This window comes from Sceloporus occidentalis, unplaced genomic scaffold (assembly GCF_023333645.1).
Source record: "Sceloporus occidentalis isolate IW3139 unplaced genomic scaffold, rSceOcc1.0.p SCAF_16, whole genome shotgun sequence".
Lineage (NCBI taxonomy): Eukaryota > Metazoa > Chordata > Lepidosauria > Squamata > Phrynosomatidae > Sceloporus > Sceloporus occidentalis.
Genome location: NW_028316996.1, coordinates 9,645,894 through 9,717,982, shown reverse-complemented (window position 1 = coordinate 9,717,982; position 72,089 = coordinate 9,645,894). Strand labels below are relative to the sequence as shown.

The window sequence follows — 72,089 nt, the reverse complement described above, 5'->3', positions numbered from 1 at the left end:
ATGTAAAGTAGTGAGTGTGCAGCCTGTATAACAGGAGTATATATTTGGTATATAACTCAACACACAGCCATTAATGTCTAAACCTTGGCAACAAAAGTGAGTACACCCCTAAGTGGAAATGTCCAAATTGGGCCCAAAGTGTCAATATTTTGTGTGGCCCCCATTATTTTCCAGCACTGCCTTAACCCTCTTGGGCATGGAGTTCACCAGAGCTTCACAGGTTGCCACTGGAGACCTCTTCCACTCCTCCATGACAACATCACGGAGCTGGTGGATGTTAGAGACCCTGCGCTCCCCCACCTTCCGTTTGAGGATGCCCCACAGATGCTCAATAGGGTTTAGGTCTGGAGACATGCTTGGTCAGCCCATCACCTTTACCCTCAGCTTCTTTAGCAAGGCATGGTCGTCTTGGAGGTGTGTTTGGGGTTGTTATCATGTTGGAATACTGTCCTGTGGCCCAGTCTCCGAAGGGGGGTGATCCTGCTCTGCTTCAGTATGTCACAGTACATGTTGGCATTCATGGTCCCTTCAATGAAACGTAGCTCCCCAGTGCCGGCAGCACTCATGCAGGCTCAGACCATGACACTCCCACCACCACTTGTCTTTGTACTCCTCACCTGGTTGCCGCCACACACGCTTGACACCATCTGAACCCAATAAGTTTATCTTGCTCTCATCGGACCACAGGACATGGTTCCAGTAAAACTGGCTTTCTTGTGCATCATCTTTAGAAGAGGCTTCCTTCTGGGACGACAGCCATGCAGACCAATTTGATGCAGTGTGCAGCGTATGTTCTGAGCACTGACAGGCTGACCCCCCACCCCTTCAACCTCTGCAGCAATGCTGGCAGCACTCATATGTCTATTCCCCAAAGACAACCTCTGGATATGACGCTGAGCACGTGCACTCAACTTCTTTGGTCGACCATGGCGAGGCCTTTTCTGAGTGCAAACTGTCCTGTGAAACCGCTGTATGGTCTTGCCCACCGTGCGGCAGCTCAGTTTCTGGGACTTGGCAATCTTCTTATAGCCTAGGACATCTTTATGTAGAGCAACAATTCTTTTTTTTCAGATCCTCAGAGAGTTCTTTCCTATGAGGTGCCATGTTGAACTTCCAGTGACAAGTATGAGAATGTGAGAGCGATAACACCAAATTTAACACACCTTGTAACACTAACGAGTCACATGACACCGGGGAGGGAAAATGGCTAATTGGGCCCAATTTGGACATTCCCACTTAGGGGTGTACTCACTTTTGTTGCCAAGGTTTAGACATTAATGGCTGTGTGTTGAGTTATTTTGAGGGGATTTACACTGTTATACAGGCTGTACGCTCCCTACTTTACATTGTAGCAGTGTCACATGAAAAGATATAATAAAATATTTACAAAAATGTGAGGGGTGTACACACTTTTGTGAGATACTGTATGTATGCCATGTGGTGGGAGATGTGCATCTCCAACATGAGAAATAGCTGGAGGGGGAAAAGTGGCTAGTGCATATGAGGGTATTCTACGGAATCCCCCATGCAATTGAAAGGGGGACAGGGACACCATGAAAATGTAAAGGGATCTCTTAATTATGCATTAAAGTGGATATGATGGCTAGAGTGTCCCTTTAAGTAAAATAAGAAAAGAGTATCAGTATTTGTGTTGTTTTACATAAAGGCTGCATTTAGCTGCTACCAGGAATCAAAGCTTCTTGTCTTCTCAGTAAGTGGCATTCAGCAGCTGAACTTCACAGGGCTACCATTAAAAGATGATGTCAATTGGAAAGACTATTCAGCAGCTGCTAGGTTTTTATACCTGTCAAACACATGCCTAAAGTGTCCACTGCAAAACTCTTTCCGCCATTTGAAATTGTTCAGGACAAATGCATCTGTTATTCTGTTTATTCAAGGCTTCACGTATCACACATAATAGCTACATGGCTGTAAAAATAATATATTAACAGTGTTTCTTGTTTACTGTTTGAGTGGATTTATATTTAAGCTATTTAAAACAAAAAAATTTTTACCAGATGGCTTGTGTGTATCGTGTTGTAACTTTACTAAGTATATTTGAGCATACCAGACATTCAAAAAGTTACTTACCGGAATTAGCCCTCAAGTAGGAAATAAATGCTAAAACCATGTTTACTTATTTGAAGTAGATATTGTATTTTTAACCTGACCAATTGACTATTTTCCAATAAATTAATATTTTACTATGCACCAGTAATTTCTAAAATCAGGATGAAATTATATGATCACAGTACATATTCTGAAAATAAAAATATATGACTTACTTTAATCTGTAAACTTCACTATATGGTTTGTTAAATAATACATTGAAATAGATTTGGGATAGTGACTAATCTTCATGTATGTTGTTTTTATTCATTTTGAATGTGTAATGAGTACAATATTGTATTTCAGTTAATTATGTGATCATTACCATTGAGACTTACAATATACACTATATAGACAAAAGTATTGGGACACCTGACTATTACACCAACAGGGACTATTATAACATCACATTCTATATTAATATGTAGTTGGTCCCCCTTTTGTAGCTATAACAGCTTCTACTCTTCTAGGAATGCATTCCACAAGATTTTAGAATGTTTCTGTGGGGATATTTGCCCATTTATCCAGTAGAGCATTTGTGATGTTAGACGAGAAAGCCTGGCTTGCAATCTCTATTCCAGTTCAACCAAAGGTGTTTAGTGGGGTTGAGGTCAGGGCTCTGAGCTGGCCAGTCAAGTTCTCCACACCAAACTTATCCAACTGTGTCTTTATAGACTTTGCTTGGATTAGTCATGCCGGAAATAAAAATGACCTTGCCCAAGCTGTTCCCAAAAAGTTGGAAGTTTAGCATTGCCCAAAATGTCAGGCAGGTAACGTTCCTCTGGCATGCCTCAAATTCAGACTCGCCTATTAGACTGACAAACAAAGAAATGTGATTCGTCACTCCACAGAACAAGTTTCCACTACTCCAGAGTCCAGTGATGGCGTGCTTTACACCACTCGAGCTAATGCTTGCCACTGTACTTGTCATGTGAGGCTGTTGCATGCAGCTGCTCGGCCATTGAAATACATTCCAGTTTTTGTACTGATATTAATGCCAGTGGACGTCTGGAACTCTATGGTATCAGCAGAACGCTGGTGACGTTTATGTACCATGCTGTTCCTAAACGCTTCCACTTTCCAATAATACCACTTACAGATGGCCGTGGAATATCTAGCAGGGATGAAATTTCACGAACTGACTTATTGCAAAGGTGGCATCCTATCACAGTGCCACGCTTGAATTCACTGAGCCCTTCCGATCTTTTTTCACAAATGTTTCTAAATGCATACTGAATGGCTAGGCGCTTGATTTTATACATCTATGCCAATGGGTCTGATTGAAACACCTGAATTAAATAATTAAGAGGTGTGTCCCAATATTTTTGTCCATATAGCATAGATAGATAGGTGAATAGATAGATAGATAGATAGATAGATAGATAGATATCGATGCAGATTTGAATAATTTATTATCTTTTAAAACGTAAATGGAATAAAATACTTTGATGAATAACTGAAGTAATCAGTGTAGCATATGCCCAACCTCAGTTAGGTGAGTTTAGAGTATAAAAAGTACTGTGAATTATTTTTGAAATGCCATGCTTATGTTAAGGGACATTGATAAGTGCTGTGCTTAATGTGATTTATTGTGTCTTCATTTTTAAGTAGAAGAATTATATAGTCACTTTTCTATACAGAGGACAAGGTTCTGTTCAAGACAGATAAATTGTTGCCATAAATGATTGCCAGCTGTCCATAACCGAGATCAAAACAATTAAATGGCATTGTGCACCAAAAAATGTTTTTTTTCTTAAATGGCTTTATGAAAATACACATACAATATCAACCTTGCTCATTTTGAGTGCTATTGGTTTCACTTAATGAAACTGAATTGTCAAAGCAATTAAAATATTGTATATTGACAAGAAATAAAATAATATGATTGTAATGACATATTCTTATTCTTCAGAACTCAATTATGAGAGGTTATTATGGACCATATAAAAGAGGTATTAGTTTTGCAGAAAATAAAGCAATATCATGATACTCAGCATCTTTCACTGCACAGACATTACATTTCTAGAATGGGCTACAGGATTTATAAGGAAATGAATGCTGCCTTATTCTAACCTAATTCATATGAAAACCAGCATAGCCATCAGGGGTGTTTGACTTTTATTTTGGTTCATACCTACATTAGCAGTCAACTCAGAATTACAGTTGCTAATGATGGACAAAATACAAAACTTACAATTGTAATATGGCCAAATTGACTGCATGCTCTACAGTTCAGGTTGGTCTGTGGTGGATCACCAAAACTCACTTTAGTGTAAGAGGAAAGCAGAGAGTATAACAATATAATTGCAGTTTTCCTCTTTAAAAAAAGTCTTGCACATACTGTTTTTTACATCTGGGAGCCGGAAAGATGGCTTACAGTTGGCTCAGGAGCATCCTCTGCAGCATCCTCTCTGCTACAGAAACAGTAAGTGAATGTGGAGAGGGGACCATGTAGTGCCACCCATGGGTGTTTCCAGGTCTCCAAAAGATGCAGGGCTAGAGCCCATATCAGATTTGATAGCAGTGCAGTTCACTTTAAGAGTGGTCCCTGCAGACACTGCACTTATATACATACACACACAAAACAAAACAGTTATAAATTAACAAAATTCTGATTTATTTCCAACAACCTCTGTGAAATATGCAATCAAGACTGTCTGCTTTTGAAATCCAATTTTAACTATATAATACGTACATAAGGACTTTCCCCAGCACACTGATTACACCTACATGACTTGCTCCAGCACCCAGATTCTATAACCCTTAGGCCCAAAACAGTAATGGATAGCCTGTCAAAATACACATGTATACTCTACTTTTACAGAGGTCTGCCCATAAACAGATACATACACACGCACATACACACTTGCCTTTACCCATAAACATCCTGGCTTATGCTTACCTTTGCATGCATACACATGCCTGATGTAAAAGATACTTTCAAATACTCTTTCTCTCCCCTTTCTTATAATTTATCCCTTATCTCATGATATCTCCTCCCTCCCATTATTTCTCCCCTTTTTGCCCATGTTTCCCTTTTCTCGCTACCTCCCTTTATCTATGCCCTTTCTAGTTATCTCTCCTCTTCTCTTTTATCCCCCCTATATTTCTATTCTTGTCTAGTTCTCCTCAGCTCTCCCTTTTTTTCTATATCTCTCCTCCTCTTTCCCTTTGTCTTTCCATTTTCTCTCTCTATATATAATTTAGTCTTATATTTGAGCCACTTCTCTTTATCTCTCCCCTTCTCTTTCATCCCTCTTCTCTTTATCTCTCTCTCTCTCTCTCTCTCCCATTTCTCTTTATCTCTCTCTATTTTCTCCTCCTCTTTCTCTTTTATATCTTCTCTTTTTATTGATCTCATCCATTTCTCTTTATCTCTCCTTCTCAATCTTTTTTTCTCTTTATCTCTCCCATTTGTCCCATCTTTGCTCCATCTCATTATCTCTCTCTCCTTTCTCCCTATCTCTACTCTTATTAATTGTTATACTTTCATCCCCTACCTTTCCCTTGATTCTCCCTCAGTCACATATACACTGGCGCACATTTTTAAACATTTTCTGACATTAGCACAGACGTGCACAATCACGCCAACACACATGCACACATACTAACACACATACACATACATGCACACATACATGCTCACATCTTTACACATACACACACATGCTCGCAAACACACATACACATCCATGCTCATAAACACACACATCTGTCCTCACACTATGTAAACGGTTGGCGCTATATAAATAAAAGATAATAATAATAATATTAATACACACATGCACAACTATGCTCAAACACACATAAATGTCTGCGCTCACATAAACGTCTGTGCGCACACAGTCATGCACGTCTATGCTTACACACACATACATGTCTGTGCTCATACACATATGTGATCACGTCCAGGAACACATACTTACACACACATGCATGTTCACAAACATACATAGATTTGTACATATATACATATATATACATGCATGCTCACCCTTATACACTTTCCCTCCTTCCCCCTTCCCCTCTCCCTCCTTCCTTTAATCACCCCCTTAGCTCAGCTGTAGATTTTTTTTGCTTCCTTACTTATGACCTTACATCACCATGCTCTGTTCCTGCATCTCTAGGCCAGATCTCCCCAATCGACCCAAAACAGTGAATGGAGACTCTTGGGCTAAAGTATGCTTAGAGCCTCCATTTGGGGCTATGAAGTTGAGATTTGGGGTTTCAGCCCCAGTAGCCCCTGAGTGATGCAACTGGTCCCACCACATATAAGAAATGTGGTTGTCTCCCAAGGTGCACTTTGAAAATCTCATATCACACACAGGGTTAAAACTTGTGGCTTAGTGAAATGAACACTACATGATATCATTTTAGAGTAATTGCATTTCGTTTCAGGCTGACGTCCAGGGCTATATTTCCTATAAGCCATAATGAGTCTTGGCTACTTAAAAGGTAAAGGGCGTGGCTAAATGGCTTCTACTTATATTTACTACATCCATCCATTGTTAGAGCTGGATAAAATATAAAAAGCACATTTGCAACTTCTCTGCACCCTTTCCTACTAACGTAATAAAAAGTATTGATAAGCTCAAAACTGATAAAAATGTACAGTTTCCTGAAATGTCATGGTGTCACAATCATAGAGACATATACATCCTTGAATACTCAACAAGGTTTTTCCTGCAAATATTTCCCCATTTTCAAAGAACGGTAACATTGTATCCTAGCGCTATCCATTGTTTACTTTTCTCATTATTATCACCCTGGCTATATGATGTACCCACCAATGCCCAACTTACAATGCCTTGTCATTTGTTTCACAGCAGACGCCAGTAGTCCTTGTACCTTGGAATGTTTAGGAAGTAACCCAAACTTTGGTGAAATTTAGAAGTCACTTTCAGTAGATTGTTCTCTGTTTCAAGTAAAGTCTCATTGAATGAGATTGATCACGTCTAGTAAAAGTGATTAGTAAACTATATCACACTTTTTAATAATAAGCTATCTTTTTATGCATATATGGCTTTTTAATTAAGCAGTAAAATAATAAATACAGTACATATAGCACAGTACTGGATTTTATTTATAGTTTAATTTTCTATAATAATGGAATATTTCAATGCAGTTTTTCCAGTAATTTTCAAAAAAAATAGTTTGCCAACTATCTAAATATTGTGTTGTATATAATTATGTGTTTTGTAACAGGAAATAATAGGCTTCATGATTATTGCATTTTTTGTTATTTAGCTTACGAAAACATCCATAGAGGTATTAGCTTAGCAGCCTGTTATAATAAACTAAATCAAAAGCTCTAATGACTCACATAAAATCTGCAGACTCTGTCCTTTCAATTATTTTCCAGTGAGCCTGTCTAATGAACTTTTAAAATAAATTGCTTGAATTATTTGATACTAATATACAAAACATTTATTCTAATTTAGTATGCTACCTATTATAGCAGATTTTCTCAGGCACTGTTCTGTATTTATAGAAGACATTAACAATATAAAAAATACTTTAATCTAGTAATAAAAATGGTAGATGACCCCCTTTTAAAATATGTATAAGTTATAAAATGTGCATCTGTAATCATTTGAATATGCACAACCGTGTGTCTTTAGATTAGAAATAGATTAAAACACAATATGTGCATGTGTAGGACTAGACTTTGGCTATGAAGTGATATTTAGTCTACAAAAGAGCATTAGAATCACACTATGAAATGACTAGAATAGGCCAGATGTACCAATTGACCAAGTTATTCTCATGTCTTTGTTCCCCGTAATAGCTTCATGCAGTTCCCAAATATTTTTTTTATTCCTTTACTTTGATAGATTTTACTATTTTCGCTGTAATATCATGCCATAGTTTTCATCCTTCAACTCTTAAATCACCTTCTTTTGTTATAATACACAATTTACTAAAATGTTTCCATTTTGAACATATTTAATTTATTATGCATCTTGAACTGAATGGCGAGTTTATGAAATGAGGAAACAGTAAACTCCCTTAAAACAAAATAAATCCAAAAGTTTGATTCATTTGATATTTTTTGGATTAACATAATATGTATAATATGTACTGTGCAAAGGCTTTAGGCAAGTGTGAAAAAATGTGTTAATAGTTTTTATCAGTTAACAAAATGCAAAATCTAAGTCAATATTTCCAAGTAGTTCTAAACATCTTGAAGAATTAACCATAGTTCTTCTGTGGATATAGGCAGCCTTAGACTCCATGTAACCCCAGACATACTGGAGGATGTTAAGATCAGGGCTCTGTGGTGCTCATACCATCACTTCCAGAACTCCTGAAGTCCCACTGAAGATAGTTCTTAATGGCTTTGTCTGTATTTTTGGAATCCCTGGAATCATAATCATACCCAGCCTGCACTCAGGGAGAGAACCAATTTATGTCAGGGAGACATAAGGGAGCAAACATCAAAGCCTATATGAGTGGGGGATATCTTGATGCTTTGGATATTTTCAAATAGCAAGCCCCCTAAGCATAGTCAGGAGAAAAGACATGTTTAGTAAGTGCTCAGCAGAGCAAGAATTCTGTTTTTGTTTTGCTTAATCTGATGCTGATGACTTTGCCACATGAAAATAAAAACAAACAAACAGATAAAGCCCTTTTGATTTTTAAAACCTCCTCTGTATCCGCACCCTAGCGTTTTAAAGGTGATCCTGGGACAAAAAAGTACAATACACAGATATAGTTGTCACAATATATATATATTGTGAGATTGTGAACCCCAGGGAGATGATTAGCATGGCATCTGAGTACAGCTGCTTTGCAGATTATACATATAGGTCCCTGGGGTGGAGCAACTGGAGAGCAGGGTGGGCCAATGCTCCATTCCCCCATTCTGTGGAATATCCATGCCGGCTTTTCCAGGAGGCTAGAAGTCTGCAGGATCCAGTACAGGATTTCTATGGGGCTGGCGTCAGGCACAGGTGCTGGGCATTAAAAACCCCTGGCGCCTGATACTCAGAGACTGTTGGGGGAAGAGGAAGTTCCCTGTGCTCCCAGGGCAAGGAGAGGCCCTGAAGAAGACAATCCCTGAGCCAAGTGAGGCAACACCTGCCTGGACATTTTGTGTGTTGTCTGGGGGAGGTTTTCCAGAGCCTGGTGTAGCTGGGTCTGGCTGGGAGGTTGAGTTAGTGGGTGATTAGGCTGGTCAGTCTGGACCAGCATAGTTTAGTTAGAGAGGGCTCCAATTGGGAGCTAGGTTTTTCCTTTTATGATTTGGTTTTTGGGGTTTCAGCAATTAAAAATAAAGATCTGTTTTGTTACAAGCTGGTGTTTCCGAGACTGATTGCCCTAGAGGACTGTGCTTAGGACCCCTAAAAGTGACATGTATGGCCCTCCTGCTATAGGGTTTGTCACAATATATATATATATATATATATCTTGGAACAAATCTAGAAAGGATCAATCCAAACTGAATAAACAAATATATCTTTAGTTTGATATTCCTTATCTATCATCTCAACAACTATACATAATTTTGAACCATCATAGTCAATTCTTGTAAATCAAGGTCTAATGTTTTTACTGTCTTTCTCTCTTTCTCCTCCTGTTAAAATCAGTGTCTCTTAACCATAAAGCAGTTCTGATTAGGTCAACTAATTTAAGGTAATTCTGTATTTTTGAAAGATGAGTGCAAAAAATGTCAAACATTTATCATCATCAGGTATACTATAGCAGTTATTAAACCGTTGTCATTTTTAATATTTGGTGAATGTTTATGACTTTCTAATTTTTTTTAGTATTTTAAAAAAAGATTATAGTTGATCGAACAACTATAGCAAAATGTAAGGTTTTTAGAGCCCACAAACTAACTAACATGGATACTCTAACCGCCAGCCAATGTTTTTGTACAAGGGAGAGCCACTTCTCAAAAAAAGATGGAGGCACAAGTGCAGTGGCAAGGCACAATCATTGATCTTTTAAAACACATTTGATAGCCTGCACACACTCAAGCTCAAAAATTTGGCAGCACGCTTCAAGGGTTTGATAACTCTTCCTCTGGGTCACTAAATGTCTCCTCCTACCTATGTCTCTCCCACTCCAAACCCACTGAAGCTGTTTAAGGCAAGACACTCAACCTAAAAAGGTGAATGTGAGTATACAATAATGTAAAAGTGAAAACAAATACATCTCTCTCATTGGAAGTTAATATGATATAAGATTATTAAGATGTAATGGTTATGTCATTTTCCATCACATATACACTATATGGACAAAGGTATTGGGACACACCAATTAATTATTGATTTCAGGTTTCAATCAGACCTATTTCCAAAGGTGTAAACTCAAGCACCTAGCCATGCAGTATGCATTTACAAACATTTGTGAAAGAAAATGGAAATTCAAGCTTGGTACTGTGATAAGATGCCACCTTTGCAATAAATAATTTAGTGAAAGTTCATCTCTGCTAGAAATTCCACCGCCAACTGTAAGTGGTATTATTAGGAAGTGGAAGCGTTTAGGAACAGCAGCAACTCAGCCACAAAGCAGAAGACCACGTAAAGTCAGAGAGTGGGGTCACCAAGTGCTGGTGAAAGTCACCAACAGTTTGAGGAAGGCCTTTTTCTGCTCCAGCATGACTTTGCCATAGTGCACAAAGCAAGGCTCGTAATGTAGGTGGATGAGTTTGATGTGGTGTCCCTGTTGGTGTAATGGTCAGGTGTCCCAATACTTGTCCATATAGTGTATGTCTGCTTTTTATGTACTTTAGTTGGGGCTGGCACTAAAATGTAGGTGGACTAGGTACTGTAACTGCCTATGGTGTAGAGGCATGCTTTATTAATATTCTACATATGGTTGTTAAACACCGCAAAAGCCATATATATATATATTTTTTTTTTTATTATTATTTTTTTTTCTTTTTCCGAAACAGATATTTAGACAAATCACAAACTGAAAAATAAATTGGTTTATGTGTTTAAAATTGATGTATTTACTTTGGTTAGGATTGTGTGAGTCTAAGGTTTCTGTAGGTTAACAAATTTAGCTTTTTAGTTTGGATAAAAGAAAAAACTTTTTTTTAAAAAAAGTCAAAACCTCTCATTTGTTAATTTGTTTTGTGAGGCTTTATACTGCCAGTTTATATTCTGAAATGTAGCAATATTCATTATAATTATTACTTGACATTTATTGCTACGGTTCCTTGAATTTATGCAACATAAAAGCAACCATCCTCATAAGCGTGCAGTTGTTCCTATAACCTTTCAGTGAGCTTTTTATGGGCAAGTGAATATAAAATGGTTGTAGAATATATAAAAAATAATTCAAATTAGTTTAATGTCAGAAAGACATGGCAGTAGGCAGACTGAATTGCAGTTCATTTTGATGATAACACATTCATTTGGACAACATATTATTTGTTGAACATAGAGCATACTTAATCTAGAGTTCTACAAGGTATTATAGTAAAATGATGCAGCCTTAAATATCACCAGACAAGAGTACAATGTTATGGTACACCTGACGCTAATTTGTTGGACATAATAGTAACTTGTAGTGTTACATGTGTTCATTATATGAGCAGATAAAATAATTAAATATTAGTACTACGACTTGTGCATTTAGATTTGTACAAAATTTAATGCATTTTGTACAAACAAAAAGGAATGGCAAAATCTCAGAATATAAGATTTGTCTGTGTGTATCTGTCCAACAACCATTTTAACTGCTTAATATATTGCCGTCTATATTTTAATTAATTTACGACTCTCTCTTTCATTTTCTCTCCCTTCCTGTACTTATAGGTATGTGTACGATTTAATTATTAAATGTCTGTTTTGTGACCCAGCATAGTAGCTGCCCCAGAGTCATGTGATCTACACTTGTAATGCTGAGTTTGTGTAATATTTAGTTGTTCTATGCCTGCATCGCTGTGTTTCCATGTGTTGTTTATTTGATCTATACCTGAACTACATGACAGTGGAAAAGAGAGGTATGGTACAGTGCAGGAGGGGACAAGGGAACTCTGGGGATGATGATGGGGAGGGGGCACCACAGGGTAGCCCGCACAGGGTACCTGAACACCTAAAGCCAGCCCTGATCACAACTCGCACTCCGTTTCAGGTCAGTCGCCAGACCCGCACCATTCATGTGCTATGCGATCTGCATTGTATTGTGCTCCTTGTGGGAAAGACCAAGGAATATAGCTGTGATGTGCGGCAAAGGCTTGTTGAGTTTCACAAAATGGGAAGTAGCTATAAGAAAAAAGTAAAAGCATTGTAAAAACCAATCCAAAAAACAAACTCAACTCGAAACCGAAATAGAGCTTTTTGGCTTTTTCTGTCCGAGGACCTGGACATTTTGTTATAGGATACATGGCATCTTGGACTCTATCAAATAGCAGCAGATTTTTAAAATGAACACCTGACTGTCTCTCCCAGAAAACTTAAAATGGGCAGTGGTTGGATATTCCAGCAGGGCAATGATCCAGAACATACATCAAAATCAACACAAAAATGGTTTACTGACCATAAAATCAAGATCCTACCATGGCCATCCCAGTCCCCTGACTTACACCCCATAGAAATCCAGTGGGGGGGCTAAGAGGAAAGTGATTTATAAACATATAAGATCATGCACATATATCTCTTTGAAATGTGTATGTGCACCACAGGCTAAACTGTGAACCTTTTAAAGCACCTGGCACGTTTAATAATGTTTGTGGGTGGAGCGGGAGCCGCATGTCTGAAGTTGCCGTCACAAGCAAGAAACAATGCACAGTCAGACAGAGCAACTCTGAAGCCTTAAGCTGGGTAGGCTGGCAAGCTGCAATATGCTAATATAAATATGATGACTATAATGACACCCCTTCATCTGGCTCACAGTCTCTTGTGATCACAACATGTGTGTAGGATGAAAAAAGTAGTGTAAGTTTACCTCTTACCTTATATTTCTCTGTTATGCTGGTCTGTTTGGCAGATATGTAAATAAAGCTTTTATGAATAATTTGATCTACTTAATCTCAAAAACCCATAAGTAAAATAATATAGTTATTTGCAATATGGTGTTGTATAGAACTATGAGGCTGTGAAGTCTACAAATATGTTGAGGGATCTCAAAAACTCATAACTCTAAACTACTATGCCACGTAATAGATAATAACAGACCAATAATGTTCTTATGCAAGAACAGGCGTCAGAACAATATTTATTAAACTAATTCTAACAAAGCAAGTATCATTGTAAATGAACCCACATTGCATGGTATCTTCTCAGATTCAAAAATTTGCACTTATTTTAGTTTAAAATATTTATACATTTCTTTAATTAAAGTTATATAATACAATTTAAGTAATTAAAAACATCAATGTCATTTTCATGATGCATTGATAAAAAGGAGTATAAAGGACTGGCTGTGTTGATATGTAGTGTGTCTTGTATGTATAGCACAAATGGTGTGTGAATGTACAGTGACAGCAGTTGAAGCCTTGGTGTGGCATATCTGCTGACATCATGGACTGACCATGTGCTAATTCAACCAATTTGAGCATCTATGAAACTAGTATAGTTGGGATCTTGGCAAAAATGGTTGAATCTGCACTTTTCATTATTTTACTTAATGAGTATTATCCCTTAAAATAATAGCTAAAACATTTGAAATGGTGCACAAAACAACAAAATATATAAGTAGGTGCTCGGTATCCATGCTTAATATACAGAGAGGAAAGGGTGGAGTCTAAAGAGGAAGGGGTAGAGTTTATAAATGAAGGAGTGGATCATAAACAGGAAGAGGTGCGATCTGCCCAAAACCTAAATCAACCACCTGACAAGCATTAGATACATATAAGTCTGCTGACGCAATTTTAACTTGTCAGTAGTAGCCACACACTGATGGAATCTCCTTCCTTACTCTGGAGTGGTTAATTATTGTTGTTTATTTCTAATATTTGGAAAATGTTTGTCCTATACTAAGTGGCTGGATGTGTCTTTACCTCTGTTGCTGCTGCCGCTCAATCTCCTACTCTGAGGGATCAATTTTTGTTAGTTCTTTTTAAGTGCAAATATAGAATACTGGAATACTACGCAGCTATTAAATAATTATTTTGTTTACTGAAGGTGAATATTTAATCAAAACCTATATCACCCATGTGAAAAAGTAATTGCCCCCCTAAACCTAATAATTGGTTTCTGCCACCCTTGGCGACAACACCTGCAATCAAATGTTTGTGATAACTAGCAATGAGTCTTTTACATTGCTTTTGGGCAATTTTGGTCCACTCTTCTAGGCAGAATTGGTTTCATTCAGCCACATTGAAGGGGTTTTTGAGCAAACTGTCCTTTTTTAGTTTGTGCCATAGCCTCTCAATTTAAGTCAGGGCTTTGACTAGGCCAGAACCTTCATTTTGCCAGAAAATCCTGAAGGAGAATATCCTGCCATTCAGAGGTAGACTTGCTTGTGTGCTTCAGATCATTGTCCTGCTGCATGACCTATGTTTGTTCCTTAGGTCAAGAACTGATGGCCGGATATTCTCCTTCAGGATTTTCTGGTACAAAGTAGAGATCATGGTTCCATTAGTTATGGTAGGTCCTGAAGCACTTTTACTGTTGATATATTGTGATATGATATATTGTGGAATTTTGTGTTAGCTTTACGCCAAATGTAACAGGACCCATATCTTTACATGTTAATCTTGGTTATTTTATGACCTCCTGGATGAGTCATTGATGTGCACTTGGAGGGATTTTAGTAGGATGGCCTCTCCTGGGAAGGTTTACCACTGTTCCAAGTTTTCTCCATTTGTAAAACTTGGTTCGCTAGAGTCCCTTTGTAGCAGTAGAGATACAAGGCTTTGATAGATGTCAATGACTTTGTATCATCATTTCTTGAATTTCTTTAGATTGCTTCTTGAGACATTTTCACCTACTTAATTTTGCAAGACAGGTTCTATTTAATTGATGTTTAGATTCAACAGGACTGGCAGTAATTATGGCTGGGTAAATTGAACCCAATTACCAATTCAATTTGGTTACTCGCTTGATTTAGTAACTAAGGGGGCAATTACTTTTTCACACGGTTCAAGGCAGGGTTGGACTGTTTTTTTGCTTCTATACGTGAAAAAATAAAAAAACTCTTACCCCTCCCAGTAGAAATATTTATTTGTTAAAAATCCCTTCACTGTGCCCCAACTGAACAGTTTCAATTAAACAAAACATGTATTACATAGGTGAGCATTTTACCGATATAACTTACTAAATGATGAACTACACATATAAATATTTTCTAATTGTGTAGGTGCACTAACATAAAAAGTAAAAATGGTTAAAAAAAAGAAGCTTTGATCGTTAGGGTAGAAAAACACTGTTCATTAAGGATACATTTCTTAAGACTTCTTGAAAGTTATCTTACCAATTTAAATAGGCACTAGACTGGTATATTGTGATTTGTATGAATTGCAAACGTACCAAATTTTGGTAAATTCAGCGATTCGTACGAAGCCCTGAAAACAAGATCAGAACCCACACAAATCAGATGAAAGTGAAGCAAAAACCTCTGAATTTTCATCCAAAATTTGTGAATCCACATTTACTCACACTCTCACACACACTGTCAGAAGGTAGGGGAACGGAGCACAGCGCAGTGAGACGCTAAACACAGGTGATGCCAAAGTGGTGCAAGCAGGTATTTATTTCACAAAAGACAGGCATATACCGGAAGCGAAGTCTTAACACAAGCCGTAGTCAGGGAGTACAGAAATACACGAGAGTCCTTTTAAACGTAGCCGAGTTCCAGGGTAATAGATAAGCACAGAGTCCAGTAAACAAGCCGAGGTCAAAAATAGCCGGGAAACTTACGTAGTCCAGTAAACAAGCCGAGGTCAAATTAGCCAGGAAATCCACAAACAAGATAAGGGTAAGGAAGGGTAAGATTCAGGTAATCAGCATACAGGAATGGAGCACCGCTTAGTTAACAAGCCAGCACTGACTGAACAGTGCTGGGAGTTTATATAGCCCTGCCAGATCCTGACTCCTCCCCTCTAATTATCCACCATCAGTGTAGAGCTGTCAATCCTCCCTATTCCCCGCCCTCTGCTTACCTCCTGCACTAGCTTCAATGGAACTGGGAAGTTAGACACTCCCCCCCGCCATGGACAACGTGTTCGCGGCCATCTTCCGCGAGATGCCTCTCAATCGAGGCCGGGGATGCGGCCCACGCCGCAACCGCGTGGTTCTCGTACGACGTCTTGGCTGTCCGGACATGGAGGCAGTTCGTGGTGGGACCCTGCACGGCCGCCGAGGTAGGTTGGATGCCGGACACACACTCTCATTCTTGTTCACTCTCTCACGCTCTCTAAATGTTTCCCTACCTTGACTTCAGCATCTTCTTCTTCATCTTGTATCTTCTACGTTCAATTCTCTTCTATTTTCTTTTTTGAACAAATATTTTTTTATTAGAAGAGTTTACAAAGAGAGTCAATTTCAGGAGGGGCAATGGTAGGCAATGTTATATCTCAGATTCATAACATTACAATGAACAAGTAATGCAAAATAACATAACCAAATGTGATAAGCGTGTCAGGCTCACACAATTATATAGAAAGGTAAAATACACTAGCATTATATACTTCAGAGAAGTTTTTGCCTTTTTTGTATTGTAGTACGCTCTTCCAGAAATGGTAAAAAAGAAAGAAAGAAAAAGAAGAAAGAGTGAATTGAGTAGGGGGGAGAAAGGGGTATGAGGTATGTAAGGGGAGACATAAAGGCTCTGTGTGTAGGTCAGAATACTCAAAAAGAAGGGTGTTTTAATGTTTTATCTTAGGTCAATCTTACACAATGAGCTATCGATGGGATAGATTATGATTTCCAATTTTGCACTAATAGGGTCTTCTCTTTTGTTTTCAATCTTCTGTGGACATAACCCTGTTGGAACGTCCACCAAAATGGTGGTGCTTGCAGTGACGTCCTATCCTGGATCATCCAATCGGGGGAAAGGACGTCACCTAAAGCCCATCTTGTGGAGACATCCTCTGGATGTATGGGCCAAAACTAAAGCTGAAAATTTTGTTTTTTGGCCGACTTGCACATGTCTAATATGCATTAGGCTGGGTCAGCCCACACTGTCCTACTATACACAGTAGATTTGTGGAGTGAAAATCATGATTTAACTGCCAAGTGCCATTTTAGTGAATAAACTAGAGAGAAGCAAGGGTATGTATTTACTAAAATATGAAGGACATTTTAGAAGCACAATATCTAATACTTTACAATGCTTTATTCAGGAAATATATGCATTATATTAAAAATTTTACTTTTTTACTGGGCGACCTGCGAAAAGCATGCCGGTCATACTTAAGTCTCTCTTAGGTTAGAATCAGTTACTTTAGTTTAGATACATGTTAGTGAATTTAGGCAGGGTACTTAGGAGTTTAGTACTAGTGATTCTCCCCCTTGGTTTCCCGCTCTTTTCATTCGACAAAGGTTGGTGTAAATATTTTACTGACAGGCCCAGACATGCCTTCCACGTGCCTTCATCATGTAGGGGGGTAATTGCTTCGAAGACTTTTACATTTAGTAAGGCTTTATTTTATTTTGTGTTAGTGGCAAAAGGCAGCACAATGAAAGATTTGGGTTTATGCACAAATATATTTTTGTATATATATGTATAGAACTAAACTGAATATATATAGTTTAGGATTAATTTCAGAAAGATGTAGTGCAAATTTTAAATTTCATCCTAATATCACAGTTAATTAAACATTCCCCAAGGTTTAAACTAATGTTAGACATTCTTTTTATCCTGTTTTTGAAATGTAAAATGTTAAACGATTTACATTTTGGAATAATAAAGTAATAATTCTTCCATATACTGGGCTCTCTGGGAAATAATTTGTGACCATCTTGCAGTGGATTAAGCTGTCATTTACAGATAAAATGTAAAAGTTTCAACAGCAATGGCATTCCATCATTTTTACACAAAGCAGATATTGAGTTGAACAATCCTGTGTAGAATGATAGTGATTCACAAATGTGACATTGAGTGCTTGTGAAGGATTTTTATTATCCTATACCAACACTGACATGCCAATCAGAAAATGAAGCAATAATTCAAGCATATGAAGGTTGTGGAATAATCTTATTTTTATATTAGTAACGGTGCATCTTCTTGGTTTCTCTATACATAGCTGATTCATTTACAAGGCACAAAGATGCCGTATCTATTTTTCTACAATGTGTTATATATATATATTTGTGTTTGCATATGTATTTATATATTTAGCTATTGTGGTCTATAGAACAAAAAGGTCAGCTTTGATGGGCATATTGAACCCTCCAAGCATCAGACTAAAACTCCTGTCACCCAAGGATTAATCAGTAAGTATATTTTCAGGATTATTAAAAAAAAATAACAACATGCTATATACGCTAAACCATATAATAGACGTTATAACACATAATTATATTTTCCTATGAAACTTAAGTGAATTCACTATTTGTCTTGTTCTGTACAAACTATCTGATCATTCTGTATTAAGGTGTTTGGACCCCTCTGGGGATTTGACAAGTTATAATTAAATGTAATATTTAAAGATTTAAATAACATATAAATAATTACTATACACTGTGGAAGTAAAATGATTGCTTTGGAGCTGCATAAAAAAACACAGAAATAAATAGTTATTCTATGTTTAATCAGAATATAGTGACTGCATGTGAAAATTTTTTAAACTAAAATATGAAATGTATTCAGTAGACTTTTTTCAGGTATTGAAAACACATACCTAGTTCTAAAGTTCTAAAGGTAATCCAAAAGGAAGCAAAAAAACCCTACTTGAGGCAATTACCAATTCTTATTGTTCTTACTGTGAACCCTTTTATATGCTGATGCTGAAATCTCCTTTCCTCAAGTCTCAACTGATGCCCCCGTGTCTTTTGTAGAGACCTTTTGGTGAAGAGTTTACTAGAAAACTGTTTATACTGACCTTGTATGTATGTATTTGTACAAATCTTAGACGTCTCTTTTCAAGTGTAAACAAGTTCAGTTTTTCTAGTCATAACTAAAATTCTCCATTCCTTTAATTAACTTTGTAGCCCGCCTCTGCACTTTCTTCAGCTCTACAACATAAACTGGTGCTCAAAATTGCACTGCATTGTCAAGGTGAGGTCTCACCATTGTTTTATAAAGAGGTAAAATGATATTTACCTCTCGTGATTTAATACTCCTCTTTATGCATGCCAATACCTTACTGGCTTTTGCAACCACTGACTGGCACTGCACTTTGTTGCTAAGTCTATGGTCTACAATTATACCTAAGTCCTTCTCATTTTTGGTACCAAAGTGCATTACCTTACACTGATTTATATTGAATCTATTCAATAGATTTTTACCAAAATTTTCAATTATGTGTCTAGCAACACAATATATATGCAGAATTGGTATCAAGATGATTTTTAAAAACTTATCAGCCAGTGTGTTCCACACCTTTCTGACAATTGGTTCAATTAATATTGCTTTGGCAATATACTAATACTGTATTTAATGCTATGTTGTTTTCTCCTGTTAAAATATAATTTAGCTACAAACTGCAATGCAATTGCCCCGTATGTGCTGCTTTAAAACTTGGCATGTATGCATGCAAACCAATGATTAATCAATTCAGTTTTTATATTGTTCTCAGCTGATATAAAGTACAGAGCAAAGGAAAACAATTTGTGAGTTGTTTTATAGACTTTGTACTTATTACCCAAAGCCACAAATAACTTGCTGCTTGTAAACCTTACACTCTGAAGGTCATCACAGTTTTTTAAACATTTCCCATACTGTCATTGCACCCATAATTCATGGTTTCTTGTTTAATATTAAAATCATTTTAGTGTTTGTATTGTCTTATTCCACTTTGTTTTCAAACCCATAGGGAGTGATCAACCAAAACGAAGGTGAGCATAGGGAGTTGGCTCCATCATAATTTCTTTTTGTTGCATGAATATTTAATAAAAAAAATTTCCATCATAATTTCTTCTGCAAAGACAGTAAGTGCAAAAGGCTATAAGGCAACAACTCCCACTAGTGCCCAGCAAATCTATCCCCCACCGAGCCTTCAACTTTGTCCTCCGAGGACAAAGATGCGGCACTTGGTAGTGTGTCTTTGAGTAGCTTTATTGTCCATCCAAAATGTGTCAAGATACTTTAAGTTGAACAGCTTCCAAGCAGAAGTGGTAAAGGCTAATGTAGTGAAGGAATTTAAACATGCCCGGAATAGGCATACCGCTATCTTATATCTAACACTAGACCAAGGACAGGTTAGGATCCATCAGGAAAAATGGGCAGACTAGGTGGGCCAAATGGTTCTTATCTGCCATCTAACACATGCCCCAGCTACCTGGCCAGTGTAATGTGAGATGTTTACACTCAAGTTGTTCAGTTTTATTATGATCTAAAATTGGTTGGTTTTACTTAGCTAAATGTTACAATCCAGAATTGAAAAAATGCAAAATGTCAAACAGATTTGTGTACAGCTTGCATTAAAATAATTAAGTGAACCAAACTGACCTGTACCAGTCCCAATCTTGTTTTAGATACAAATGGAAAACCGTTTTACAAGTAGAATGCACTTATACCAAATTGAGCGCACAGAAGTGATGTATGTAATGTTACAGATGATTCGAAAGAAAAAAGCAATAATCATCTGATCTACTGATGTTCTCAAATTCCATTAATGGCGCTGTTCCACCTATTTATCCAAATTTAACACTCTCTGTCTAAATGTAGCATAAGAAATACCATTTTTTTATGTTAAAAAAGTGTTTTGCATCATTCATAATTTTCAAGGGAATCTTAATTGTGTGACGTTTGTCTTTATTAACTGATTAAAACAACAAAAGAAACAATAAAGGGATATATTTGCTAAGGTCAAGGAATGGTTTGTCTAAGTTAAACAGCATAATTTAAAGTAAAATATCCCATTAACAATGAAGGAGGACTGATAATGTTAACACAAGCAGTTGATATTTCACACAATCTTGACTCATTTATAAAGCATGCCTGCTACAAGAGGACCTGTAGAGTGTATGGATGCTATTGCCACCTGTGCTTCTCTTTTTTAAAGATTGTGGGGTCAATTGTGTGGGGCAATTATACAGGGGTGGCTAGGGCAACAAGATCTTTAGGCAGCATTTAAACTCTGGGTCATTGTTCTGCTCTTTACTATGTTTCTTGGTGGATGTGTGCTGAATTGATTGGAATGTGCACACCAAGCATGTTGACAGACTCCTATACTGGTTTAACTTAAACATGTTTGGGTTACTTCCTTTGGTTTTTCTAATATTTTTAATTTTCATAAATAGACACCAGATTGTCTAGAGTAACAATGACCTTAGGTAGTATCTCCATTATGAGATTATGAGATTTGCTCCTTTTTTCTAGACAGTCCCTTTTTGTAAATTTTGTTGCGCTAGGACCGCATAATGAAACCAAGACAATATTATGCCATACGGTATATTCAATTTGCACTTGGGAATTAAAAGTGGTCCCAAGCATCAATAGAGAAATAGGATAATCTTAGCATGTCCGGCAATGTGAGGCACAGAAGAGGCACAGAACATCCACACTATATTTGGGTTTATCTTTAGTGAACACAATTTATATATTTTTGTAATAGTGCATATTTTCGCAGATCTACTCTCTGTTGTGACTCATGGATTCTGGAATTTTTTGTCTCAATATAAATATAAATCCAAACTGCCATCAGTGATTAGGAACATTGCCGGCTTGGCCACAAAAACCATATTCGTTCCTGAATAATAGTTGGAAGGTTTACCTTTAAGGATTTTCAATGCAAACCTCACACCGTTTCTAAAAATGGTTTAATTGCATTTACCTTAAACCCAAGCCACATCATTAAAGCTACCTATGTATAAGATGCTATGCTGTCAAAGTCCTGTTCCTAAAATAAACTCCTTTGTGTCATGAGGTTCGTAATTAATGTCAGAAGGCAGCTACTGTAATATTGTTAGCCCTATTTTAATGAGAATAAATCACTGTGGTGATAGCTTGGCATATTTTAAGTCTGTAGATCTATGTGACTCAGGAAATTATTCCAAAAGCTTCATCAAGCAGCAAACTGACAAGACAAATGCTACGTGGCAAGAAGTTTACATTATAAGACATTCAGGTGAATGATCACAAGAATGAGGAGGAACCAACGCCTCCCATGTAATTTGGTTGTCGACGGAATTACTGTTCATCTAGTAATCTTATTGTTTGTTACATGCTACATGCTACATTTACTTTGTTTCCTCATTTAATTGTGCCAAGGCTGGGAAACTATGGGATGATTTATAAGGCTGTTAAGTCACAAAAAATGGGGATAAAACATTACGAACTGCAATTGTGGAAATGTGTAATTGATTTGGCTTCAAAATTTTCCACAATACAAGTCACCTTCTGATTTGATTACACGGACTTTTGACCCTTGGCTATATTCTGGACTTTGTGTGTTGGATTACCCTTTACTTCACCCCCTTGCACCCGGTGTCTCTCTGCGCTGCGCTCACAGAACCGCCACAGCGGAGACCGCTCTGAGAGTCCTCAAGCAAGGAAGGCGCTCAACATCCTGTCACAGTGTTTACGGATCACAGGAACCTCGAATACCTCCAGACGGCACGCAGACTCTGTCCTAGACAGGCTCGTTGGGCTCTGTTTTTCACTAGATTTCCCCTACACATAACATACAGACCAGGCGCCCGCAATGGAAAAGCGGACGCTTTATCCCGGTTACACGACGAACAAGAAAAGACCACAGAGGCCGAGAACACCATCCTCCCTGCTGGCGTCTTTCTTGCTTTCCGGACGTCTCTACTCCAGAAGCTCCGAACCCACAGTACCACTCAACCATCCCCTGTGTGTGACGTCCCTCTCCACTCTGAAGATGGTCTCCTATACAGAGGCAGCCAGCTTTACGTGCCAGATCAAGTCAAACCCGACATCCTCAACGCCGTACATGATCATCCTCTAGCCGGACATGGTGGTGTTCGGAAAACCTATGAATTGGCCAAGAGGTCCTTTTGGTGGCCTGCGATGAAACGGGACATCGTGACATACATCAAATCGTGCGATACATGTGCCCGAACTAAACAACACCCAGTCAAGGCTACTGGTCTCTTGCAACCACTACCCATACCTAAACGACCATGGGAAGAAGTGGCGGTGGATTTCATAGTGGACCTACCGGTATCCCAACAACATAATACCATTATGGTAGTGGTCGATAGGCTTACAAAAATGGCAGGGAAAAGAAAAAATGTCGGTGCGCTAAGCTAGTCTCAGGCTCAAATAATACAAATGTATAATATGAGGCCTACCAAACAGTGTGAGCATGCTGCAAATACAGTGTGTTGGCTGTACAATGTATACAAAAAACAAAATACTGTCTGCGCTTCTCACCCTAATAAAGTTGGCAACAAATATATAAACATAATATAAATGAGAGGTTTTGGTTATATGAATTGGCCAAAGCATAATTAAGCTCACCCGCCACGTCAAGGCACACTCTCAATAGGGTGAGAACCTACTCTCACCTCCTACATAGTGGGCACACAAAGCAGTTTATACTGCTACCAAAACCAGATTAATGTGTTGGGGGAGGTGCAATTAAACCTCCTCCCATTTAACCCCTGGACAGCAAGCTGCAACCAGACTGATGAGGAGCCAACAACCTCAAATATGTGCAAGGTTGTTGGCTCCTCATCAGTCTGGTTGCAGCTTGCTGTCCAGGGGTTAAATGGGAGGAGGTTTAATTGCACCTCCCCCAACACATTAATCTGGTTTTGGTAGCAGTATAAACTGCTTTGTGTGCCCACTATGTAGGAGGTGAGAGTAGGTTCTCACCCTATTGAGAGTGTGCCTTGACGTGGCGGGTGAGCTTAATTATGCTTTGGCCAATTCATATAACCAAAACCTCTCATTTATATTATGTTTATATATTTGTTGCCAACTTTATTAGGGTGAGAAGCGCAGACAGTATTTTGTTTTTTGTTTACAAAAATGGCACACTTCATTCCTGTGCACCGATTGCCAACTGCCGCACAAACCGCTGACCTGTTTATCCGTCACGTTTTTCGTCTCCACGGCATCCCTAAGACGGTGCTATCCGACAGAGGGGTGCAGTTCACATCTCGGTTTTGGGCTGCATTCTGTACAGGGTTACGTCTCAAGAGACTTCTTTCATCTGCATATCACCCCCAGACCAATGGGCAAACTGAAAGAATAAACCAGATCCTAGAACAGTACCTTCGTTGCTATGTGTCACACCTCCAAGACGACTGGTGCCCTCTGTTACCAGTGGCTGAATTCGTATACAACAACCAGGTACAGAGTTCGATTCGGATGACGCCCTTTCAGGCTAATTACGGGTACGACCCGCAGTTCCATGTGGACATACCTCCTACGGCCACGGTTCCCCCAGCTGTTGACCGACTCCAACTCCTACAACAGGGGTTTCAGACCCTACAGACCCACTTGCACAAGGCACAACTTGATCATGCTGATAAACGAAGACAAGCAGCACCCCTTTATCAAGTCGGAGACAAGGTGTGGCTATCCTCTGCCCACATCAAACTACCGGGACCATCAAAGAAACTGAGTCCCAAATACCTAGGGCCTTTCACCATTACCACCCTCTATGGTCCCTCGGCCGTTCGCCTTGATCTCCCTACCACATGGCGCGTACACCCCACGTTTCATGTATCCCTCCTCAAGAAATGGTTCCCCGATACGCACCAAAGAAAACCACAAGCTCCTCCACCTCCCCCGGTCTCGGGTGCGGACGAGTACGAAGTGGACGGTATCTTGGATTCCCGTCATCGGTATGGACGTATAGAATACCTGGTTCATTGGAAAGGCTACGGCCAAGAAGAACGTACGTGGGAACCTGCCTCCAACTTCCATGCTCCCGTGAAGATCCGTGCTTTCCATCTGGCACATCCTTCCAAACCTGCACCCACTCGCCCCCTGAGGTGGCGTCTCCGGGGGGGATCCTGTCAGGACCCTACCGGTCGTCGGCGGGGGCTCTCGCCCGGCGGCGACACCGCCGGGCGCCCGCGTCCTCGGCCATGTGTCCGTCGGGTCCCAACCCGTCGGCGACGGAGGTCCTCACCAGCTTCATCCTCGGCCACACGGAACGGCATCTCCGTGCCGCGGGCTGCGTCCCCGGTCTCCGTTGCGGCGGCAGCCGCACGCCAGGACTACGAGTATGGCGGGGGGGCGGGTCCTGCGGTCCCAGACCGCTGCTGGCAGCCAGGGGGGGGCGTGTCCTGCGGTCCCAGACCGCTACTGACAGCCAGGGGAGGCGTTTCCTGCGGTCTAACCGCAGAGGGGAGGGATTAGGGACCAATTGACAGCCACAGAGAGAGGAGGGGTTAGAGAAGGAGCAACAATTAGGCGGGCTATTTAAACCTGCAACCCTGTACCTTCAGTACTTGGTTGTTCAAGTTCCCTACCGGATTCCTATACCCTGTTGCTGTTTTTGGATTATTACGGACTTTTGACCTCGGCTGGATTTCTGGACTTTGTTTGTGGATTACCCTTGTTGTACTGCGAACCTTCTGATTTGATTACACGGACTTTTGACCCTTGGCTATATTCTGGACTTTGTGTGCTGGATTACCCTTTACTTCACCCCCTTGCACCCGGTGTCTCTCTGCGCTGCGCTCCGATCCCAACTCAGCCTTGACAGAGGTTAAGTCATCTCACATGCTGATGCCTCCCCTCCCAAGCAGTTACCAAAATTGACACAGGCACTTGCATGCACTCACAAACAACTCAGTTTTTAGTAAATGTGTAAACTATTTAGAATGCACCTGACTTTTTAGTGAATAAAGAAAATCAAGACAAATTTGGGGTAATTGAGATTTTAAACTAAAACGTATTGTATTTGTGAGCGTATCAATCGTCATTGGATAAGCTCACAAATATGTAGAGATCAACGCAGTTTCCTTGTATTACTTAAAAAGGCAAACACTGACATCTAGTGGGTGTATATGAGCAACAGGCTGTGGTTTCCAAAATTCTGAAAGCACATAGTTCTAGTCCTAACATAAATATTGTAAACAGTTATAGAATGCTACAAAAATAGTCCTACATTATATATCGATCTTATCTGCAGACCAAAGATTTTGCTCTTTGAATAAATAAACTTCCAGGTGTTTCATAGTGTCTTTGAAAACATAATGAACTTCATGCTATGCTGGGTGTGTTTAAGTACAATTAAGTACTACTGCTTTTAGTAGGACAAAGAATTCCTCTTTGGACCCTAAATCTGTCTGTCCCCATTCCTCCCCTTGTGTCCGTCTCCCAGGGTCCATTTAGTCTCTCTTCCCGTTATATGCTGGTTGCAAGGTTGAAAGAGATGCATACATTGTTCTCGGCTACACATAAAAGAAATCCCTGAGACCCCATAAAAGCACACCCATATACATGTTTTATATGCAAGGTATACAAAGGCAGTTACACAGACAACTTACTGTACCTGTATGTCTATCTTATATATTTATTCACTGTTCAAGTAATTGACAAATGACAATGACCTCATGAAAGTTTCATATAAGTCATGGTGCTAGGTTAGTATCATACTTAAGACAATAATCTCTTACAATGGGAAAATGTTCCTTATAGCTGGACCATTCCATCAGTTTATTTGTAATTTAATGCATGATACCCAATGCGTTCTTTAAACCAGACCTTTCAGCATGTAAAACATTAGTCTGTACACAAAATCAATGCTACTGAACAATGTGGCAACGCTTCTCTTTTATTATCCATTTAGAAACAAAAGGCGATTAAAACAAAGACTTGTGGTAAACTCAGTTCAGTATTTCTCATTTCCTCAATGCATTTATTGTAGCGCAGTCTAATTAACTCATGAACAGGCCTTGGAACTGTTCAGGGCAGACTACCCAGAACTCTCCCCCTTCTAGGGGAGTGGCATCATGAGGGGGCAGGGTTATCCAGTTGTGTGGGTAGGGCTAGACCCAAACACAATTGAGTGTGATATAAAGGGGGATTAGGGTGGGTGTGGCCAAACACCACACCCCTGCCCAGAGAAAGAGGAAAGTGACTCAGTGACCCAGGGAAGCAGGGCTTCACCTGGAGACTCTGGGTCAAACCCTAGCATTACCAATTATGCTCATGAGGTGGATCTTCAAACTTGAATGCCTGATGAGCCAGTCCCAATATATAATATAAGAACATATAGACACCTCAGACATGCTGATGGCCCTAGAGAGCCCCATGTGTGCTCCATCTAGCAGACCAGTGTATTAAACTAAATGAGCTAATATTCTTGCCTCTTACTAAATGATACATTATTAGACTGCAAGTTCCTTGCTAAACTACTCACAAACTGTATTATAATAATAAAAATAAATCCCCTGTACACTCAAGTCATCTTAAATTATTAAAATAGCATATTTCTACCAAATGTGCTTTAATAAGAGGTAGCTGTATTATGAGTTGTAAAAATCATAGGCCTAAATTTGAAAAGGCAATTACTGCAAAGTAATAATTTTGTCATTTATGACAAAATTTCTTACTTTCAAAGTACTCAAAGTGTCATTTATCAAAATCACATGAATAACAACGGTTTCATCATATACAGCGATTCTGAATGCTATCAAGAAGCTGTTTTATTTTGTGTGTGCTAGATTATTGTAGCTAAGAGCGACCTTGATAAATGATACACCAGTTGTATTCACACAGTATACTAGTTTAAAAGGTTAATATAACCTTTGAGTAAAATTCTGTACAGTGTTTTAAAATTTTTCAGTAGAACATTTCATTAATTCCGGCAGAAGGCTTTTTCTTCCTCTTTGTAAATTGTGCGCATCTTTCTTCCTTAAATATTTTCAAAACCCTTGACATCTGATTCTTCCTGTTTTGTTCATGAAGACAATTATTTACACCAAATATGTCCATTATTGCTATTCGATAATTCCTGAAGTGGTCGCACGTACAAAAATTCCCGTATTCAAAGGGACACGGAAGAGATAACCTTATCGTTATCGCTGTCCTTCACAGTCTCTACATTGCCTTGTGGAGGTTTGTAAACAAAATATGCCACAAACAGGAAAAGTATAGTTATGGCTTTGCTTGCTGCACCTAAATGAGACAAAAATAGCAGAATAAACTTAGTGCACAACACTTTGAGGGGAGCATCACTATGGGGCAAGACTTTACAGAGACTTTTTAACCTAATGATATTTATGTATAACATTTAGAAGATGCATACTGTTTTTATTTACATAATTTTTATTTGAAAACCCATAATCTGCTGTTTATATATACATTATTGTGACTTTTAGGTCTCTAGAACAATGTCATGATACCCAGCAATACATACCAGAGCTCTTAGGAAAGAGAACATCGGGGAAAGACACAACAACAGAGGGTTCCTGGGGGTCTCCTAAACAGGGGTACTTGGCAGGTATGAATCTTTTTGAATCTTGACATAATAACATAATGCTATCTCTCTAATTTTGATTAGGGAAGCCCTGTGATGTTTTGCAAGCTTACAGCCCTTGGGGACATTTATCAGTAAGGCCTCCAATTGAACATCATGTGTGGCAGACAAAACCGTGTTATGCACATTGTTTTTGTAGGAGGAGAAAACAAAACTCTGTATTGTGTCATATGGTAAGGGATGAAATGCAAATATTGGTACCTAGTTAAGGAAACATATGTTTTTATTCAGAGAGGCCTTAAATATATTTATTTCTCCTTCCACACATTCTTAAAATTTTAACCAGTTTCTTTTCAAAATTATGAAAATACAAAATATATGCATTTTTGTAGCTGTTTTTCTCCTTCATTTTGATCATTAAAATGGGTAGATATAGTTGAAATGAAACCATATTGTTGGGATTCCAATATAAAATAGAAATTAAAAAATATGAATATGAAGTTTAAATTCAGAGCTGCATGTTTTAGCCTGCATCTTGTTTAGGCCAGACTGGCCATCTGGCAAACCTGGCAAATGCCTGGTAGGCTTGTGCCTAATGGTCCTGTAATTCTGTGGCCACAAGCTTGATACACATCTGCACAAGTGTAAAAACCTAGCTTGTGTGGTCAGGTGTATCCACCAGGTGTCCACAGATAGAACTTTATTGGCAGCAGGGCTTAAGGTGCGCAGGTTTACTTAAATTTCCAGTCTGTCACTGACCTTCTTCAATCTCCATTGAACTCTATTCTTGTAGCCCTCCTCCTAATTAAACAGCCTGAGATACGACAAAAGTTCTCAGATATCGTACACATAATAGGTAGTGTAAAGAAGGCCTGCAAATTTAGCCTGAGCTGCAAGTAGCATAGACATGTGCCTATTGTATCTAAGGATTCATTGATCACCGGGGAAATGATTGAGACATGCAGAAATCAACAAACCAAATTAGCATTTCCACTATTGTTTGAACTACAGCATGAAGACTTTTTTTGTTGCAGTTATTACTTACTGATGGCAATCAATTTATATGACGTGTCTGGATTATCATATGTCCAGCAAGCTCCCTTCGAACCACATTCATTTATGTTCCATAACATACAGCTACTATCTATTAGAACACCAAATGTAATCGGTCCAGGTATAGAACCTTAAATGTAAAAATAAAACAAAATCCACAGTTAAAAAAATATGAACACATTTTTATTCCTAAATTTGTATTAATTTTGCATTAGGTTTACATGCTAAAACAATTCTAAAATAGTAAATTTACATCTCTAAAACATCTGATGCAGTTATGTATATAAATAAATAGTCTTTTGCAGGTTGTGGAAATCTAGCATTTTTTGGTGCTGACACGTGTCTGCTAAATTATGTTTCTGGGTTTTTCTTTTACTATCCACATAATTTTTAAATATTTTAGATACGTTTTTATTTTACCAACAATGCCATTTTACAGTTTTCTCACCTTAAGTACAATGTGTTGTCCTTAAACCCATTAAAAACAATGCATTGTGATCCCGTACATGTACGGGCTTTGTCATGAAGGAGTTAATGATATAATTTGTATCTTTAACAGCTCTAAGATACTGAGTGCTGTTGACCAAATATTTTCTCTCTAAAGCATTCCAGAACAGCCTTTGCCAATGATCTAGATCCAAATTTTTCATGTCCTCACAGTCCATTAAAAGCGTGGATTTTCAGGGTTAATAAAAAAAAATTATCAATTTAAATGTTATGAATAAATGGACACTTTTAAGAAATGTAGAATTAATGTAAAACTCAGTGTGTGAAAGTCTAAGCAGCTGCTTGCTACTTACCCAACAATCGAATGAATGACCACTGCACTCCAAGGGCAAATGACCTTTGTTTATCTGGTACACATCTAAAAGAAAACCATTAGAAATTATGTCTCATTCCTGTACCAGAAATGTTGAAAATATGGATTAAGTGAAAATTACTCAAACAAACACAATAATCACAAACAAAAAATAAATTAAAAACAAAATGTAAAAGAAACCAGAAAAATAAAAAGTTGTATTAATTAGAAACAAAAATACTGATGAAAATATATAGGAGGGGAATTTAGTTCTAATGCTATCTGGAATGTATGGAGAAAGTACTAAGATTACTTAAGAGTAAATGAAACAGGGTCTATTTCATTATTTCAAGCACATGTGGCCAAACCAGCAATAAATTAGTACAACAACAATACATAAAATGAAGATATAGTTTGTATTACTACTTACATTACTACTTTACTGCTACATATTTGTATTCATGGAAAATAAATTACAGTGATAACTCTGAAGAATCCACTTCATGGTCTAAAAGCACCCTAAGCAGTTTCTTAACTTGCTTACACAGGTAATTAATCAAATGATTTTAAGTATATCACCAGCTGTTTGCTACCAAATAAAAAAAAAACTTCTGTAAGGCTAGGTTTCAACTTGTTTTTTTGTTGCTAAAAACGCCCATAGTGAAAAAACGCTGCAGCCAGAGGTTAGCTGTTCTTCAATAGGAAATCGCAGAATGCCATATCCACTTGGCGTTTTTTTGTTTGCCGTTTTTTCAGTCCTCTTTGGCGTTTTTCTGCTTTTTTGGGCTCTGTGGCAGTTTTTCAAAATCGCAGCATGTTGACACTCTGGCGTTTTTTGCAAGGAAATCATGGCGTTTTTCTCCAATAGAAGTCTATGGGAGAGAAAAAACGCCATGAGGCTAGGTTTCCACTTGGGTTTTTGTCCTGCGTTTTTTTTCTTGATGAAAAACGCCAAGAAAACTGCCACTGCATTTTCCTGCGTTTTGGCGTTTTTTTCTGGAGTTTTTTCTGGCGTTTTAGCCTTTATGTGGAAATTGCTTTTTTTGACCTTAGGCAGTTTTTCCAGCCTTTACAAGTTAGAAGTTTCACCCAGCTAAAAGGGATTAGGATAAATGGCAAGTATCTGCCCCCTGATGTCATTTACTTGGTAGAGTTCTACTTAAACACCCCCGCGGACCCTTTTGTCACTTTTCTGTGGTTTGTAAGGCGTGCTTTATTCCGAATGTCTGCTCCTCTAGGAAGATTGGCCCCAAATGATGGTGCAAATTGTTTGCTGTTGCTTTTGGCATGCAGGATCCAGTTGATGCGTCGCGTATGTTTGTTTGTAATGGCATGTTTGTTCCAAATGGTGTAGAATTCAATATGAACTTTGTTTTGTGTGAAACTGTTTGTTTCCAGCCTATTTCTCGTAGTTCACACAGATACTGGGTCCATCCTCTGCATTGTAACTGTGGAAAAAACGCCATAAAAAACGCCAAGGCAATAAACCCACATGGCTTTTTCATGGCGTTTTTTCTCTCCCATAGACTTCTATTGGAGAAAAACGTCAAGATGTCCTTGCAAAAAACGCCAGAGTGTCAACATGCTGCGATTTTGAAAAACTGCCACAGAGCCCAAAAAAGCAGAAAAACGCCAAAGAGGACTGAAAAAACGCCGAACAGAAAAACGCCAAGTGGATATGGCATTCTGCGATTTCCTATTGAAGAACAGCTAACATCTGGCTGCAACGTTTTTTCACTAAAAAAATGCCAGGTGGCGCTATTGGCGTTTTTATGGGCGTTTTTAGCAAAAAAAAACCAAGTGGAAACCTAGCCTGAAAAAGCCATGTGGGTTTATTGCCTTGGCGTTTTTTATGGAGTTTTTTCCACAGTTACAATGCAGAGGATGGACCCAGTATCTGTGTATCCTACGAGAAATAGGCTGGAAACAAACAGTTTCACACAAAACAAAGTTCATATTGAATTCTACACCATTTGGAACAAACATGCCATTACAAACAAACATACGCGACGCATCAACTGGATCCTGCGTGCCAAAAGCAACAGCAAACAATTTGCACCATCATTTGGGGCCAATCTTCCTAGAGGAGCAGACATTCGGAATAAAGCATGCCTTACAAACCACAGAAAAGAGACAAAGGGGTCTACCAAGTAAATGACATCGGGGGCAGATACTTGCCATTTATCCTAATCCCTTTTAGCTGGGTGAAACTGCTAACTTGTAAAGGCTGGAAAAACTGCCTAAGGTCAAAAAAAGCAATTTCCACAGAAAGGCTAAAACGCCAGAAAAAACTCCAGAAAAAAACGCCAAAACGCAGGAAAATGCAGTGGCAGTTTTCTTGGCGTTTTTCATCAAGAAAAAAAACGCAGGACAAAAACCCAAGTGGAAACCTAGCCTAAGGCTAGGTTTCCACTTGAGTTTTTTTTGCAAAAACGCCCTTAATAACGCCAATTCTGCAACACGGCATTTTATTAGTGAAAAAAAAACGCTGCGGCCAGATGTTAGCTGTTCTTCAATAGGAAATCGCACAATGCCATATCCACTTGGCGTTTTTCTGTTTGGTGTTTTTTCAGCGTTTTACTGCTTTTTTGGGCTCTGTGGCAGTTTTTCTAAATCGCAGCATGTTGACACTCTGGCGTTTTTCTCCAATAGAAGTCTATGGGAGAGAAAAACGCCATGAAAACGCCATGTGGGTTTTGCCTTGGCGTTTTTATGGCGTATTTTTCTACAGCTACAATGCAGAGGATGGACCCAGTATCTGTGTGTCCTAAGAGAAATAGGCTGGAAACAAACAGTTTCACACAAAACAAAGTTCATATTCAATTTTACACCATTTGGAACAAACATGCCATTACAAACAAACATACCCAACTGGATCCTGCCTGCCAAAAGCAACAGCAAACAATTTGCACCATCATTTGGGGCCAATCTTCCTAGAGGAGCTGACATTCGGAATAAAGCATGCCTTACAAACCACAGAAAAGAGACAAAAGGGTCCGCCAGGGCGTTTAAGTAGAACTCTACCAAGAAAATGACATCAGGAGGGGGCAGATACTTGCCATTTATCCTAATCCCTTTTAGCTGGGTGAAAATTCTAACGTGTAAAGGCTGGAAAAACTGCCTAAGGTCAAAAAAGCAATTTCCACAGAAAGGCTAAAACGCCAGAAAAAACTCCAGAAAAAACGCCAAAACGCAGGAGAATGCAGTGGCAGTTTTCTTGGCGTTTTTCATCAAAAACCCAAGTGTAAACCTAGCCTAATGGTTCTATTATTAAAATATAGGGATCAACATTTTAATTTTGTATTTCTTACCTTATGATAGCCATAGTTATTGGAGTTGCAATCATGAATGTGCTAACAACCACAAAGAAGAAAAAAACCATAAATATTATCAAAGTTGTACAGGTGGTTTCACATTTTCCAGGAGTAGCTACAGACATATTAAAACTGCCTTCAAATGTTGCTATTTTTCGAACTTGTTCTCCAATGCAAGAGCAATTGCTGTAAATCTTTGAAAAATAAAGAAGAAACAAAAAAGAAATTAAGTTGTGCATGTGCTGTACCTGCCAAAACATTCTTCCAGTTTTAGATGTAAAATTATACACTATGGCATATGAAAGAATGGCATATTGTATTAATAATGTACTAACCTCACACAAAAGCCTATACTTTACTATAATAATTTGACAGACCTGACAAGGTTTAAACTATTTTAAATGTGTCCTCATGTTTTGTTACAGAACTCTAGTAAATAGGTTTGATTGCAAAACACTGTACCAATTACATAATTGTGTCAAATTAACCAGAAATACTACATCATAAAATTTATTTTATTGAAGATGTTGACTGATGACATCATATATCCTAAAATAAGGCTTCAAGAAAATAGAATAATAGAAATGTAATGGCATATTTGGAGTTGGTTAATGTACTTTAACATAAATGAAGCACTGATTGCTTCCGAGTGGAAATTCTAAATGATCTACTTAGTCCCGGGGTCACATCTGGCAATGCTGGGAATGCATGCACATGTACAGATACAGTTTCAGGTAAATATCAGAATGGTTGTGACTATTATAGCACACCGTGACGCCCATAATGCCCCTTCAAACTCCAGCATATGGAGCATATTAAATTCTGCATGCCTTATCATTTGACCTCTATTTGTTTTATTCTTAGGTTTTATTCTTAGGTCACAGTTCACAGTAAAACAGCCAAACCAATATAACTTTATAACAACAATAATAATCATAGATAATGGTCAATTGCAGATACCTTTGTACTACCGTCTAATGTAGTAGAAGTACACCCTGCGTAGCACGAAGAAAAATACTGAACTCCATCAGATCCACAAACTGGGTCATAAAACGAGCGTTCACATGAGCAGTTGCTATTACATGGGGCTGTTATTTCCCCTATTTTACCTGTTCTAAAATAAAGCACAAACAGGAATATTAGTATGGTGGAAACATATACACATAGTTAATTTATATTTGATATAAGTTTGCAGTATAACAAGTTAATTGTTTAACAAGAAGTAATTCTTGAATATGTACAAAGACATTATTAGCAAAGCACTGACTAGCTTGATCTGTCTCTTTAAATGCTGGCAACTGCAAGCAAGGGATTTCTTCTGCCCCAGTCTTCACAGCACTTGCCCATGAACACTATGTATAGAATTGTTTTGTCTCCTACTACAATACTATACAATAATAAAATAATCTGCTGTTCACTAATTGTGTGTAAGATGGTGCTAAAGGGCAGTATACAACAGGGAGTTTAAAAAAGACATCCCTGTTGCAAATAACCTGAGACCGCACATGTTTATTTAAACATTCTCAGATGAAATGTAGCAAAGTAGATACATGGAACAGTCTTCTGGCAGAAGTGGTAGATGCTAAGACAATGAGGGAATTTAAACATGCATGGGCAAAAAACCATGAGGCTATCCTGAATCTAAGACAGGATCAAGGACTGATTAAAGTCTTTACATCAGGAAAAATTCTATGTTTCTATGTAACATGTTTTACGAGCTTGATTCCACAAAAATAAAGCCTATCTCTGCACAACTTTACATACTTTATACTTACCCATTATATAAAATGGACACTCCTGCAAATGGGTCATTCCCACATTTAGCAAATATAAAGACAGTCATCAGTGCAACTGACACAAAAGACATTATTATTGAGAACCGAATTATATTTTTGCATTCAATCTTGAATTTAGAAATAATGATGCCTCCTATAACTTGTCCAATGGCTGCTGCAGGGATAAGAACACCACCTAAAACAAAACAAAGAAATCTATTTATTTCTCATGGGATAACCTATTTAGTCTTTAGTATTTATTATAGATTTGTTGGAGAAGCTATATATTTCCATTTGCCCCGTGGAAATATCAGTGTAAATCATAAATTATATATAATTGTGAACAAATTACGGAACACACTGTATGTTCACTTCCCCTATCATATAACAAGGGCAAGATATTGTCAACTGACGATGTAACCAACTGCTTAAATATATCAACATGTATTACATCATCTACATCAAGTTCAGCACTTCTTTCAGAGTCTGGTCCTTTATAATCCAGCGTTATCAATGAGCTGAAATGTGAATCTCTCCTGCAAACTCCCGTCTTTCAGATTCTGAGTAAATGTTTGTTTACTCAATAGATTGTGGTAAGATCTGCTGTAGGATTACATTACATTTATTTATAAAGCGCTGGCAGATTCTGCAGCGCTCTTACAGCCAGTAGAACAATTTCACATACAAAAACACATACAATAACAAACTGGTGCAAAGGAGAAGAGGGCTAGTCGGTGGTTGAGGGGGAAGTGAGGCAATAGGAGAGGACTGCTTGGATGGGGATGAGTTGATCTGGTTCTAATGATGTGTTGAAGCTGTTGATTGTTCATATGGCTTGATTATGATGGTTGGGAGTAATGGGAAGGAATGTTGTACGCTTCCCTGAACAGGTGGGTTTTCAGAGAGGTTTTAAAAGTTGTGTACGAGGTAGAGAGTCTGATGGAACGGGGAAGGGAATTCCACAGGAGGGGTGCGGTATGGGTGAAATCCTTCTTTCTGCAGTGGTACTTGGTATGTAGTTTCCCTCCAGTTTAACTCCAGTGTAACTCTAGGAGGACTTTAGCATACCTCAGAACATCTCTCCTTCTTCCAAGTGGGTAGTTTTGGGAGGGGTGGGCTAGGAATGCAAGGGGCACAGATGTGAGATGGATGGGGCTAGCCGTTGATAAGGAGGTGGCTCAGTAGCGTACCTAGCGGGGGGTGGTCCGCACCGGGTACCGCTCATCAGGGGGGTGCCAACTTGCCGGCACCCGGCACCCCTCCAGAGACGGGCAGTAATGTCCGCCGCTGGAGGAGCAGGCTCGCAAGGGAGCGGTATCGGAGGTCTTTAGTAGACCTCCGGCTCCCTTGAGTGATTTTAAGCCGGGTTCAACCCTTGAACCCGGCTTAAAACCACTCAAGGGAGCCGGAGGTCTGTTAAAGACCTCCGATATCGCTCCCTTGCGATCCGCGCGGCAACAGCTGCTGTGCGCCGGGATTTGTTGTCAGATCCCGGCGCACAACACTAAAGCCGCGCCTACTGCCGTCCGTACCCTCTGACCCGGAAGAAGACAGAAGAACTGAAGAAGAGAAGAGGAGGAAAAGAAGCTGTAAGGAGAAAAGAGGAAAGGTAGGAAAGCATTGGTATATATGTGGATTGGTATGTGTGGATTGGTATATGTGTGGATTGGTATGTGTGGATTGGTATGTGTGGATTAGTATATGTGTGGATTGGTGTGTGTGGATTAGTATGTGTGGATTGGTATATGTGTGGATTGGTGTATGTGTGGATTGGTATGTGTGGATTGGTATATGTGTGGATTGGTATATATGGATTGGTATGTCTGGATTGGTATATGTCTGGATTGGTGTATGTGTGGATTGGTATGTGTGTGGATTGGTATGTGTGTGGATTGGTATGTGTGTGGATTGGTATGTGTGTGGATTGGTATGTGTGTGGATTAGTATGTGTGGATTAGTATGTGTGGATTGGTATATATGTGGATTGGTATATGTGTGGATTGGTGTGTGTGTGGATTGGTATGTGTGTGGATTAGTATGTGTGGATTAGTATGTGTGGATTGGTATATATGTGGATTGGTATATGTGTGGATTGGTGTGTGTGTGGATTGGTATGTGTGTGGATTAGTATGTGTGGATTAGTATGTGTGGATTGGTATATATGTGGATTGGTATGTGTGGATTGGTGTGTGTGTGGATTGGTGTGTGTGTGGATTGGTGTGTGTGTGGATTGGTGTGTGTGTGGATTGGTATGTGTGTGGATTGGTATGTGTGTGGATTGGTATATGTGCGGATTGGTAAGTGTGTGAGAGTGATGGGTGTTATGCTGTACCATTTCCAATGTATTTTTCATTATATAATTATGCTCTAGTACATCATAACTCCCATCACTCTATACTGTTCCATACAGTGGCAGAGCTGGGAGACAGAGGCCTTGCACCCCCACCGCAGGACTCCTGAAAGGTAAGTGAACTTCAAAGTGGGAGAGAGTAGATAGTTAGGAGGGGGTAGATAGGGAGAAGGGAGTGAGACGGGGGGATAGGGGGTAGATAGGGAGAAGGGAGTGAGAAGGGGTAGGTAGGACAAAAGGGAGTGAGAAGGGGTAGATAGGGCAATCATACTCCTATCATGCCAAGTCTGCGAGTACATCCTGGAATCTGGGTATGCCTGGGCATGATAGAAATGTGATTGCTGTTAACAATCATATATATATATATATTAATAGTTATTTAATTGTTTTGTCCTATTTTAGTGTGTTACTTACTTGAAATAAAAGTGTTAGATTTTTTTTTATGGTGTGGGGGGGGATCATATTCGGTTTCGGCCAGGTAAATGCTGCATTTTCGGTTTCAGTCCAGAATTCGTTTCGGTGCATCCCTACTACTAATGAAGTGGTAGGCCTACACCACATCAATGTTTGTCTTAGTATATAGTGATAGGAGTTATGCTGCACTATTGTCAATGTCTGCCTCAGTATATAGTGATAGGGATTACGCTGTACCACCGTCAATGTGTGCCTCCGTATATAGTGATAGGTGTTATGCTGTACCACCGTCAATTTCTGCCTCAGTATATAGTGATAAGTGTTATGCTGTACCACCGTCAATGTCTGCCTCAGTATATAATGATAACAGTAAGTGTTATGCTGTACCACCTTCAGTGTCTGCGCCGGTATATAACGGTAGAAGCTATGCAGTTTTAAAGTGTGTGTGTGGGGGGGTGCCACATACAGGATCCGCCCCAGGTGCCAAATACTCTAGGTACGCCCCTGAGGTGGCTATCCTCCGATAGTACTGGATCGGTTAGGAGTGGGCAAGGTTAAACACTGCTCTGGCCTGGAGAAAGAAGTGGCATGGAGACTCAAGGAAGCACTGCTTCATCTGTAGACCCTGGGTGAAACCTGGAGAGGTCCTGGGTATGGATCTTGGCAGTACAGCTTTTCCATTTTAATTATTGCCAGTATAGCTTAAGATGAAAAGGCTGATCTGACATGTTCTCTGTCATGTTTTAACCTTTTTGAAAGTTATAGCGGTTGCACCCTATTCTCACTTGTTGCCTAACTGAGATATATTCAGATATGCACTTCATGTGGCCTGTCACATTTGAATCACACTGGCACTTTTACAGAGCACATGATTGACCTGAATGGAAATGAATCATGAATGAAATTATATTGCCACCTACCTCCTAAAATGGCTGAAAAACTTGATGTCAATGAAAACTGATTTTCAATAAATTTGGGGAGAAAAGTTGCAAATCCAGTGGTAATCAAGGCATCAGAGCAGCTGGCAAATGTTAAGGATAAAAGAACTGGGTTTTTCAGCATTAACTATGAGAAACACAGACATGTTATTTAGTAGGGCAGATATGGGTAATACCATAAGTCATAAAAACAAAATCGAACACCATCTGCAATGTCTTTCAAAAAACCATTAAACACAGAGGCAGGTGTCTAAAATGACAAAGACAAATCCCTTCCTCTCAACCATTAGGTAAAAACTCTTAAATAGCTTCCTCTAAGTCAAGTAGAAAAATAACTCTTAAAGCAAACACCTTGAGGATATTAAACTTGTGCGGCCTCATATGGCATTAAAAGGGGCATTATATGCTCACTATGAATGATCCATGCAGAGGGAGCAGAAGAAATTACCATGCTAATGTGTATGTTTACATCAGGGTCAGTAAATGACTGCTTGTGTGCTTCAAATTGAACAGACAGTATGAAGGGGGATACACATTTTCCAATTGCTTATTTTTTAAGAAAAAAAAATGTGTATCTTTAAATAATTGCGTAAAAAAGGAGTGGTTTTCAGCTGTCTGTACTCATGACATCTTCAGTGTGGCTGATTTTAAATGTAAGAGTACATACAGTGTATGAATCATTAAGCATTAAATAAAATATTTATATTTTGAGTTTTATGAAAGCTCATCCTTACCATCAGTGCCATAGGAAAATCTTTGAAACTTTTGCCCAGATTTTTTTCTTCTACGATACTTTCACTTCCATTGTTATGTGCTTGGGAAATCCTTTGAGACTGAATTTTGGCTGTGCCTAAGGGACATGGAGAAACCTTGACGTTATGGGATTATTAACCAAGCACATCCAACCAAAATAGAAAACGCATTGCTATGGGTGAGATTGAATTAAAATGTGCTATACATTGATGAACAGGCTATTTACAGAAAATATAGTGAATATTAAAAACAAGAACTTTGGACATTTAAAGTACAGATAAGCAATATAACTTTCTATGTAGTCCTGATCAACGAAAATGTGTGTCAAATGTATGGTCTGTCTGTAAAATATATTTTGGTCTGCTATAGAACAGGGCCAGTTGGTTGGGTTGGAAGCTGCGTCTCCTGATAAGAGTGGGCTCTTTTAAGAAGACTCACAAGATAATCTACATCGTCAACTACCTAGTTGTATATTATATACCCTATATAAGGCATGATTGTGGAATACAAAAAACATGTAATTTATATTTTCAAGACATGGATGATTTATTCTTTTTGTTATAAAATACATACCAGGCAAATGCTTAGGGAAACATGAAAAGGGAGCAATTAGCAACCATGTTACCAAGCCACAAATTAAAAATGCAATCCACCATGCACCAAGCCACCTTGGATCGCTTGGGGTAATATTTGGCCTATAAAGAAGAAAACGGAATTGTTACTGCATTAAGTTACTGTATTATTATATTAAGTAGTTAATACAAAACCTATTTCAGCCAGAGGATAAGAGCACTATTAGATATGCATGACTAGACTTGATCTCAGTTATATGTGGTCCATTTATATTAATAGGTGATACAATGTATCCTCTACACAAAAATGTAAATAAAGGTATTGGCACAAACAGCATCTGTTTTAGAATCTGCTGTGATTTCGCATGGAAGATTATTTTTAAAATGTTGGGCTTTTATTAATATTTTTTTGAAAGGCTCTTTTTTGTGGCAAATTTTAGGACTCATCTCTCAACATAAATAGATTGTTACTAAAGAGCAAGATGATTCCCCCCCCCCCCAATTTTAAAAAAAAATAAATTACTCCCCTCACATCTCTTTGGGCAGAAGATTGAGGTGAGGGGGAGGCAAAGGATGCACTCCATGGGTTCTGCACTGTATATTAATATATTTAAACCCCACTACACCAATTAATTTTGCACCTTCCAGTTGAGCACATACAAGGTGATTTAACTTGCATATCTTTATCTGAAAATTGCAGGATGAACTCAAAGTGAAGTAGAGTCTGGTTGGTTGAGGAAATCCTTAACTTGGCTAATCATTGTCTTATTAAATATCCCCAAGAGGCAGTAGGGGCAGGGGCCTCATTGACCATTTGATCTATCCTCCTAAACAGAATGCATAATGCTTTAAGAAAGGGTCCACCTTAAAACATGATAGCAATATACGATAATCAAATTGAAAGCCTGGCAAATAAAGCAAAATAAAATAAAATACTTACTTTATTCCTTTGTCAAAATCAATATATAAGTTTAAAAGCTGCCCTCCTATCAAATACCCTATAGCTGGACCCACTACAGACATTCCATATGCAATTCCTAAAACAAACAAAAAAGTACAAGAGGTTTTGATGGAATTAGTATGATTTAGTATTTTTCATATGATACTATATATATTTATATAATTTGATTTATTATGTAAATATATTTACAGTTGAAGCACCTAGAACACTATAGGTGCACAAACACCCAATGAAAATAGCAAAAAAAAGTTATAGACTGTCCCATATTTGGCATTTACCAAAAGGTCTTCTTCCTCAAAAAACTGTGGTCCGAAAAAACCTATATGGGGAATTTAGAGATGGAGGAACCAGCTAGGTTTAGTCTTGTGTTACCCCATGGGACGGGGGATAAAAAGAGAGTGAATGGGCTCTGTGTCTCTCTTTGCTATTCTATTCCTTTCCAGCCCAGCAGAATGTAGAGGAGGCAATTGTTACATCCTTGCTATAGTTAACATGGGTCTACAGGACCCTGTTTTTTATTTACTTATTTTAACACTGAAGTGGAATTTTAATGTTAAATTTTGTTAATTGAAGGCAAAGGAACGAAACCTCTATTGAGTATGGTCAGTAAAGTTAGTGAATAGACCCCTTTATTCTATTTCTGCAGTGATCAAACATTTATTATTAAATATATGCTTTAATGATTTGTTAGTTAAACACTAACTAGCATGACAATATAAAAACACATAAATACTACCTATGTATAATGATGATTTGTGTGTCGGAAGGCTATCATCAAAAAAGGCTGTTCCAAGAGTGTACAGTGGAGTTCCTCCTACACCCATAAGCAGCTGACCCAAAATAAACACATAAAGGTAGTTGGAGAGTGAGGATCTTTTCTTCCCTGTGCATTCTAAGAGACTGCTGTTAGTTCCTGAGACTTCACATACATCTGTAATTGAAAACAGCAGTTAAACAGTTAATGTACAATTTACATTTCCGGTATAGTGAAGTTTGAAGTATACAGAAGTTTGTAACAATATCGAGTAGTTATTGTCTATATATACTGTTGGGTGCGATCTCTACTATATTATGCTAGCTGATGTAGTAAGAGCTGGGTATACAATCAATCGCTGATCACAACTTTGTATCTGTGAAGCTGTGAAGTAAGTGTTACATACACAGAAGATTGGCACAGCTTTCATATAATATATATATATTATATCCAACCAGAGATGTAGGTCTTACTGGCATCATAATATGGTACGCCACCCTAGAGACAAAAACTTTGATAGTGGGGAGAGCATAAATCTCCCTTGTAATTTGGCCATTTTGCAGGATCATACTGAGGAGCCTTATCTGTCTCAGGGATTACTAGCACAAGTAAATCAAATTAAACAATGTATATGATTTTCGGTTCAGCAAGTTGGGTTTGGTGCTAAGATTATCTTTTATGACACACATGGGACATCAGAGTTGCTTAAGAGAATCACTTAAATAAACTAAATTGCCCAATTAACTAATTTTTTCAACCTGTGAATAGTGAGCATAATAGTTACATGATAGACATTTTAAAAAGGTATGTCTATATATGTTGAAGTACCCCTGCTTTATGAGAGAAGCTTGTAACAAGGAAGTTATGTCTATAAAACAGAAAAAAAAGATTAAGATAACTATACAAGATTAAACTTTCACTAAGTCTTCTAATATGACTACAAATGTGTTCTGGACACGCTCCAAGCGCTTTATATAATAGAAAAAAAATGGCTGTATTGTTTTGAGATATAAGTATGGGAAAGACTCTGAAAAGTATGGAACTGAAGGATGACTTCTGCCAAATGTATACCTGTTAGTTGAGCTCCATGTACCCCGAGCACTAGATTCTCATTCTGATAAAGCTTAAATATGCTATATAACAGTATTGCTTAGAAAATGTGTCCTAGAGTAGCGTGTTTGACATTAAATGTAGTGGCTATTAAATTTCATTACAGAAATGTTGCAGTCCAGCATGTACAACTGCACTTAGATATACAAGCACAGTAAATATATAGTCTAAGAACCGTGCAATAGCAGTAAAAAAACAAAAACAAAATATGGATGATGTTGAAATATCAGACATAACGTTTAAACTATTCATTAAAATGCTGTCATATAATGGCTGGCTGATATATAAACACTTCAATAAGGAACAAAGAAGCACGTCATGCTGCTTAAACACTGGTAGCAAAAGGCATAGAATTGTAATCTATAGAATCTGGAGTGAAAATGTAAAGAATTGTGTCTGTTTGAAAAGCTAGTTGAGGCTACTTTCTGGAGCGATAATGATTTTTTACACTATTTTAACACCAGCTATGCGGGCTAACGTAAAAATTATATATATATATATATATATATATATATACACCGTATTTATCGATTATAAGATGACCCTGATTATAAGACGACCCCCCCAAATCAAAATATTAATTTAGGAAAAAAACAAAAAGCCTGAATATAAGACTACCCTATAGGAAAAGTTTTACTAGTAAATATTAATTCATGTAAACTATTTTTTCATATTTAATAAAAGCTATGATTGAGAAAAATATATATTTTTTTATTTCCTTTTATTTGCAAACCTGCCCCCCCCAGTTATGCACATCTGCCCCCAGGCTTGCCACTCTGCCCCAGAAATGCCTTATACCCCCCTATTTGCCACTCTGTCCCATGATGTGGCTTTTAACCCTCTATATGCCACTCTGCCTCCAGAAATGTCTTATACCCTCCTATATGCCACTGTGCTGCATGATATGCCTTTTACCCCCTATATGCCTTATACATATGCCAGAGTGACATATAGGGGGTTAAAAGGCATATCATGCAGCACAGTGGCATATAGGAGGGTATAAGACATTTCTGGAGGCAGAGTGGCATATAGAGGGTTAAAAGCCACATCATGGGACAGAGTGGCAAATAGGGGGTTAAAATGCATTTCTGGAGGTATATATATATTAGGGCTGCAACTAACGATTATTTTAATAATCGATTAGTTGGCCGATTATTTTTTCGATTAATCGATTAATCGGATAAAAAAAAACAATATGCAAATTTTTTGTTTATTTAAAATAATTTAATGAACTGGATGTTAAAAAACAACTTAAAATTTACATTAACATTCTTATTTTGTTATGATGTAATAAAAAAACAATATTTTCAAAGTACAAAAACCCAAACACAATATTTATGAAACAAAATAACCCCAAACATTCTGAAAAGACGTGGACTATTACTGTTCAAGAAACTTTGCACCCAGCACTTTGCACCCGGCACTTTGCACCCAGCCCTGACACTTTGCACCCAGCACTTTGCCCCACCCCTGGCACTTTGCACCCGGCACTTTGCCCTAGCCCTGGCACTTTGCACCCAGAACTTTGCACCCAGCACTTTGCACCCAGCCCTGGCACTTTGCACCCAGAACTTTGCACCCAGCCCTGGCACTTTGCACCCAGCCCTGGCACTTTGCACCCAGCACTTTGCACCCAGCCCTGGCACTTTGCACCCAGAACTTTGCACCCAGCCCTGGCACTTTGCACCCAGCCCTGGCACTTTGCACCCAGCACTTTGCACCCGGCACTTTGCACCCAGCCCTGGCACTTTGCACCCAGCACTTTGCACCCAGCCCTGGCACTTTGCACCCAGCCCTGGCACTTTGCACTGTGCCCCTGCACCCAGTCTCCAACTCTGCCCTGCACCCCCACCCCCACTCTGCCCTGCACCCAGTCTCCTGCCCTGCCCCCACACTCACACCCTGCCCTGCATCCCCACCCCCACCCTGCCCTGCACTCAGTCTCCTACCCTGGCCTGCCCCCCCCACCCCCACTCTGCCCTGCATCCCCTGAAACCCCACCCCCACCCCCGCGAATCGCTCTGTGCGAATGGAGCCACTCGCACAGAGCGAACCGCTCTGTGCGAACGGAGCCACTCGCACAGAGCGAACCGCTCTGTGCGAACGGAGCCACTCGCACAGAGCGAACCGCAACTAAAAGAAGGCGCGTGTAGCGGAAGCGGGGAACGCTCGCGGAGGTAAGTAAAAGGAGCCGAGTGCTCCAACAACGAATCGATCATTATCGATTCGTTGTTTCAGCCCTAATATATATATATATATACCGTATTTGCTCGATTATAAGACGAGGTTTTTTCCAGAGCAAATGCTCTGAAAAATACCCCTCGTCTTATAATCGAGGTCGTCTTCTAATCAGACCTCATTCTGCTGGGGCCGTGCTGCTTCCCTTACGAAAAATTACTGCAGTTTTTTCTGAAGTAATACTGCAGTTTTTTGGACATGAAAAAACTGCAATACTGCACTTTTACTGCAGTATTACTGCACATTTACTGCACTTTTTTTTTATACTGCAAACCTACAGTTGTACTTCAAAGTACTGTAGCTTTATTGCATTTGTACTTCCGTACAAAAATAACTGCAGTACAACTGCAGTACAGTGAAGTACAAATGCAGTAAAAGTGCAGTAAATGTGAAGTAATAATGCAGTAAAAGTGCAGTATTGCAGTTTTTTCATGTCCAAAAAACTGCAGTATTACTTCAGAAAAACTGCAGTATTTTTTTTGTAAGGGTTACCGTGCTTTGGTCGCGAGCAGCGTCTGTGCCACTAGTAGCAGGAGAACAGGAAGCTAGCAGCGTCCTCATATTACTCTACCTCCCCCCTCCTTCCTCTGGGGGCGGGGCTAGAGAAGTTGCTCACACAGCCGGGCCCCTGCAGAAGTCTGCGAGTGGGAGATCTGCAGTTCAGGTAAGGGGGTGGGGGAGGGTTTTTGTGATTAATGTGTAAAGTATGTGTGATTAATGGAATGAATGAGTATTTAAATGTTTGTGAATGAGTGTGTGTGTGATAGCATGGATGTGTAGGGGGGTGGTGGTGGTAGCATGGCATAGGGAGGCTGTAATCACACTACTATCATCCCCAGGTTCCAGCATGTACTGGCTGCCTTGGCTTGATAGGAGTGTGATTGCTGTTAGCAGTTATATATATATATATATATCCAGAAATGCATTTTAACCCCCTATATGCCACTCAGCCCCATGATATGCCTTTTAACCCCCTATATGCCACTCTGGCATATAGGGGGTTAAAAGGCATATCATGGGGCAGAGTGGCATATAGAGGGTTAAAAGGCACATCATGGGGCAGAGTGGCAAATAGGGGGTATAAGGCATTTCTGGCGGCAGAGTGGCAAGCCAGGGGGCAGATGTGCATAACTGGCTGGGGCAGGTTGGCAAATAAAAGGAAATAAAAAATATATTTGTCTCAATCATAGCTTTTATTAAATATGAAAATTAGTTTACATGAATTAATATTTACTAGTAAAACTTTTTTCCTATAGGGTAGTCTGTCAGATATTTTATCATAGAAAACATGTATTCCATATATTCTGTACTTTACATGAACACAAAATGGAGTCAGAGCCATTTTATTTTACTTAATCATGTAGTGATGATTTCTTTTTGTCCTTGTTCCCTCTATAATTGAGAACAAAGGAGTATTCATGTATAATGATGTTTCAGCGTATATATGATACAATTAATGTTATCTTCCATGAGAAAGTTAAGGAGTAGACGCTGCATATCTTTAGAAATGTAACTTGGAATGGGGGATACGTCGTAAGACTACCAAGGCCTGAGTTACTATCTAGGAGGTAACACCTGGCGATTAGGGTGACCAAGGATAAATTCCAAACACATATGTAATGGTTTTAAGTTAATTCTTAGACCAGAGCGTCTCTCACAGGTAAATTAAGAAATTACAACGGTGTAAATATGAGTAGAAATCCTAATTTTTATGGGTAAAACCCACCGTTATGATTGGAGAATTCCAATCAAGAGGTGGAGGCTATGATAATAAGCTCAGTTTTTAAGCTTATGTCTTGAATAAAAAAAGAACGGACCTTAAAAAGATCGCACCCTGAAACAGACAGACCCGGACGGACTTATTCACCAAATTTACCCCAGAGAATTGGAATCTTAAGATTCTGGCACCATATTTCACTCTTGGAGTTACTTTGAGTTCTAACCTATATAACTGGTAGAAAGTTATATTCTTTTCCACTTAATTTCTTGCCACTGAACCTGGATTAATTTCTACAAGGACCAGTTGGACAACAGCAACAAGTGGTGGTAATTATAATTGTTTTATTATTCTGAATAGAGATGAATTTTGTCTTCTTCGTATAGAATTCCCTGTTTCTGGGAAGTACTATATTGCATTATTGTATATGGCGGCTTGTGAGACTGCAGCTTATAACCCGTGATAATAACAATAATGAAAAGGTATTTTTACCTATAGATGAAGTTTGACATTATTTGCATCTATTAGGAATTTCACTAATACTCTTAGACACGATTAAATTATTTTTAATTTGTTATATTAGTTGAACTAATATTAGAGAAATAGTGACATCTTTATTACTGCCCTGATTATTATAAATTTTTGGTTGCTGAGTGGACTGGAAATTAATTGTGTGTTAGACTCATATAGTACTAATTCATATTGATAACTATCGATAATATATTGTATTTGAATTGATTTAATTTTTACATGTTTTAAGGACGTTGTGTTTTATATTATGCACTGTGTGACTCATACATAGATTTTATAAATTGTATTCACAATAAATAAATATTTTTGATTGATTATTTTGGTGATATATATCTGATTTGAATTATAATTTTCGGCGATCTGAAAGAATTTAGGATCGGAGATAAAATATAGGGTATCTCCTTAAATTTATATTGTGGATGTGGTACTACAATATTTGATAGCGTCGTTATTTTGCGTATGTGATAAAATATTGGTTTTGCCTATTTTGTCTCATTAATATCCCTAACAAGTCTTATATTCAGGCTTTTTGTTTTTTTCCTAAATTAATATTTTGATTTTGGGGGGTCGTCTTATAATCGAGCAAATACGGTGTGTATATATATATATATAACTGCTAACAGCAATCACACTCCTATCAAGCCAAGGCAGCCAGTACATGCTGGAACCTGGGGATGATAGTAGTGGGATTACAGCCTCCCTATGCCATGCTACCACCACCACCCCCCTTACACATCCATGCTATCACACACACACTCATTCACAAACATTTAAATACTCACTCATTCCATTATTCACACATACTTCACACATTAATCACAAAAACCCTCCCCCACCCCCTTACCTGAACTGCAGATCTCTCACTCGAAGACTTCTGCAGGGGCCCGGCTGTGCGAGCAACTTCTCTGGCCCCGCCCCCAGAGGAAGGAGGGGGGAGGTAGAGTAATATGAGGACGCTGCTAGCTTCCTGTTCTCCTGCTACTAGAAGCAGAGACGCTGCTCGCGACCAAAGCCCGGTAAGCAGCATGTCTTATAATCGAGCAAATACGGTATATATACACACAGTATCTCACCAAAGTGAGTACACCACTGAGCTGCAGCACGGCGGGCAATACCATACAGCGGTTTTACAGGACAGGTTCCACTCAGAACAGGCCTCTCCATGGTCGACCAAAGAAGTTGAGTGCACGTGCTCAGCGTCATATCCAGAGGTTGTCTTTGGGAAATAGACGTATGAGTGCTGCCAGCATTGCTGCAGAGGTTGAAGAGGTGAGGGGTCAGCCTGTCAGTGCTCAGACCACACGCCACACACTGCATGAAATTGGTCTGCATGGCTGTCGTCCCAGAAGGAAGCCTCTTCTAATGATGATGCACAAGAAAGCCCGCAAACAGTTTGCTGAAGACAAGCAGACTAAGGACATGGATTACTGGAACCATGTCCTGTGGTCCAATGAGACCAAGATAAACGTATTTGGTTCAGATGGTGTCAAGTGTGTGTGGTGGCAACCAGGTGAGGAGTACAAAGACAAGTGTGTTTTGCCTATAGTCAAGCGTGGTGGGAGTGTCATGGTCTGGGAGTGTCATGGTCTGGGCCTGCATGAGTGCTGCTGGCACTGGGGAGCTATAGTTCATTGAGGGAACTATGAATGCCAACATGTACTGTGAGATACTGAAGCAGAGCATGATCACCCCCATTGGAGACTGGGCCACAGGGCAGTATTCCAACATGATAACGACCCCAAACACATCTCCAAGACGACCACTGCCTTGCCAAACAAGCTGAGGGTAAAGGTGATGGACTGGCTAAGCATGTCTCCAGACCTAAACCCTATTGAGCATCTGTGGGGCATCCTCAAACAGAAGGTAGGGGAGCACAAGGTCTCTAAAATACACCAGGTCTGTGAAGTCGTCATGGAGGAGTGGAAGAGGACTCCAGTGGCAACCTGTGTAGCGTTGGTGAACTCCATGCCCAAGAGGGTTAAGGCTGTGCTGGAAAATATAGACACTTTGAGCCCAATTTGGACATTTCTACTTGTACTCACTTTTGTTGCCAAAGTTTAGACATTAATGGCTGTGTGTTGAGTTAGTTTGAGGGGACAACAAATTTACACTGTTATACAGGCTGTACACTCACTACTTCACATTGTAGCAGAGTGTCACATGAAAAGATATGATAAAATATTTACAAAAATGTGAGGGGTGTACACACTTTTGTGAGATACTGTATATGCTAAGTAACTGAACAAATCTGACCTTCAGACAGCTCGGTAATAGCAGAATCTATTCAGAAGTGAAACAAGGAGTGAATATAACAAGAAAAGGCGTATTAGCTACTTACCATTAAATTTGCTTCCATACTGGTATACTCCAGTAGAGAAATGAGGTAAAGAAAACACAATTGATCCTAATCCAATCATAAAAGCTGAAAAGGCAAGCCATCTTGGTTTGTGTCCTCTTTGTCCATAAAAAGAGACTACAAGTGACAAAAGGCAAAAGGCGATGTCGTAGCTTGCAGAAATCAAGCCAGTTAGGGAGCTGTTCAAGTCATAACGTTTCTCGATTGTGGAAATTACAACATTTACTAAACCATTTACAGCAGTACCTAAAAGAGAAAAGAACAAAATAAAATGGCATCAAAATCTTAACCCAACTGTTTATATGTCAATATGTATAGCTTGAAACATTTAAATACATAAAGAGATTTAAGCAGGAATGTTTATTTCAAAGGAAATCAAATGATAGAACAAGAGGTCACTCATGCCTTAGTCAGTTCTTGATGTCTATTACATGTATGTTTAAATTCTCTTACTGTATTAGCATATACCACTTATGATAGGAGGCTGTTCTATTTATCTACCACTTTCTCAGTAAAGGTAGACTATATAACGTGAAGCCAAATGACATTAGTTATTTGTCTTTACGGTCAAGTAAAAAAAATATATAAAACCAGGATTATCTGGAATCTGGTCTAATTTATAGCCGAAAGGTTGTGCACATGATATTATATTGTGTTGTAACACAAGAGTATGATTATGATTTCAGGTGATTTCACCTGCAATCCATTATGTTCTCAGATTACACATTTGCAAGCACAATAGCCAAACAAATGTTCCTGCTATTAGTTTTAGTCTTGAAATAATTTTTCCTCATATCAATGCCAAGTTACCTCTCTGGGAACAAAATGGACATAGCAGCGGATATTATGTAATGTCGATTATAATTACCTGTATCTAGCATTAAACTTACAAAAAAAGTCAAGTACATGACCTTGCTAAGAGTAAAGAAAACACTTAGACAACCCTGGGACAAACAAAATAATTTGGACATGAGACACACATACAATGAGTGCATTAAAGGTAGCTAACCCCTAAAATGTAAATCAGGGCTTTCAAGCTCCAGGCCTCGAGGGTCCAAACCAAGCCAATGCTTTCACGATATCCCAGGGTGAGGCGGTCATGGCCCAAGCTGGATGTTGTGATGTTTAGGGAGAGTTGGGAATGGGGTGGAAAGGTGACATTTCTGAAAACTAATATGTACAAATAAAGAAAAATACTGGTTTGGTTTATTTAGGAGGAATTTTCATTAAACTCACACATTGTACCTTAAAGGGGATCTGTCACTTATACTTACTAATTAAAGCCATTTATAAACATGTTGATTTAGTAGCCAACACACCATTTCACTAATTAGTGTGTGAGGAGAGAACTTGAAAAGATTGTGCATTTTAAGTACAAGAAAAAGGTGTGAATCGAAGACAGCCTTTCATACACATTATGGACATTTGGCATATAAGGTCATGCCATATGTACTCTGTTGCTCCTGCTCAGTGGCGTCTCCAGCTTTCATATTTAGGGGGGGCACATGGGGGGCCAGGGACCAAAGTAGGGGGGCCAATTATAAAACGGTACATATACACTATATATATATATATATATATATATATATACACACACACACGTTAGACATGCATTTTTAACTACATAATATGCACTTATCTCTTTGAAGTAAAGACTGTGATTAAAATATGATTTCAAAATAACAGCTAAAGTGACAGTTATTTTTCATTCTTTAATATTAGCCCCTGCTGACAATATATATAAATATTAGACCCTGCTGACAATATATATAAATATTAGACCCTGCAGCAGATATATAGAAATATTACACCCTGCTTCCGATATATATTAATATTAACCTCTGCTGCGGATATATATTAATATTAGCCCCTGCTGCGGATACATACTTATATTATACCCTGCTGCCGATATACATAGAAATTATACCCTGCTGCCAACATATATTAATATTAGCCCCTACTGCCGATATATATTATTAGTCCCTGCAGCCAATATATATAAATATTAGCCCCTGCAGCCAATATTTATTGATAATAGGCCCTGCAGCCAATATATATTAATATTAGCCCCTGCTGCCGATATATATAAATATTAGTCCCAGCTTCCGATATATATTAATATTAGCCCCTGCAGCCAATATATATTAATATTAGACCCTGCTGCCAATATATTTGCCACACTGACTGCAGATCAGGGGAAGACAGTGAGAGTCAGTGCAGTGTTCCCTCCTTCTGACTGCACCGTGACATTGAGAGGTCCTCTCCCCATACCGCTCTTTTACTTACACCCTGTAGTTCAGGTATAGATCAAATAAACAACACATGGAAACAGCACACGCAACTGAATGAGATAAAAAAAAAAACCTGTATTTGCAGGTATACATAAATAATGTATGGAAACATAGCAGATACAGATCAACAGAATTTGACACACTATTTGACATCCAAACAACTATAAATCATTCTTTTTTATCACATTATTAAAATCCCAGAAATCAAAAAAGTTAAAAGGCCCAAATAAATTAAGGAGATTAGACATAATGGAAACTTCAACAAAACTTTTAGCCATTAATGCATCACAACCATCTTAGCGCTGCGTCACCAAATGAACACCTCATCACAGATAACACAATGCATACAGCTGCATATAACTAAGCTGAGTACCACTTGGTCTGTGAAGGCCTGTGAAACCAAAGGGGAATAGCGTCCTGTATACTGTAATCAAGAATTGAGTTTCACAAACTCTGAACCAACATCTAACTTTTAATAATATATTCAGATTGAAATAACACAAAAACTTTACTTTTACTCTGATTTCTAGGCCTAGAAAGTTTTGTCCTCTGAAGTGACCACAAAATCTGGATAAATAAAAATTACAGTTCTATTTAACCCTCTACAGCAAGTAAAGTGCCAGGAAACAGATGACCAAACTCATATCAGGACAGGCTCTGCCACACTGACACCCAAACACATACATCAGGACAGGCTCTGCTGCCACATGGACCCCCACATCAGGATGGGATAACCATATAAAATGCCTTCTACATTGCTTTGCTGTTTGGGTGTATTGACCCTTGTGTATTTGTGTCCCCCCCCCGCCACCCTCCTTTGTGCATTTTTGCAATACACCCTTGTGTATTGATTTATTTGATGCCCCCAGCCAGCCCCCCCTCACTTGTGTATTGATTTATTTGATGCCCCCAGCCAGCCCCCCCTCCCTTGTGTATTGATTTATTTGATGCCCCCAGCCAGCCCCCTCCCTTGTGTATTGATTTATTTGATGCCCCCAGCCAGCCCCCCTCCCTTGTGTATTGATGCACCAACCCCTTGTACTGGTTAATATAATGGCCCCCATACCCATGTGTATTAACACCCCCCCCCGTTTGTGTATTGATATATGTGACATCCTTCTAACACCCTGATGTGTAATTATGTCCCCAGCCACCATCTTTTTGTATTATTTAATTTTCCCAATGCAGCCCCCCCTTGTTAATGTCCCTCCTTCTGTCACCTCCACTATTTATTTAAAATAAAATACTTTTTTTGCTGGCCTTCATTCTTCCACTGTAACACAGCAGACTGCTCTTCTCCCTCATGCGCTCAGGCAGTGACAAGCAACTGTTCCGTAAGAGCCCGCCCCCTTCAAAGGGGCAGGACGAAGAGCCTCAGTCAGTGATTGGCATGCCGGCAATCCATTAAGCAGCCAGCGGAGGCGGTTTTACAGCCACTTTGAAACTGTCAGACGCATCGGCTGCAATTGGAGCTTAGTGTTCCGGCACACCGGGTCAATGGTATAGCGTTTCAATTGGGGGGGCACACTGGGGGGCACGGCATAATGTAGGGGGGGCCATGGCCCCCTCTGCCCCCCCCCCTGGCAACGCCACTGCTCCTGCTACCTTTTAGTATTTTGTAAATGGTATATTCTGTTAGCTGGATGTTATCTTTATATTTTCTAGCACACTCAAACATCATAAACTTGTTCTTAGAGTGTTTAAGAACTCATGGACTTAATTCAAAATCTCAAAACGTCAATTTGAAACTTCCACAGTTGAACGCAGCTCTAAATTAATACAAGTGGATCCTTCTTAGGTATTGGCCTTATGGATTGGTCTTTTCTACCGCTGTCCTGTCCTTAGTTTACTGACTACCACCAAATCCCATTTTTCATGGAATAGTCAAGCACAGCAGGCTTTTGATGAACTTGAAAGACAGGATTCTATGGTTAAACATCCTGATCCTTCATTGTACTGTATTGTGGAAGTTGACATTTCTACTATGGCAATGGAAGCCATACTGTCGCAAAGTTCTGGCACCAAGAATCTCCTCCACCCAGTGGCATCCTTTCCCAGAAAGCTGAATGGAGCTGTAATTGACAATGTGGCCAATAGAAAATAGAGATAAAAGAAAATAAAAAAAGTTGCCCTTGTAGAAAGGAAACAACACTTGGATGGAGATGTCACGTCATTTACAATGATCACATGAATCTCAAGTATGTACAAAATTGAATTTTGTATTGCACATTACTTTGAGACCCAGTTCTAAGAATACATATATATTCTATGAGGATTTGAGGACTAGGAGCATTCTGCACTTCTTTCTACCTGGGGAAGCCAGTGATAGCTGGTGAAACGTGTTGAGGATTAGAAGATTGGAGTTTTCACTACAGAGACATATGATATTTTGTTCTGCCATATCTTCGCTGTGTTACTTTATATGTTTTAATCAATCACATTGATTTTCTTCAGCCGACACAAAGGCCAAGGTATCAGTGCCTGTGTGGGGCCTCTCCTTTTTGTACTCACCCACTCTAATCTTTCACCCAGTTACGTATATTTTGTGACTCCAGCCATCCATGGATAGTCTCTTTCTAGGAGATGGTATATATTTGTAGTCAATCTTCATGGATTTTATTGTAGACTTGTGATCTGCCAATGCCAGTTATATAGTAGTGGGGAAAGTCTCACATGTTATTCCCTATAATAAGACTTCTAGTTTCCAAAGAGATTTGCCAGCTCATTATTAAAAATATTGTTTGCCTCCATTGAAGTGCTCAATTTACCTCTAAAATTTAAAAGGAGTTCTGCAAACCCCTGGTGTATTTGTCCTCAGCATACCATCCACCATCCAGTGTACTAACTGAAAGCGTGAATCAGAAAAGTGTTTATGCTGTTTTACACCATAGCTACAGGATTACTTTGAATGGTTTTAGAGACTTTGGTATAGGCTGCAACTTTTAGACTCTTTGTATTCTGCTGTCTGACCTGGGTAAAAACCAGCCTCTCAACAGATGTATTGCCACATGCAAGTTTAAACTTTGCATGCTGTATTGGGCTGGGAACAAAATATGGTTATCCACTCAGTACTTCCAACTTCCAATGCCCTCACAGGAGGTGGGTCATTGTTTTATTGGTCTGTTCTCAGTCATGAATCAGTCCTATTGCATTTCAATTGGACTCCAGTCTACAGGACTCATCTGGCATTTCACTCCCCTGTCCACCCAGACCTGTTCGTTAGTCATAGTCATGCTCCCTATCCCCAGTGCTTGTTCATAATATGAAAATATATACTGGATTCCTGGTATAGCAGTATAAGTTGAAATACCTGTTTAACTTGAAAGGTTTCGATCCAAAAGAATGTTCCTCCTACTGCTCTTCTCACCCCCTCCCTGGTTTCCTGTTTTACTGTTCCCAAGGACGCCCTTGAAATGGGACACTGTCAGGATGGCTTCAGACACAATGTGATTATTTAGCATCAACCACGTTATTACACAGAATGTCGTAGCTCGACGTTATGCATTAATGTGAACCACAACACGCACGTCTACTAATAATCCAACCAGATGGAGATGCGTCACTGTCTGACCTTAAATTCTGCTATGCATTTCTATGTGTCTTTCTGTTGTCTGAGACCCTCTGGATTTTTCCAAGTTTTCTGCTATTCTTGCTACTGGGTTATTTTCTCCCCATAACTTTTACATAAGAACAATGGCAACAATGATGTTGCTTAAAAAAATAGGGACCTTCTATAGCAGACCACTATGGAATGCCGCCCTCTCATAAAAAAGGTAGTCAAGGGCTGGGGGGGGGACATGGCAGGAGCTGGTGTTGACTGGTGGGGATATGGCAGTAGTAGATGGGACATGGAAGAGGCTGATGTAGATAATAAAGTGGCTGAGCCGGACATGGCAGAGTGTGACGAGGGAACAATACAAGGGCTGTGGATGGGTCATGGCAGGGCCTGATGAGGACAATACAGGGGCTGAGAAGGAGACATAGCCATGGCGGATGGGGACAATAAAATGACTGATGGACACCGAGTGGTGATTAACATGCTAAACATTTAAATTATTATAGAGAATCAAATTTCAAAGATATATTACAACAGTTAATAACACAGTTAATACCGTATCTGCTCGATTAAAAGACGACCCTGATTATAAGACGACCCCCCAAAATCTGAATATTAATTTATGAAAAAAAGAAAAAGCCTGAATATAAGGCAACCCTATAGGAAAAAAGTTTTACCAGTAAATGTTAATTTATGTAAACTATGTGAACAATTGTTTGTTAATAAAAGCTACGATTGAGAAAAATATTTTGTTTTTATTTCCTTTTTTTTTCAACCTGCCCCCCCCAGTTATGCACATCTGCCCCCTGGCTTGCCCCTCTGCCCCAGAAATGCCTTTTAACCCTCTAAATGCCACTGTTCCCCATGATATGCCTTTTAACCCTCTATATGCCACTGTGCCCCATGATATGCCTTTTGACCCCCTATGTGCCCCTCTGCCTCCAGAAATGCCTTATACCCCTATATGCCACTCTGGCATTTAGGGGGTTAAAAGGCATATTATGGGGCAGAGTGGCATATAGGGAGGTATAGGGCATTTCAGGAGGCAGAGTGGCGTATAGGGGGTTAAAGGGCATTTCTGGCGGCAGAGTGGCATTAAGGGGGTTAAAAGGCATTTCACAGAGCACTATGCTTCCAGAAATGCCTTATGCCCCCCATTTAACACTCCCTCCCTCCTCCAAACTTACCGGTGCTTCTGAGTCCCCCGGTGCTTAGTCCGGGCAGCGTGTAGAGCTCTACGCGATTCGCGTAGACAACGTCCACTCTACGCGAATCGCGTAGAGCTCTACACGCTGCCCGGACTAAGCACCATATATAGATATATATATATACACACACTGTACACATGTTGTACAGGGCTGTTGTTGTGTTTTATAGTTATTTATATAAAAGTATTGTGGTTTGTGGTTATACTGATGTCCCAAGGAAAAAATATTGTTGTCCTTGAGTATAAATGACTATATAAAGTAATGTAGGTTAGCAATGACAAAAGACCTGGAGGTCGCCATTGTTGTCAGTTGTGACTTTCTCTTCTTAAACACAGTGCTGAGCTGATGCTTTATGGCAATGCTAAAGTTAATAACTTTAATTAGTCACAGGGTCATTAAGATTAATGAGTGATTAAGTATGGGTCATTATCTTGCTTCCCATAGACAGTATGGTAAGGTGGGCAGGGATAAGAGAGCTAGGACATATGCAAATGTCTAATATACAGCTGCTTTAATGCAATATATGATGCAAAAACAACAAGTGTTTAAAAAAGGAAATACAATGATTGTGTTTAGTATAAAATGACCTTTTTTTTTACTTTCTAATTAACAATGTTAAGAGTTATTTTTTCTGCTTTCTTTTTTGTGGGGAGCGGTCAGAGGAGTAGTCCGCACAGGGTGCCTGAACACCTAAGGCCGGCCTTGCTCATTTGTGTATTTTCTTGTACCTGTAATAAAAGCTTGGAACTTTTCATTTACATTTTACTAACTCCCCAAATGTGAAACGGACAATGCTGTGGTGAGCGTCTGTGTTTTCTTGCACATAGCTTACATATTGTGAAAATACAAACAAAAAAAGTACAAGTGCAAATGTAAGTATTTCTGAATGTAGAACTCTACATATTTGGCATTTCAGAAATGCAATGAGTGGTTGGAAACATTTTTTTTTTACTTTCTAGATGTTGTAAGAAAAAGTGTGGTGCAGTCATCGAGGGAAGATGCATTAGGCCTGCTTTGGTAAAGTGCAGCCTGTTTTTTTTCCAGTTATCCCATTTGTGGCTGTTTCTCAATTGTACCTTTTGTGACAATGGCTGCTCTAACATTTCTGCTTTGTTTGTATTTAGCTGTAATTGTCTTCTTTCTCATTTACTGTACTCATACAAATGTTATATTGATTTTTTTCAGGACAAGAAGGTCTTTCTTTAGATACCATTAGACACACATTGTAATTCAGGTAAGACTTTACAGCTTCTGGTATATATTACTGCCAAGCAACACCCCAATCTGTGTTCAGCAACACCTCTTGAGTACAGTGATACCACCCATGCATAGTTTTATTGGGTTGTCTGGGGGCTAAAAGGCCACATTTAGGAGGTGTCCATTTTTCTATTTTGGGATTTTTACATAATGTCCTATTTAGGATATCTTTGGAACCGATCTATTCAATTTACCCCATCAAACCACATATCTTTGAAAACTAGACACCTCAGTGTATTTCAAGTGATGATATTTGAACTCTTTCCATGCACTAATTCTATCACTGGCCTTTGTCAAAATTTGTGGTAGTAATTTATTTATACAAAATAATACCTAATTGAATTGGCCTGTTTCAAAGATGTCCCAAATAAGACATGTGTAGCATGCTACTACAACAAACTTTGGTCTGGTGGTAAAGCTGCTGATGCACATCAAAGTATGTGCAAATAATGCAATGAGTCTCCCTGTAGTCTCCCATCAGCATCCTGGATAACCCCAAAGTGGGCTCAAATGGTCTAATAACGAGCTGTAGGTTCCATCCTCAAAGTGTTTCAAAGTTTTTTATATTCTCAGCTTCTTCAGAAGGAATAATATATCCATGATACATTTGTATGTCCGTCACTGGGAGCGTCTATTTCTTATAAGCAGAGAAATCTAGAAACACTAAAGTGAACCAGATTTCTCTGTTCTCTAACTATTTTTTTCTCAGCCCTTATTTTCTTGATTGTGTGATTAAAGCTTAGTTAAATTTGACAGTGGTGATTTCATTAGATCCTCTAACAAGCCTTTTTCCTGGCACATTCAGCCTAATGGAGTGTTCAAGATGCAGACCACTGGGAGATATCTTCAATTGGAGACATTGGTATCCCTAGACCATGAAATATGAAAGCTGGATTATGCACTGTTGGGTACAAATAAGGGGTTAATGTGTCTACAATCTTCAATCTCCTGTCACTCAACCACTGGATTATCCAATCAAATATTTTTACATCCAAACCAAAAGAATGCGTTGTATGTATATGTTTTCTATGAAGGACGGTGTAAAATGCCTTACTGAAATCTACATAGGCTATACCAGGGGTAGGCAACCTTCGGCTCTCCAGGTGTTGTGGACTACATCTCCCTTGATGCTTTGCCAGCATTATGACTGTAAGAGCATTATGGGAGATGTAGTCCACAACACCTGGAGAGCCGAAGGTTGCCTACCCCTGGGCTATACCAACTGCTGCTCCCTGGTCTCTTGCTTTAGTCACTCAATCAAAAAATATAAGTTAGTTTGACAAGATTTCTCTGTAGTTAACCCATGCTGTTTTTGATCATACAAGCCATTGCCAAGCTAAGGTAAAACTTACTGGTCTGTAGTTGGCTGAGTATTCCCTGCTACTTCTTTGTGAATTACTAACTTCCAGTCTTCTAGAACGACTCCTGTAAGCAGGCCCGGACTGGGACAAAAAATAGGCCCGGGCATTTAAGCCCGAGCAGCCCATATTTATTTATTTATTGTTAAAGCCCACCCTTCATGTACCATCTTTGCATTTACTCATTCACACAAATCATGAACACATTCATTAATGCAGTCTCACAAATCATTCAAGCAATTCATCCACACATGAATTCATTAATTGTCATACGCATTCACACAATTCATCCACACATTTATTCATTCTCATACGCATTCACACTACCCCCTCTCCCCATCTAATCTGCCCCTTCTCACTATGTTCCCCCTTTTCACTATGTACCCCTTTTCACTATGTACCCCCTCTCACTATCTATCCCCTCTCCCCATTTCTCACTATCTAACCCCCCTCTGCCCCTTCTCACTGCACCCCCCTCCCTCACCCTACTTACCTTGTTGCCGGAGCAAGCAGCAACTGCGGCCGGGCCCGCGGCAGGACTGGACTGACTGGGCCTATGCGGCCTCTACGGCCAGGGCTTACATTAAAACATCAGGGTTTTGTTTTTTTTACTTTATTTAACATCCTCCATGTTAAATAAAGTTAACAAAAACTTTATTTAACATGGAGGATGTTAAATAAAGTAAAAAAAAACCCCGATGTTTTAATTTAAACCCTGTGCGGCCGCACACCCGTAAGGCCGGCCCTTGTGGGGGCTTCCCGACCCCTTAGAGTGGCGGACCCGGTCGCAGTTGCGGCGGGCTTAAAGGGCAGGTGCCCCTTATGCCCTGCGTTAATGCGGCAGTAGAGGCCGCATAGGCCCAGTCAGTTCGGTCCTGACTGGGCCTATTTTAAGGTAGGGGCCTGGAGCTGCAGCTCCATCAGCCCCTAAGTCAATCCGGCCCACCGGGCAAATGCCCGGTTTGCCCGATGGCCAGTCCGGGCCTGCCTGTCAGTAATGACTGGTTAAATAAGTCTGTTAGGAGTTTTGCTCTGGAGCTATTTAAATAACTTCGGGTGCATCCCAACGGGTCCCATGGAATTGTCTGTTTCTACTTTGGAGAGTACACGTAGAACTTCCCTCTGTAAGCACTTACAAATGTGGCTTTCCTGCGTCTGTCTGCTCTTTCGACAGCAGGGGCGTCGGCAACATGTTATAGAAGCCTCCTTCTCCATCTTTCTCCTGATCATGCTGCTGAGGTAGCCGGGCACCACAGTACTCGCTCGCTACCTTCTCTGCATAACCGGCCTAATGGTAGACGGAATCCGGACCTACTCTACAGTGCTACAGTGCTACACGTGATAATTTATCACCCTAGATAACCACATTTTCATCCTGAACTGTTTATTTTAATGTTGGACTTCAGTATTACTCTGCCTTTTGTTGGTGTAACATTCCTGCGTTGCTCCAGTGACTTTTTATGATATTGATTTTTGACCTGGCTTGTTCTGACCGAGTCTTCACCTCTGTCCAGAAGACTTCGCTGCTATTGGTCCCAGCAACCAGACTTCTCCGGCCTTGCTCTTTTGTCTCTGCACCAGGGATTCCACCTACTTTACTGTTACACTTCCTCTGTAAACACACTTGTTTTACATGTCACTCTACTTCTCTTTGCTAACTGGGGTCCCTCACCTTCACCTTCCTCTGTAAAAACAGAACAGAAGTATTTATTTAAGCAGTCCGCTATATATTTATCCTCATTTATATAACTTTCTTCAATTATCTTTAGTTTAATTATTCCTGGTTTATGTTTTTCATTTTCACTAATATAGATCTAAAAAACGGCTTTATCACCCTCTTCTGTAAACTTGGCAATTTTCTCCTCCGTGTTTGTTTTGGCGCATCTAATATTGTGTTTTGCCTCCCTTAACTTAACTTTATATTTATATCTTCCTCATTTTGAGGATGTTTATAGTTCCTGAAAGCTACCTTTTTTAACATATGTGTCACAACTCACATCTGTACTACAGTGGTTTAGTTTTTTTTCTTCCAGTCTTTCTAACTTGTTTAATGCAATGTTCTGTTACCTTTAGCAGAACATCTCTTAAATAGTTCCATCTCTCCTGGACTCGTCTAAAGACGTCCAGACCATCACAGACTCACCTACAAATATTCCTATTTTACAAAAATCAGCCTTTCTTAAATCTAAAACCTTAATTTTAGTGCAGTACAACTTATCTTGTATTCATATTAATGAATGAACAGACTGATGATCGTTGGAGCCCAAACACCAACAATGACATCTGAAATAAGGTCTCCATTTGGAAATACTAAATCCAGAATACCCTCTTTCCTTGTTGGCTCATCAACAAAATGCCTAAGATAAAGTCCTTGTACAGAATTTAGGATGTCTCTACTCCTGGCTGACCTAGCCGTTTGTTTTTTCTAGTCTAGATCAGGGAGATAAAAGACCTTCAAAATAATAACCGATATGCGGCTTTTGTAAGGATTTGGCGCCTTTTGTGACATAAATATTTACATGATTATGCCCTGCGTCATGTGCAATGCAATAAGCGCTGTGCTCCAACCTGCAGTAAGCTTCCAGGCTGCAAGAACTAGATTCTCAAATAGCAGAGAATCATGGGTAGATGAGGGAAATATAGAAATAAATGTTATGTTACTATTTATCGAGTTTTTGTTACACATGTTACAAACATAGGACTATAACAAAAATATATTAAAGTATGATGGGAGTTCTCTTATGGAATAAGAGGCATAAGAGTGATTTTAGTGCAAAGTTTGAGTGGTCATGTTCTAATAGAAACTAACAGAATTTTCCTGCTGACATTCTATTTCTTTGGTATAGTGATAGGACCACTTTTGCCAACTTTTCATCAGAATTACTTTTTATTCATAACCCCAACGACTTGAGAACAATGCTGATAAATAGATGTACTTTTGCATAACGTTTGTTGTTGTCTGTTTCAACATTTTCTTTTTAGAAAATACAATGTTTGTACTAGCTGTATAGTGTCTTTTTTTGTGTGTGTTTAGGTCTAGGGTCCTAGCCCAAGACACTAAAATGCAGGGGGAAAAAATCATCAGCCGTCCCCTACAATTCTGTACAAGTCATATGCTGCCTCGCTTTAATGGTAGCACCCCGGTTTGGAGTAATATCAGGTAATCATCCAAGTTCAATTAAATGTATAGGCCATTTTAGTGACCAAAAATCATTAAAAGAAAAAAATATAATTTCTTTAGCATGTTACGGTCATCCCTATTAAAGAAAGCATACATCTGGTAAATGTTTTATTGGCTAACTGAAGTATAATGGATTACAAGCTTTCAAGACTACCTAGTTCTCTTTTTCAGGCATATCCTTTAGTTAGCCAATAAAACTATCATCTTTACCAAATTTGCTCTTTTTAGGACTAACACGCTACAACTCTATACCTTTGTCAACATAAAAGATACAACTCATATTAAAAGGACACTCCAGTCATTATATGCACTTTAATTCATATGATAGATGTGTGTCCTTTATATTTTCATAATCTCCATACAGAATACCTCATAGCATTTGTCCCTTTGCCCAACCCCCCCGCTATTTTCTGTGGGTTCTGCTAAGCATATCTTCCAGCATGAAATCCACTCACCACCATTCAGCTCCAGTGGTTCAGACTACTGTGCACATATGTTGAAAGCGCTCTCATTGATTTTAGTTGGGGTACTTTCCTGCCACTCAATGGAAAATTGTTGGACCGCAGAGGAAGAGTTGCAGTTTATACCACATGTAAGTGCTTTATTTTTTTCTTTGTTTTTTTTTTAAAGAATATATATTTAAATACTCTAACACTACTTGAATAAGCATTCTTCATTAGAGGGGCTGTCAGGGACACTAAACTGCCCCTTAAAACACAATTACATTTGGACAGCAGGTAAACATCCCTGCTCAGTATTTATGAAATATATCTCTATATATTCTATATATTCGCACAATTAGAAGATAAATTGGGATGCTAAAATACATTGTTTCTGTTACAGTTTAACAATATATATAAACAGTATATATTGTAATATAATTAGAGAATATGCACTCTGACATCCTCTTGACAGGTTGGCACATGTGGATCTTGTCTGATGAGATGAGAATAATAACAGTAACTTTTGACTTGATAAAGGGAAGTTGATACTCTCCAGGGGCTCATTAAAATAGGGATAAAAAGGTATTATTTTATATTGCAGTGCTCATTTTTGTTCAATATCCTATCACAAATGCAGTGCCCACAACCCTGTATTTGCAATATACAGTTACAAATGTCGTTATAGAAGTATGACAAAAATGTAGGAAGTGCTTTAAATTACACCACAACAGTTTGCTTAACAGAATTACTTAGTATTTCCTGTGGTTCACTATATCTAACAGGGACATCTATATGAACAGAAGCCCAGGGATAGTACAGCATACACTGACAGCAGTAACAGTGGCAATACCTTAACCCCTTGACTGCTAGCAGTCCCAGTCAGGTGCTAAAGACGGCACCATGCCGTCGCTAGCACTCTCCTACCTTTATGGAGGTCTGTGGACCCCCATCACGACCTACTCCAGCGATCTGCCCCTCACACTGAAGGGCATCACCGGGGCCACCCGATCCGGCCGGTGACGGCACGCGTAATGACGCGATGACGTCACCGCGCAACTTTATTAATAACTGACAACTGTCAGTTAAAGCGGTATGGGGGCATGCTGCTTAGATGCCTGTATCTCAGGCACCTAAGCAGCTACAGACCCCCAACATATACCATTGGAAAGGTAATAAAAATATTAAGTAAAAAAAATAAAAATTTACAAAAAAAGTAAAAAAAATTATTTGGGGGTCTCTAAAGGCAGATAAATAAAGATCAAAATTGCCTAGAGACTCCCAAATTAAATTATCTAAACATAAACTAGTTTAACTTAAAAAAAAAAAAAAGTTTAAGTATTCTAGCTAAATAATCACTGTGGTAGCCAATGTTATCACGGTGATCATATAGCTATGAAAAGTCACATTCCCTTTTTAAAAATGGCCGATACTAAATTTTAACCCCATGATCCCTTTGATCATGGGGTTAAATTTAGCCAATGGTAGAGGGAGACAATTTTTGAAATCCTGATGAACTGCAAATATTAAAATCAGCCATTTAGCCTGTGTGGTACGTGAGTAACCATCTCATCCCTGGAGCTCCTTGCATTTTTACTGCAAAACTTATTTTTGCTGTAAAAGTGATTTTTTTTCTCCCTTTACCATCATTTCATTGGGATTGTAAGGGGAAAGAATGGTGTGTGTGCATCTGTGAGTGAATGTGTGGAAAGTATGGTGTGTGCTTCTGCGAGTGAATGGAGATATGAAAGGCGTGTGAATGGTCAGTAATTAGGGTTGAAGCCTTGACGTGGCATTACTGCTCACGTAAGAAGTTAAATTATGGCACAAAAAGTACATATTTGCAAAAACTACACCCCTTGGCGCATCAAATGAGGGCCTGCATGTGTTTCTAGTACAAACCTGGAGTGCGCAAGACACAAATGAACATGTCGCTATGGTTAGAAAAAACATATTTTCTAGCCAAAGTGACATATTCCATCATTATTTGTGCACTCAACTCTTGTCCTATAAATACATGTAGCCCCTCATTTGAAGCGCCAAGGGGTGTAGTTTCTTGAAATGTGTACTTTATGTACCCTAATTTAACTTCCCAGATGTCTAGATCTCTTTAACTTCAGATATGGAAGATTGGAGAATCTTGTCAAAAATTGTCTTAAAGCATTTAGGGGTGATGCTTGCAATTAGACAGCTCTAGACAGCTGGAAAGTTAAATTATGGTACATAAAGTATACATTTTCAGAAACTACACCCCTTGGCGCATCAAATGAGGGGCTGCATGTATTCGTAGCACAGGACTGGAGTGCGCAAGACATAAATGAACTTGGCGCTTTTAACTAAATTTTTTTTTTATTTTTATAAGTGTGATATTCATTTATTTGTTGTGCACGTCAGATTTGTGATACAAATACAAATAAGACCTCATTTGCTGCAGCTGGGGGTGTAGTTTCTAAAAATATATAGTTTTGTTGGCATATTTTAACATCCCAGGCAGCTAGAGCTGTTTAGTTGACGGCAGCCATGCATTAAATTTAAAGATGTATTTTGTGATAGTCTAATAAATGTAACTTTTAGCAATAAAATATGAGAAAAACACAGTCTACTGTTCTCAATTTCTGTTTATTTTAGACCGGTTACCTACTACAAATATTTAGCAGCACAGCTTTTGATATTAGAGTTTAGAAAAATAAAATTACAAACTAGTTTTTATTGAGTCGGAAGTGAAAAATTACACTTTTTTCCCATTTTTGGCTATATTTTGCAAACCTAATGAGACATACACATATAAAAATGGTATATTTGGAATCTGCTGGGTGTGCTGAAAAAAAAAATATGGTTTGTATAGTTTATTCCTAAGAAATTTACTTCTAAACGCGTTTAAACGTGAGATGCACCAAAATGCCGAAAACCAGCTTAGCACCAGGGTGGGAAATGGCTTAGCAGCCAAGGGGTTAAACTAGTGTGTTCTGACACATTGATGCTACTGTTCTGTTTGTTTACATCTATACATGGGGAGGGTTACTGGAAATTAACCCTGTGGCTGCCATACCTTAAACTTCCCGGCACCTAAAGGGTGTAGGATTTCGTGCACTTCTATTGGGACTGTCACAAAGTTGTCCCACTAAATCTTTTTGTTTTGTAAATAATTAGTATATACATTTGATTACAGAAATATTGTTTGTATACAAATAAAAAGGGAATAATAATACTCACCTTGCATAACGGCAAGGAGGCTGTACATCACTAAATACCCCTTAGGGTTGTTACAGTATTGGAGGCAGCTTGGAATAAAGCTGCCCCATCCGCATGGACCTTCTTGGAACTCCTCCAGATCTTCCATAGGAAGTTGGTCGCTCTTTGGCCATTCTGAAGGTGGAGGCTGTGTTGTGCCATTGCTCTTCTCGATGTGCTGCAGTCCCACTTCCCCAGCAGTAGTGAAGCTTGGGTTATCGATGCCTTCATCCATTGCATATGCCTGACAGTTCAAGCTCTCAGGAGGATTGAGAAGCTTCTTTAAGTGCTGGTGTAGAAAATCTGACTGCTTATCTGTGCATGGCTGAGATGTTCCTCTCTTGCTGCTTGACAAGTGAAGCAATACAAGATCATCCCCTTCAGACATTTGTTGAGTCACTAGAAGGTGGGGTCACTTTTTAAAAAAGTTTTCTTGGCTGTACATTTAGGGGTGAACTCTCCTGCCAAAGCAGGTAACTCCTCTCTCCTTCCTTTCTCTCCCCCCTCTCTCTCTGCTTTCTCTCCCTGCCTTCCCCAATGAGTTTTGATCACGTGATTGTCTTTGAGACAACACCTACTGTACCTGCCTGTCTGTCCCTATCTGCTATCATTCTGTACTGATAACACACATCCTTGGATAGACAGTAACTAACCCTCCACCTATTATGGACTACAACTCCCATCATGCTCAGTAAAACAAAAGAAGTACCCTATTGCTTTGATAAGCACCAAACTTTTTGAATAATGTGTTGTGTATAAAAACATTTAGGGCTTAAAACTGCAAATCCCCTCCTGTTTCAATCTGTTTATATAAATTTTACACCTTAATGATTTCAAATAAAAAAAGTCTTGAAACCTATAGTTCTGAATTGTTTATGAGATTACAAAAAACAACTAATTATTAGTTTGTATTCATATTACCCAAGCAGAAAGTGGAAAGGTGTCTTCTGCTTTACCATAAAGGTGTATTCTGTATGCCAGACTTTCTCTAAAGATACAAATATCTACCTAATGTAATTAAGCAAATTACTGTTTAACTAGCTTAACTGATACTCTGGCATACTTTTAACCATGTGAACATTTTATTGCAATTCGACTCTGTTAAAAATCTTTCCTCTTGATTTATACACTACATTTATTAGGTGCTTCTAACCTAAAACCATATACAAAGACATTTAACCCTTGAGTATCACACCTCTGACACTGAACATTTTTTTATGTGAACGATAAACCTGTCAATCCGGAACTGGTACTCAAAACAGGAAAATCACTGTTCACACTGCAATTCTGCATATTTCTTTGTCATACATAAAACTGGAGCAACCAACTCAATAAGGCTATAATATCAATATAGATAGTAGACACCGGCTTAATTGTGCGGGTCGGATAGATAATACGAAACATAGAAATGTAGAATGTGACAGCAGATAATAACCATCAGCCAGACAAGTGGGACAAGTGATCATTAAAGAGGCAGATAAGTGGGACAAGTGGTGTCAGGAGTAACCCAGGCCCCCTATACTGGCAGCCCCAGTCACAGTTGTAAACCCTGCACCCATGATCGTTATGCCCATGGGGACAATCTAGTCTAAAAGTACTTAGTACTTTGTCTTAAATCCAGGATAGTTTTATGCCTATCGTATGCATGTTTAAATTCCCTCACTACGTTGGAGGGGGGGCAACAGGGCAATTGCCCCCCTCCCCCGATATAGACAGAGGCATACTGCTGAGGCTTGACAGGGTAAGTGTGTTGCGTTTGTGTTTGCCTGGGTATGTATGTTAGTGTGTGTCTGCCTGGGTGTGTTAGTGTGTGTGTCTGCCTGGGTGCATCAGTGTGTGTCTGCCTGGGTATTTTAGTGTGTGTCTGCCTGGATATGTTGGTGTGTCTAGGTATGTAAGTTTGTCTGGGTATGTGTGTCTCTGCCTTGGCATTTTAGTGTGGCTGAGTATGTGTGTTAGTGTCTTTCTGGGGATGTTAGTGTCTCCCTGGATATGTTAGTGTGTCTGGATATGTAAGTGTGTCTCAGTATATTAGTGTGTGTGTGTGACTGGGTATTTTAATATGTGCCTGTCTGTATGTTACTGTCTGCCTGAGTATGTATATGTGTCTGGGTATGTTAGTGTGTGTCTGGGTGTGTTAGAATGTGTCTGCCTGAGCATGTTAGTGTGGTGTGGGCATGTTAGTTTGTGTTTGAGTGGATATGTATGTGTGTGTCTGCCTGGGTATGTGTGAGTGTGTTTGGGTATGTATGTTAGTGTCAGTTTTGGTATATATGTTAGTGTATGCATGTGTGTGTTTGTGTCTAGGTATGTTAGTATGCAAACATGTATATCTATGTATGGTATTGAAAATGTGTGTATGTTAGTGTGTAAGCATGTGTCTTTGTATATGTTAGTGAAAGTGTATCAGTGTGTGTGTATGTTATTGTGTGTGTATGTATAAAGATGTTTTTGTGTTTGTTAGTATGTGTGTGTCTGGTTGAGTTAGTTTTAGTATTTGGGTATGTTTGTGTAGGTGTCTGGGTGTGTATGTTTGTGTGTGTGCAAATATGGGTTAGTGTCAAGAGTCTATGTGTGTTAATGCTGAGTGTCTGAATGTGTGTGGTACTGCCAAGTGTCTAGTTGTGTCTGGTTGTCTAGTGGTGCGAGTGTGTTAGTGTGAGTGATCCTCCTGAGGTCAGGCTCTGAACCTGCACTTACCTCACTGTATTAGCCTCTACCACTTCTGATGGGAGGCTGTTCCGTATCTACCACCCTCTCAGTTAAGTACAATTTCCATACATCTAAATCTCTGACCTTCCAGTTTTAGATTCTGACTGCTTGTTATAACACTAATCCTCTGATATAAACTTCTCTCCTATACTGTGTTAAATCCCTTTAAGTATTTTTTATCACATCTCCACTCTTTCTTCTTTACTCCAAACTATACAAATGAAAATCCATTAGACGTTCCTGATATTATCATCCTGCAAACCATTTACCTTTATAGTAGCCCTCCTCTAAACTCTATCCAAGATGGCCAGATGGCAAGTCTAGGCCTGACCATAACCACTTTTGTAGGTTTATCTGAGCAGAGTTCTTCTTACCTTTTGTTTCTGTAAGTCCAAATAGTTATGTTGTAAGAAATTATGACCCTGTTACAGGGTTATTTTTTTAGGGAATGTGTGACGAATAAAGCACAAATACAAGCATATAAAACATGGATATTTATATTGAATTAGGTCACTGTTACAGGTTGTAAAACATAACAAAACATTTGCCAATAACACAAAAAAGGGGATACTTAAACAAATTCTTGGGAAACCTCTCTCAGCTCACAGGCTTCTCCCAGACACCATCTTGCGCAGCTTCTTTCTGAGTCTCCTGACCCAGAACACGTCTGTTTGATGCGCTTTCTTTTCTTAGACTCTTCTGACTGTTGCAGTCCCTAACTAGTCATTCCAGAATTCCTTGTACCTCCCAGCAAGTGGTTCACCCGACCCCTCTTTCCAGAGATTTCCTGTGTGACCCAATTATGGAGAAGATAGACAGTCTGTGTAAAAACAAACACATCTAATACATCTTCTGCTTCAGATATCTAACCCCCTGGGGGGTATTCCACCTCTGTTGGAGCCTTTGTTCCAAACCCTTTGTAGTGCAAATGACCTTACACCGTAAAACCAGATATCTCACCTTACAGAAACCCAAATCTTCCCAAAAACATTATGCAAAAAATGTAATATCACATTTTAAAGGCACCCTTCATTTCTTACAATGTAATTCTCTACTTGCTATGTCCTGCTGTACAGTGCTGTGGGATCAATCAATACATGAAAATGTGTACCAATGAAAGCATTTCAACTTCCTGGATCTGGATCTGCATGACTACTCTTCCATGTTGGATTACCCCCCTCATCTGCTAAACTTATTTGGCAGCCTTTGTAAGAGTAGGGAAGAGAAGGTAACATCAGGGCAGGAAATTATTTGACAGGGGACCTTCTTTATATTTTATACCAGGAACACTTAATTGTCATGCGACATTAAAGCAGGCAGTGATTGGTTGCTGCTATAGGAACCAAACAGCTTCTTAAATGTTTCTGTGAGGAAAGAATAAAACAGACCTGCTAAGGTTTACTTACCTAACATACTAGCAAGTACAATAAGAGTTTTGTTGAACAACACGTTTTAAATACGCCCTTACTTTTAAGCAAAATACCTCCAAAGCAATTATATCCATTGGCCAACAAAAACTCAAGTTAAATGTTGTATAATGCATTAAGTAAACGAGGCTAAATACTGCCTTTGTGATTTTTCCCTTGAACGCATTTACGACCAAATAGCAGTTGTGGCTTCCATTTAGGTAACAATTATTTATAGTTTCTGATTGTTTGTAGAATGTAAAATCTGAGTTGGCCCGATTAACATTTTTGGAGGAATTTTACACCACAATGACTTTAGTATCATTTGTTGTCCAGGGTAAAAAAAAGTTACTTTAAAAAAACACCAATCCTAGAATAGATTATATTTAATTACCCTTAAAGACAAAAGTCTTGCTTATAACAATTACAGGGACTAAAAAGTCAAACATTTTTATTTTATAAATTGGGAAATGGGGAATCCGATCAGTTGCATTGACAGGTTAAGCTCATATAAGGGTTTATGCACAGTAAGTAGTGCTATTCTGGTGCAAAGTGGTAAAAGTGCAGAACTTGTCAGACAAGTTGCTATAGTGATTGCCCCACATTTACTTTTTGCACTCTATACACATCCTAAATTAGCAGTTTGAAATATTAAGCTTAAATGCAGAGTGCCTCACATTGGCTTTGTATGCTTAAGCATGCACATTTCCTTTCACTAACTAGGGGGCCTAGCCCAAACCCTAAACAGCCCCAGATCATTCTCCCTCCTAAGCCAAACTTTACAGTAGGCACTGGCATCTGTTAAACCCAGATTTGTCAATCAGACTTCTAGCTGACACTTGGCATTGCATATAATAGCCTTCTACTTCTGTGCAGGTGCTCGGCCGTGGAAACAAATTTCACGAAGCTCCCGACATGCAGCGCTCATACAGATGTTCCTTCCAGAGGCAGTTTGGAACTCTGTAGTGAGTGATGCTACAGAGGACAGGTAAATTTGTATGCATTACACGCTTCAGCATTCAGCAGCCCCTGTTCTCTGAATGTGCGTGGTCTACTGCTTAGTGGCTGAACTGTTGTTAGTCTTAGGCGCTTCTATTTCACAACAATAGCACTTATAAGGGACCGGGGCCAGGGCCGGCCCAAGGCAAAATGCCGCCTGGGGCGAATTTTAAAATGCCGCCCCCCCCCTTATCTACCCTTCCTCTCCCTGCCGCCCCCCCCTCGTACTTACCTTTCAGCAGTCCTGCGGCGAGTCTCCCTGTTCGGTCTCGGTGCCGGCTTGTAATGCT

At 39.1% G+C, this 72,089-nt stretch overlaps 1 protein-coding gene across 1 annotated transcript; it reads right to left on the bottom strand.

Annotated features, from left to right (window-relative positions):
* Positions 1-28,093: 28,093 nt before the first annotated feature.
* Positions 28,094-67,070, bottom strand: LOC149302996 (solute carrier organic anion transporter family member 4C1-like). Its single transcript, XM_089481737.1, has 13 exons — positions 66,665-67,070; positions 50,143-50,406; positions 42,191-42,385; positions 41,434-41,530; positions 40,495-40,616; positions 39,903-40,018; positions 39,151-39,295; positions 35,467-35,662; positions 34,652-34,805; positions 33,689-33,885; positions 30,379-30,443; positions 29,571-29,708; positions 28,094-28,224 (listed from the first exon to the last, which is right to left on the bottom strand). Exons 1-13 carry the CDS (start codon positions 67,068-67,070, stop codon positions 28,094-28,096), a joined length of 2,226 nt encoding a protein of 741 aa, XP_089337863.1.
* Positions 67,071-72,089: the final 5,019 nt, after the last annotated feature.

What these genes read in the sequence shown, in the direction of transcription:
- LOC149302996 (XM_089481737.1), bottom strand. Translation starts at nt 67,070, where the DNA reads ATGTCTGAAGGGGATGATCTTGTATTGCTTCACTTGTCAAGCAGCAAG. An exon ending in ATTTTCCTATGGCACTGATG is followed by an intron (nt 39,296 to 39,902) that starts GTAAGGATGAGC and finishes TGTTTCTCATAG; the next exon opens with TTAATGCTGAAAAACCCAGT. An exon ending in GTGTCCATTTTATATAATGG is followed by an intron (nt 34,806 to 35,466) that starts GTAAGTATAAAG and finishes GCTTTATTTTAG; the next exon opens with AACAGGTAAAATAGGGGAAA.